The sequence below is a fragment of the Anticarsia gemmatalis genome, chromosome 26, assembly GCF_050436995.1.
Source record: "Anticarsia gemmatalis isolate Benzon Research Colony breed Stoneville strain chromosome 26, ilAntGemm2 primary, whole genome shotgun sequence".
In the NCBI taxonomy this organism is placed as follows: domain Eukaryota; kingdom Metazoa; phylum Arthropoda; class Insecta; order Lepidoptera; family Erebidae; genus Anticarsia; species Anticarsia gemmatalis.
The window spans coordinates 4,350,999-4,405,521 of NC_134770.1; the positions used below are offsets into that span (position 1 = coordinate 4,350,999).

A 54,523-nucleotide genomic window follows, 5' to 3' on the forward strand; every position below is an offset into this window, starting at 1 on the left:
TCCGTACTCCTATCTTAGAGATTATCTTTATAGATATAACTTAGAAACCTTTTGATGTTATTTCTATCTTGCTGTTGTATTCAATCGTGTACTGATTTTTATGGATAAGCATGTGTTTCTTATTGTTATGTCTGGAGATGTACTCGTAATTGATGGCACGCGTGATGCAATAGTTAGTGAAGAAAACTCGATATTTATAATTCATTGGAAATTGTAGTTTCATCCACATAAACAACTGGCTAATCCTAATTTACAGTTTATATAAGGCAGCATTTTGTGTTTAGTAAGTCCTATTAATAATGTGTATAAAAATAGATGTAGATGATGTTTAACTTACAAATTGTTTATAATCGGAATTAACATATAGGTTTCTTTTTACCCCGGTCAACCTTTTCAAGCAGACGAAGTTGCTTTCGGAAGCTGGTCTATGATAAAATTAATTTAAGGTCCAAACTGCGCAATAATGTCAATAGCACAAGTTGCTTGAGTATACTAGTTTTACTATTACTCATACAAAATGCGTTTAAAAAAAAACATACCTATAGTAATCTTTTTTTATTCTGAAAAATATTTATTTCTTCTTTAAGCTTCAAAATCCAAAACCACCAAGCATCGAAACATTTTCGATTATACCAAAACAAAAGCGAATGTCAGAAGTGCAATCAATATTTTATCATCCGAATGTTGAGAGGTGAGGGCGGAGACTCGTAAATAATTAATTTGTGTTCGTCTTGAGTACATGTGGCGCCACCTGTGTTGTTCTTTGTGCACTAATGTGGCGGCAACACTCTCTTTGAAGTTTATTGTGCTTGTATTTTGTAGTGAGAGACTTGCGAAATTTTGAAACTATTAATTTGTTTAAATTAATCAAGTAGGAACATAAAGGCGATACGATAACTGATTTTTAAAATTAGTTATCGTATCGCTAGCTAGGTTAAGCAATCCAGTCGCGGACTCTTTGTAGATGGGTGGGCGCATACTGGCATTTTTGAGATGATGATTCTACGTGGTTCGAAAGCTGTCGAATAATCTAATAAATGTAAATAACCTAAACTTATTGCAAATCTATTACGAATGGTTTCATTGATATTTACTCTCGTAACTCTACTGCATACTGCATGTTTTATTAAACAAGTATTTTACTATCACACAGGAATAAAAAAGAAGAAAATGAAGTAAATAAGGTTATATTAACTAACAACTGCTGCATTACTTTAAAAAAATATATCCCGCCTCAATCCAGGCAATTTTCACCAAATTGAACTGCATTCACCCAGACACTATAAAATGTGAGTCAGCATCTCAAGTGAATACGTCGTTCGGATTCTTCAGGTATCGTCAAACATATAAATCAGTAAAGCTCTTACTGGCAGTTATCCAAAAGGTTGAATTTTAACATCAGTTAATCTAACGCAGTCCTCGTTGGCAGAAATTCAAGGTTCTTTTTTTCAAAATTTGGCACTGGCACGAAATAAAACGAAACACGTTAATTGCTTTGACCCGAATTGGTCTCTCTTTGCAGTACAACGCTAATTAAAAAACCAAAAGAAAGGATTAGGTTGCATTTTTTTTAATTGAGCCAAATTGCATTTTATGGGATTCGCTTCCAACCACATTTGTCCCGTTTACGTGATCCAATTAAGTATAAAATTAAAATACGGTAAAAGTACGAAACTACTACTAATAACTATGAATGCTTTTTAAACCAAGCATACTCTACAAACTTTTTTACATCCCTTATAAACTTAACGATACCAATAACGTATTCAAACAGTATTTATTAAATCAGTTTTAACAGTAGCCAATAAACGACCACTACCTAATTATATGATTTATCACCAATTTTAATTTCAATTTTCAACGTCAATAATTTACAAATATTCGAACAAAGTATCGATGTCTAGATGAATATGAAGAATTTGCCAAATCATAACTAAAAACATTCGCATTTCAAATATTACACGAGAATCAACGTAAATATGCATTTTACCTTATATTGCCTTACGTTCTGGAGCAAGTTACACTGACCGTGTAGGCTAACTGAAGATGTCAAAACATATTCATCAAACGAAGTTATCAGACATCAGAGAATTCCCTTAATCAAATAATTTACAGGCAAAATGTAGAAGAAAAAGCCAATGCTTAAGGGGAAACTTTTTCACCGTTATTAAGAATTTAACGTCAGTTGCGGTCAAATCCCTCTATCTGTGGTTCCCTTGAGAAATCACTGGACACCCGCAGGAAGATAAAAGATGTACAAAATACGAAAAAGATTCACCTAGTTATGCCGTTGGTTATTTAAAAATGTATGGGTTGGCGACAACCTGTTCTGTTAAGTATTCAGGTCTGGAAGTTTGAGCGAGTGTCTGATAGTCTCACCTCGAAAATTTGCGAGAAATAGCTCGTCTTAAGTCTGCTTAGTTTTGACCTGTTTATAAACAGGGTGAAGTAGAATATGTGTTAAAGTCCGGACGAACGGACAGTCGGCAACAAAAAAAAGTATATTATATTATAATAATCCAATTGATATTGCATAAATATTTATATTCTTGTTTAGTACATGATAACATGTTGGTTTGTAGCAATAGTACTACATATTATTATGTGCGACCAGCAATTAAACAACAGGCAATTGTAATTATATGAAGAAACATATTTTTTAATCTTTTCTAAATTTTAAATTCTAAAGCAAAATTACATGTCAAAAATACAAAAACAAAACTAAAGCAAGGATCAAGCGTGTCTGGGACTTTTACATTTTCTTTTAATTCAAAAACTGTAAGTCGTGGTACACTCTCAGAGGATCGGGATGCAAATACAGACACCGACTAGAAATTTTATATTACAATGTAAATCTGAAACATAATATTTTTAGTTGTAGTTAAAAATGCATATTGTATAAGCTTGTCCTGACGTGAAAGGAGAAAATCTTCTTGTATATTTTGCTAGACACTGTTCTTGGCTAGTAAAATTTAAATTTTCAGGATTTAATTCAATGTGCTATAAAATATTTTATTGTGGACTAAAAAAGTTAAAGCTATCATTTCAGTTTTTAATATTTCAAACGAAAAATTGGGTAAAAAAATTTACACAAGAATTACTGTTTATAAGTGATGAAATCTTTCATAATACGAATAAGAAATCAGTTTTTAGCACGTTCTTAATTTTAAAATTTTGAAGACGTAGTCGTAGAGCCTTTTTCTCTTGTGTCACTTCATTTAACGGTGATGAAAAACCAGCATACTTGCGAGTTTAGAAAACAGTTCTAGAAATTGAACAAGCTCTATCGCGTACTTAGTCATCGTGGTACACTCACAGCTAACCCTTCTATAATATAAACGGGTTGAAACTCTTTGCTGCTTTTTTGAAAGATATGTTACCTTATAAAAAAGCAGCAAAGAGCTAATTCTACTTTATTCTTCTAATCCAATAGCAAAAATTCTAACCACTTAAATTCACACTTACAACTTAATAAGCAAAGTGAAGAAAATAATGTGTTCCAGTGTTGTAGTACAGCAATAACCCTGTCTCGTGGTCCACATGTCTGGCGTGATAAAATTCAAATTCCTCGCGTACGGGAAACCCATGTGGGCAGTTAACTGCTCGACTTGCAATAGTTCTGTTACTATGATGGTTTGGTACAAGGTAGGAGATCGAGCGGTTTTATTAGCTGTTTGATATAAGTCGTTTTTGTGGACATTAGTTTGAGAAAAAACTTTTTATAAACATGTTTTTCTAACTAGAAGGTTTTCCATATCATTCCAAAATTTAGACATATGGACAAAAGTATCTTTATTAATGCAAGTAAGTGAAGAAGAAATATTCTGTCTTAAGAAAATATGACGTTCGTGCAAAAGAACTCTGTTGCTTGCTTTTATGTCGTAAAAAAAAACATATTTGAAAACCTTTACAGTGTAGACACTAGGAGATAAAGAAAGATTTTCAATCAGGTTTTTTTATTTTATTTCTGCTTTATAATATTAAGATGCCTGTTAAAATAGGATACAAGTTAATCACCTCTTTTAACAAGACTAATTACCTTTAAAAACGATTCTAAAGCCCATTTACTTTATTATACGCTATCTCTTATGAGTTGTATTCTAATTTCCTTGGAAGACCTCGCAGTAAGTACATGCATAGAATACTTAACATACGTATTTAAGATACAAGTTAATAATCAACCCGGAGATTATCTCGAGCACTGTTGTGCATTAGTTTGCTTTTATTGTATTGAAATTATAAATATAGAAACACTATTATAATCTTCTTACCTAACGAAACTAATTTAAGGACTATTTTAAATTGAGTTAGCGTTAGAAACTTACCCTCTTATTCATAAAAATATATGAAGTTATGAAAAGCTTATAAAGAGTTTTGTTTCTTCACTCCTTAGCGAAATGAAAAAGAGAAAACATACTTTAGTAGTATTTTAACTAAAATAGGTTTATAGTGTGTTTATGAATGAGAGGGTTAATGATTTAAAAATACGGTGATTAAAAGGTGTTTTTGGCAACTATTTTTTGTGTTCACGTCGAAGCTACAAGTGCTAGGTCATAGGTTTGATTCTAAAACAAGACAAATTAATGTTGTTGGTATTCAGTTTAGAGCATAAACTTTTTTAGTTGCAACCGTTTGTGAAAATTAACGTTTTAAAACGTGTTTGGATCACTGTAAAAAATATATTTTTATCTTTGTCTTTAATCAAAAATGTTACACTATAGTTTTTTTTATAATAAAAAATTTAACATTATAATATTATTATGAAAGCTAGTTAAGTTATTATATTCAATTCTATCCCACACAATCATTTACCCAGTACTTAACAAAATTCAAGTGAATAAGTCATACATTCAAGTTTTCTCCTGACTGTTATAGAGAGCGTTTTCTCAGTATATTCTGCATCTCACAAGTTTGAACCTCTATTGAAATGTTCCATAAAGATGTTCTTAGTGTTTAGTAAGTGTTTTCTGTGAAAGTGCTAATGAGCCAATTTGAAATTGGTTGTTATGTTATATATAATAATTTATTCGTTAATAGAGGCAAATTGTAACGTACTTATCAATTTTTTTTTTTGTCCAATATTAAGGTGTTGTCCCATGTTTTGTGTAAGTAATATTTTTAGCCGTTATTTGGTTTCGCTTGCTTAGATTCATTCTGGGGAAAATAAGCTAATATCCTTTTTATTATACGAACCCTAACTTAATACAGTTCGAGATCAACAACAGTACCTATACAATAGTATCTGTCGAATTTAATCTTGATTAGCAAAGCAAATAAGTTATAGATAAATAAAGGGAAGGACAACCGACAGATTTTGTTTCTTTGTCATTTATAAAATATGTTTTCGTAACTATCCAAAACAATTTAGAATAGTATAAAAACCTACTATTTTCTGCAGAAAAACAAACTTGAAAATATCAAGTGAAAAGTTGAAATGATTTTATAATGCGAGTATTTTGCGTTATATCCCAGTTCGTTTCACAAAGTCTAAGGTGATCCCGAGTCACAAAGGATTCGTACACTTTGCACGGATTGCCTTACTTTGCAAATGTCTCTAAAATTCTTTAAACTTGTTTCTATTGGATGTGGTATATCATTTTTAACGAAAATACTTAGCGCCTAAGAAAACTAATTAGTAACTAAACTGAAAACAGCTTGATTTACAACAGTACATATACATATACAACAGTCTCCGCTACCATTGCGACGGGAGGTCGTGGTTTCGATTCCCACACGAAACAAATATTTGTGGATCGAATAAGTCTGGTTGTACTTTGTGTCCGTTGTTTGCATGTTTGTAAAAGTCCCCGCGACACAAGAGCAAAACTTAATGCGGGATTAGTCTTTTTAAAAAAGAAAAATGAAGTACCCACCTATCTAATAGTAGGGACTGTCAAATGTAAAGCAATTCACCTGTTAGTAGTGAAACAGTCACCCAACAGATCTTGTTTCTTTTAAACAGGTAAAGGTCAGTTACTCCACATTTTGAAGTATTTATTCACAAAGATAAAAAACTACAAGACATGAGAAAGCATTCTTAATACATTTTCTTTTATTTCAAAATAGCCTTTGTTATCATTCAATCTTCCACTTTAACGTCGCCTAGTAACATACCTAAAAGACTTTGTTAGAAGTAAAGCAACCTGGAGGTTAATCAAACGTCGTAGTACACGTCACATGTGGCTTGACGAGCAAACTAACCCACGGTTTTGGTCTATAAAGGACACCTAATGTCCTTTAGGCACCTATAACGAAAGGGATGGTAGACCGTAGTGTATCTTTACCTAATATGTACAAGACCGGACTAATCCTAAGCCTTAAATGTACTGAATTTGTGTTCATATAGCACCGGCTTTTTGTTTTCAAAATGGTATATAGTTGACAAATGTCACTGTTACGCAGTCAGAAATGTTGGAACAGAAAATTAATTCTGCATCAAATAATTTGGTCAATTCATGTATAACGTTGTCAATTTGTTGTTGTGAGTCGTTACAATAATAATAATTACTGAATCAACCACTAATTTGAGTAAGCAAGAAACTCACGATCATTTACTCTACAATAATAATTATTGAATCCATCACTAGTTTGAAATAAAGTGTAGTGTCGTATGAGAAGAACTAGCAAGAAACTGAAAACTACTTCCTCCAATTAGAACCTTAAGCGTATGTCAAACTATTTGTCTAAGCAATATAAAAGGCAACAGTATACAAGCAGAAAATTATTGCACTGCAGAAGAACATAGTACCTAACTTAGTGATACTACTCGTAACCTCTTATTAATATGGAGTTAAGCTCTTAATAATAAACTAGTATCACCATCACTACTTGATTTAAATAACCTATTTTAACAGATACATCCAACGAATTCTTGTCACCATGTTTTGTCTATTAATGAACCTTAAAATCTGCGGCATATTATAAACTTACCGTATCCATATATCAAACTATGCACAAACTGTTCTAGCATCACCCCCCGTGCACTCCCTTCAGCTTTGTGCATTATTGTTTCACAGCGAAATCTTCCGTTTTCTTTGTGAGACGCCTTATTTAACCCCTTTGCCTCAATGCCGCTTTTATATTGAAGTGAATTTCTCATTTTGTTTAGTTGTTTAAAAGATACGTTAGAGACGAGTTCTAATTGGGTGTGTTGTTGTTTACGTGGTCTACAAATCAACCTCGGTGGTGGTGTATACGATGTTTCAGGTTCGATTCCCGTGTAAGACAAAGTGATTAATACATATTACGTCAAAATATATGAAAGATTTGGTAAATTTATAATTTGCATGCTAAAGAGAGGCCGGTAACCCGGGTTACATTATGCTAGTTATTTCATCATGTTAGCCCCTTCACTTTTTGTCACTTATATTTATTGAAGTGAATTTCTCATTTTGTTTAGTTGTTTAAAAGATACGTTAGAGACTAGTTTTAATTGGGTGTGTTCTTGTTTACGTGGTCTAGGAAACTACCTCTGTGGTGGTGTATGCAAGTACCCTGGCTCGATTCCCGTATCGGGCAAAGTATAAGTGAGTATAAAATGTCCTCATATATTATACTAGCTGACCCGCGCAACTTCGCTTGCGTCACATAATAGAGAATGGGTCAAAATTTTCCCCGTTTTTGTAACTATTTTCACTGGTACTCTGCTCCTATTGGTAGTAGCGTGATGATATATAGCCTATAACCTTCCTCGATAAATGGACTATCTAACACTGAAAGAATTTTCCAAATCGGACCAGTAGTTCCTGAGATTAGCGCGTTCAAACAAACAAACAAACAAACAAACTCTTCAGCTTTATAATATTAGTAAGTATAGATTTCATCATCATAATTTGAGGAAACTGATAAATAAAATCAAGAACACCACTTAAGTAGACCTGCGTTGCAAATAATGACTTCAATATCCTAAATAAACTTTATCCAGAATCACAACACTAAATAGATACTAAACCTCTCCAAGTCTGCTTATTTTAGCCAAATTATTATAATTACCTTGAAAAGTAAGTAACTAATTCCATACTACAGCGTTTAAACATAAAATATAACTAATTAACATACAAAATTAAACTACGCCATTAAACTTAAAACACCACTTGATTTCACATAACAAATTCAAAAATTCACCTTTTAAGTATTTTACGACCTGTTTTTGAGGAATAAAATTTGACAGGGTTCCATGGTGTTATCTGATAAAAGGTATACAATATTTATGTGATGGGATGCTGCGCTGTGATTGGTTGAAAAAACAGGTGGATACCGATTGAGTTGGACTGCACCGGACACCTAATGAATCTGTTTTGGGTTTATACAGGGTGGAGTTTTTTTATGTTTTAGATTCTTTTTCACTAGTTTAGCATGGATATGGATTGAATTTATTGTGTATGGTAATATATTATACGTGGTTTTTACGAATACATAACAAGGGTCGTCGGGTATTTTTAATATTAAAACTTAATATTTAGTTATGAATGTATAAAACTTTTGTTTTTAATTGGTTTGACATCTTACTTTCTAAGTTTAAACTGTATAGTAAGTATTGTTCATTTTTTAACAATAATTTTCAAAACAAAATAGTCACGCATTTATCTTCAATCAGTCAGTCAATAATTTAATCATATAAGATTCTACACGAATATCTATTTTAACAAAATAGATGCCACCCTGTATATCATCAGACGGACTCACAGTAGGTGCCTAATCAAGTTTTATGATAATACTTGTTACGTCGTTGCCATGGGAACCGTTCACACACATCAGCTGCTCACGCTGACGCCACACTTCATCATACGACAGATAACTAGAGGTATTTACTGGAAAAAGAAAGAAAACTTAAATAAGTGACAATGTAAACATTCTGAATGTAAAGATTTTAACAAAATAAACGCATAACGTTGGGCTTTAGTTTACTACTACTAATCGTTAGCTTACAGGATCCAATATATAACGACAGTAACAAAACCACGAAAGTTGTGGATCACACAAACATTACGTTTAACAATGTAATAATAATGAATATTGACACAAAACATATTCATATATTTTTGTATTTAACCACTATAAAAACTTCAAATTTCATGGAAAATTTACTTCTTAGTCATGCAATCCATTGACATCCATTGACATTGTAAAAAATGTGCTCTAAAATTCTTTAAGAATTTTCCATCTATTCGTAACACACAAAAAGTTTAAAAAATCTCTCAAAAATTATCTTTAAATAATTTTTTTTTTTTTAATTTTAATTCTATATCTTCATAACAAGCAAATTATCGTTATAAAAAATCTGCTACCATTTCAAAAGACTCAGGTGTTAAAAAAAGCTAAGTCAAATCCCAATTTTCTAGACTAAACTCATAACAGGTGCGTTGAAATCAATAAATAATTTTTAATATACAATTTTTGAACACGTTATATTTCATTAGAACCATAAAATTCGGATTATAAACGTGTACAATGGACTTTTCATAAAAATATTAAAGTAATAAATCGGGTAACGATATAATAAAATTGTTAGTCGTAAACCTGGGTTATGTATGTTTCAATGATTTTAGTCCATTGTGATGTTTCTGTAAAGTTTGTGCAGATAATAATATCTCAGTGATGTACAAAGGGACACGATGGTATCCTATAAAAGAGTTATCTTCAGATATATTTTTGAAGGATCATCACTTGTATTAACTAAAATATAACTCAAAGGTGACTGACTGACATAGTGATCTATCAACGCACAGCCCCAATCACTGGAAGGATCGGGGTGAAATTTGACATGCAGGTAGATATTATGACGTATGCATCCGCTAAGAAAGGATATTGATCAATTCCACCCCCAAGGGGATAAAATAGGGGATGAAAGTTTGTATGAAAACTCTTTTCTAAGTCACAAACCACCTGGACAATGTCGCGGTAAAAACCTAGTCTAACTATAAAATATAAATAAAGATATGCTGTCATCTGGAATTTACAACAGGAAAGGTCAAATAAGATTCCTTGTAAGCTTGAATTAGTTTCTATACTAAAAGAAAAACCTTAGATAGATAAAATATTCTCCAAAAGTGAACTTTTAATCTTCGTCGAAATTATTCAATTATTAAAATCGCCTAATTCAATCTGTGAACTAGAATTAATTCAATTGATTTGCATTAAGTTCATGTCTAATTCATTAACGGCCACTTCTAATGATTAATTGAATCAAATATGATTGACTTTAGTATAAAATAATATTTATTGAAGTTAAAATTAACTGCAACAAGTGATACAAAAAAAAACTTTGATGTATTTTTTTTTAACTCGAGGACTTTTAATAACTTGAACTAATAGACGCGTCTTTTAATATTCTACATTTTAATCGACTTCATTAACAATAATAGGTTCTTAATTGTTCGTCTGTCCTTCTGTAATGTTCATTTCAAGACTTTCTTTATAATGTACCACAGGCTACACTGAGATCCAAATCACTACTTTTGGATACAACACTTTCGACATACACTTCTTTCACAAGAAGATCAAGTTCAATGAAAAAAACAACACATCAACTTTTGTATAATTAAAACCTAATTGTTATTAATTTATTTTCCATTCCGTTTAATCTGCTACACTACCGTATTTTGATTCCATAACCAAAATCCTGTTGAAAACAAATTCAGAATTGCACTGACAAGATCAAAAAGATAATATGACAGGAATACCCAAGGGGTTAACATAGCAACGTACAATTATCCACATGCCAAGCTTGGCACGAAATCCCCTCGGGACTGGTCAATGTAACGCTCTGTCAGAATACTCTGCGTCTTCATTAGTGGGGCTCTACTGTACTGAATGACCTTCGAAGACAATATATAAGAAATACGATATGTTAAAAGATATATAGGTATGTGTACTACACGTTTAGTTTTGGTTGTACGGGAAAGCTTGTGAATATATTTCCTGATAGTACAAACATGTTTCTATGTCTGCCAAGAAGTTACTAAATTGTTGTATTTTATAATCAAATTACTTTTGATATTACAGACTTTTGATTAGAGGAGCTCGTGGCTTAGTTAACAACAGCCGCGCGGATCGATCTCTGAGGTTAAGCCATGCTTGTCGAGGTTGATTTGTGGATGGGTGACCATCTTATACATATCGGGTTCCTCCGTGTTTCGGAAGGCACGTTAAATTGTGGGTCCCGGCTGTCATTTTCGAAGATCTTTGACAGTCGTTAACAGTAGTCAGAAGCTTGAAAGTCTGACAACCAGTCTTACCGAAGGGTATCGTGTTATCCCAGGTAACTGGGTTGCGGAGGTCAGATAGGCAGTCGCTCCATGTAAAACACTGGTATTCAACTGGATCCGGTGAGACTGGAAGCCGACTCCAACATAGCTTGGAAGATAGGCTAAGCTGATATATACAGGGTGTCCCAAAACTCAACGATAATCCGAGACAGGATGAAAGGCCAAGTCATACCGGCTATAGGAAAAATAAAAAAAAAATTCCATATCACTTAGTTCAGCAATAATAGACACTTTTCAAAAAAGTTGAAATTCCACACCCTTGGTCGCATTTTCAAGTCCTGTGATCACCAATGTCACAATTTCGCTGTGTTTTTTTGAATTTCGTGATCTTAATTAAATATGCTATTAATCGTATAACAAATTAATGCACAAAACATTGTTAATTCAATAAAAAAAGTTAAGTTTTAGTGAGTCATCTTTCTCAAAAATATCGTTAGTCAACTTTGACGCTTCGTACTGAAAAAAAAATGTACTACACTACCCTTGGCAAGTTATTTCAAAAGTTGGCGCATTTAATCAAGATTTCAAAATGGTATAACACTTGCTACTTTTCTGGCCATTAAAAATGTTATTTTTATTTGAACGAAGAGTATCCTCGCAAATGGATCGGACGCAGTGGTACAATTTTATGGCCTCCTCGTTCTCCCGATCTAAATCCAGTAGATATTTTTTACTGGGAATGCATTAAAGAAAAAGTCTGTTCAAAATCAATACAAAATCTATCACAACTTCGCCAGAAAATTGACACAGCGTCAGAAGAAATAAATGCAAGGAATTTTGCTTGACTGGTGAAAAAATCTTTTGTACGCCGTTGCAGAGCCTGTATTCGTGCCAGAGGAAAGCAATTATTTTTAGTAAAGAGGTAATTGAGTCAGTCCATAACAAATATTTAATGTAATAAACATAATAGGTTATAATAATTAAAAAAAAAAACAATGAACGAACCATCGAGCTTATTTAATTATTCTCCTTAAACTAAAGTAATTCCGAATTGTTTTCCTCTAGCATGAATTCAGGCTCTGCAACGCCTTACAAAAGACCTTTGCACCAGACAATCAAAGTTCCTTGCATTTATTTCCTCTGACGCTGTGTCAATTTTCTGGCTAAGTTCTGATAGATTTTGTATTGATTTCGAATAAACTTTTTTTTTTATGCATTCCCAGTAAAAAATATCTACTGGATTTAGATCGGGAGAACGAGGAAGCCATAACATTGTACCACTGCGTCCGATCCATTTGCGAGGATACTCTTCGTTCAAATAAAAATAACATTTTTAATGGCCAGAAAAGTAGCAAGTGTTATACCATTTTGAAATCTTGATTAAATGCGCCAACTTTTGAAATAACTTGCCAAGGGTAGTGTAGTACATTTTTTTTTCAGTACGAAGCGTCAAAGTTGACTAATGATATTTTTGAGAAAGATGACTCACTAAAACTTAACTTTTTTTATTGAATTAACAATGTTTTGTGCATTAATTTGTTATACGATTAATAGCATATTTAATTAAGATCACGAAATTAAAAAAAAACACAGCGAAATTGTGACATTGGTGATCACAGGACTTGAAAATGCGACCAAGGGTGTGGAATTTCAACTTTTTTGAAAAGTGTCTATTATTGCTGAACTAAGTGATATGGATTTTTTATTTTATTTTTCCTATAGCCGGTATGACTCGGCCTTTCATCCTGTCTCGGATTATCGTTGAGTTTTGGGACACCCTGTATATACTTTTGATATTACTCCTCTTTGATTTAGCTTGAGGTTGTGTTAGCCATTGTTTAATAGCAAGTCAAAATATTTAAGCTTAGTTGACATACTATTTATTTAAAGAGTAGTTTTGTTGGTTAGACAAAATGAACTTCGTTATATACAAAATATATTAAATTAGATATTTTCTGATGAAAGTACTGAGTGAAGATGCAGGTCTTCAAGGATAAACGTGGAATCTTATACTAGAAAATGAATGACATAAAAACTAATTTCTAAAGTATTTGCATTTACATTCATTCAAGTACAAGTAACAACCAAATCTCTGTTCAATACCGAATAAAATTCATAGTGGTATTTCAAAACTTTGTCTTACGAACTCTAAAGTGATTTATTACAATACCGTTTGATAAGTAAGTTTAATCTGATTCGAGAAACTCGTAAAATTCTCAACTATCTTCAGTTGAGATAATAAAAGTTTTTTTGTCATTTTTCTCTCGGTCTTGAGGCCTGAAATGAGGTGCCTGTTTTCATTTCTTAAGTGAGTGAAGTTTTACGTTGAGTTTTAATGAAGTGTAGACTTTTGCTGTGATTTTTTATTGTAGGTCAAATTGTTTTTATGTAAATTATAATTTAAATTTAAACTAGCACAACTTATTCGGTTAATAAATTAGGGTTTGGTGTCCACAGGCCTTATAGGAAATGGTGAAAATCACTTTGATTTTACTTAATTTCTTTACAATCTGCTTCAACAATAAAGTTAAACAATAATTTTAAAATAGTACATCCCGAAAGCGTAACAAACCATTTTATTGATGTTATTGGTAATATAACAGTTAAAATACATTTGTTTTTATAATAATTTATTTATAAATCTGAACTTTTTTAAATATTTTCTTGAGAAACCTGATTTGTTTTACAATATTTTTTTAGAAATTTACTGTTTCAAACAATAATAACATCGTGAAGAATCTTCTCTCACTATTTCGACCAAAAATAAAAGTCTCAAAACCAAAAACCACTTCATTACGGGCACAATGATAAACTACAAGTGGCTAAGATTCGATAAAGGCCGTTAACATGAGCGGCGACCGTAACGCTATCTATCGGATAACGTCGTGATAAAACTGAAACCTTTATATCTGAGTGTTCATAATTTACGGTATTGAAGTATTTATTCGTTTTGAATCGATTCATTGAGTATTTTAAAAGAATGTGTAATGATCTATATATTATACTAGCTGACTCGCGCAACTTCGGTTGCGTCACATAAGAGAAAATGGGTCAAATTTTTCCCCGTTTTTGTAACATTTTCATTGCTACCCCGCTCCTAATGATCGTAGCGCAATGATATATAGCCTATAGCATTCCTCGATAAATGGGCTATCTAACACTGAAAGAATTTTTCAAATCGGACCAGTAGTTCCCGAGATTGGCGCGTTCAAACAAACAAACAAACTCTTCAGCTTTATAATATTAGTATAGATAAAAATGAAACCCGTTTTCCTAGGTCACGGATTTCGCGTGAATGGCTGGACCGATTTTACAAATTTTTTGGTGTTGTATTTGTTATTATTAGGAAAAGGTTCTTACGGAAAGAAATATTAAGAAAATCTCTCAGAAATATTGAAAAATAGACATTTAATTTTGCATATTTTAGGCGGTACGAAGTTCGCCGGGTCAGCTAGTTACTTTATAAAGGTGCCTTTTAGGATTTTTGAAACATGTTCTGTGATTATAATTCTACCTCTACGATATTAGATCATCGATAATTCTTACATCAATTTTCTTGCATTATTTCAGTACACTACACACGTTCTAACGACTATAACTTTACTTTATCTTTAATCTAGTAACGTCGTTTTAATAGGTAGTTGTGAGTTATAGGTTTGTTTTAAAAATATCGACCTTATACAAATTTACAGTATTTTTTCTCTAAATTCATCATCCGCAACTTATACTTCAAATAAAAAGAAGACACAACAACATGTATTTGTCATTCTATCTATTTCGTCCCAAAAATGCGAAGACTTCAAAAACCTCAAAGTTAAAATTACCATGAAATCGTATAACTTCCACTAGCCTTTCAATAACATTCAAGAACAACCTCAAATTAGTATTCCCCTTGCGTCTAAATTCACTTGCTGTGTCATGACACTCAAAACAAAGGGCTCTCAAATAAGGAATAAGGAAAAAACTCTTAATATTATTTACTGACGTACTTTTGTACGAAAACTTTGCACTCAAAGAGATTTTGGGTCACCCGTGGTCCGTACACACTAAAGACAGAGCTTCTTTTTGTTAAAGCTTTTATTCAACTTGTAGGTCTGATAAAATCTTTAAAAAGTATGTTTTGACCCACTTTCCGATGTTTTCATTTAGGGGATGTAAATTATAATTTGTTAATCCGACTTGTATGTTTTCGTCCGGCTATTTTTATGACTTTAATCTAAGAACATACCTGGGGAAATGGAAAGTTATACACATAGGCGCGCAAGGCAACCAATATCGTAGCCTACTCAGGAAATATGTTCATTGGCAAAGCATATCTGAACTAGAAAAGGGCGATTGCAAAAAAAAAAAAATATTAGTAGTATTTGAATTTTAAGGAAGAGCTTATAATAAAGTGCAACCATAACTATTTTTTCTCGAAAAAGTATTAATAAACAAAGATAATCTTATCAGACACGTGAAGGATGTAGAGTGATATTTATTTCACATCCCTCCGAGTTTTAAAGGCCACCAACAATTTAATTATGACTAGCTACCCACGTTCAACGAATACTTTTATTTACGATATTTTTATTAAGCCACGCATTTTATTACAAAAGATATTTGAAAAACAACCACGTTTTTCTATTTATAATGTTAATCCCAAATGATATAAGGCAAGCCATTGGCAGTTTCAAAACAATTCACTAAGCTCTAGACTTCTATTAAAGACATTAGAAAAAAAAACTAAATACTTCCCTAACCCAACTTTGGAATCGAATGGCTCGCAGCCAGGAGTTGCACACCGTTTCGATCTTGAGTCTTAGCTTTCTTTAAGATAAATGTATATGTGTGTAATATATTCAAACGTAATTTCGTCATAATATAAGTAAACACACCCTTACAGCAAGTGCTCTCCTAAACTCGTGTGTTAGTTGACAATTTGTTATGGGGTTATAGTGCTTTCAATAAGGGTTGAATTTCTTCAGTACTTTATTATTTTGTTAGTAAACATCTCTCAAAGTTTTATAAAGATTTCAATATACCCTCGTTATGTTTTGTTGAAATGTGGGTCGGGTTGTGCCAATTTTGTTTACTTATGTATGCTTACCTATTCAGATCTGTATACGTATTACATATCTCAGTTGACAACTGGTGTACGTCAAATTAATAGTAACTATTCAGCAGCTCGATTCTCTACTACTATGTAGATAGTAGTAAAAAAAATTTTGATAGTAAGCCGGTTGTCGGTAGCCATTACCGACAACCGGCTTGCTATCGAAAAATTTTAGACGAAAATCTGTTTAGCGCCTCTACCGTGGTCGAGCTCAGCGTCCCTAGTCAGCATCGTCGTAAGAACGATTTTGCAGTACATATCAAAGTTTATCTCTCCTTATATTATCTTAAATATCAAAGTCTATGAGAAGAGTCTTCGCGTTACCGTAATCCTTGTCGTTAAAGAGACTAAATAGGTCTTCAGCCAGCAGTACTACAGTCAGATAATAAAATTAGTAGCCAGGGTTCCCATCACACCAAAACCAATTTCCAATATCCTGGCCAGTTGTACCCTTAGTACATCAACCGGAATACACAAGTAAATGCGTTTCCTCAATCAGTACAGAGTATTGAACCGAACTGATCGTTGCAACGTTGGTCAACCGCCTTAATGGCTCAATTTCAGACGGAGGATGTAGGATTGTGATAATTAATGAAATTGGTTCGCACTGTATTGGGTGATGCTGTATGTTATTGTATGATTTCATATTTCTATTTTGGTTTATCAGAAATGGGCTAACTTAAAGAATTAGTGTCTCTTTCTGCAAAAATACATGTACTGTACGCAAGGGAATATGCAAATCTTGGACTTAATCCAATGTTTTTTTTACCTATTTCTGTATTTTCTATTTCCACTTCGGAGCAAAGGCCTTAATGGTTGGTTTAATTAAACTAAATATTGTTGATAGTTAATCAATTCTTCATATTTTATTCATCTGATGTGTCCATGCCTCACATTGCTCAAAGCATGGAGATGGCCTCAGTTATCATTCATCGAGATTACAGTTTCCGTATCTATAGCACAGTTTTCGGACATATACAGTATTTTAATCGTGCATTTTATATTCCGCAGAATTCACAGAAGACAATATGTGATTTCTTATAAGGCTAAATGGAATATTTTTTTCTTAGAAGGCGTTTGGTATGCTTCGGTAATAAATGTAATGTTCTATGATACGTATTAGTCAGTACCAAAGCATTTGAACAATTTTAAAATTTCACATAAATTTCTTTGTTTAAAACCTCAGTAATGCATATTTGTAACTTGTCCCAGCTGTTATAACACAGTTTTGAAATATCTACAATACTTTTAGGTGACTACTAGATGTCGGAATGTGTGACCGTGTTAAGATAAGCACCCAGTCAAAGAGAAGCGATCATTTATATTACAAGCTTAAGTGCTTAAACGCTAAACTTTACAATTTACATTTAATTACCCATTATTTTTGTATAACGCAATGATAATGTTATCTATAATTAATTTAGCGAATATAATATTATTTTAAGCAGTTTGTTAAACCAATGGGAGCATTAACTTAAAAGAACTATTTTAATTCTTTGGGCAAAGATAAAATGAAACGACTACTATAACTTTTAACTAAATTATGTTCCAAGAAATTACCTGACTTTTCAAACATTTCATAGAAGTGACATTGAAAATGCATTTCTAGAGTGTATTTTATCCTAAACAATAACATAGAACCATTTTAATAAAACATTACAAAGTTCTAACTTTGTTCCGACCACAAACTTACTTCAACGTTAATCTTCATTGAAACAGCAGTACATTTTTCAACCGTACTATGAGGTTTCACGGTACATGTTTGTACAAGTAGGTTACCACTAATGTTCTTACAAGTTACTCGGCATAATTAAATTGTGTGTCAGTCAGTGGGAAGGCTTGGCACGTGGACTCTTGGCACTACCACCTTCCTTGAGGAGTTTTATTTTAATTAAATTTAAATATATTTGTTTTGTGAGGTATTGTTTTAAATCACCAAAATGTATCGTAGGAATATGGATATGTTATTTGCTAGTTAATAAAATTCAAAGTCAGGTGTGATTAAAAATATATATTTTTTGTAAAACGATAATAGTGATTTCTTAGAATACAACTTTTCAATAATTTGCTAAATTATAATTCTAGTAGTTTAATAGTAAAAATTAAAGAATTTGTGTAACAATTTGTAATTATATCAACACTTAAAATGAATACGGCAAGGTAAAAAAAAAATTTTGTTTTATTTTAAAAAATGTTTGCGTTTTGAAAAATGTTTATTAAAACTCACTTAGTACAGGGTTGACGTAATTGGTATTATTAATTTAACTGAAACGGCTATAACAAAATTAAGTTATAAGAGCAAAACGTATTTTTTTCAACAATAAATATGCTATAATGAATATTTTGATTATAGCGCAGCTTTTTCTATACAGATTTCTTAACAAGAGTGATTCATATAATTGTTTCAACGCTTTTTTGGAAACGTGTAACTGATAACCTTTAATGTAAGCATTTGTCAGCCATATTGGAAATTATAACCGTAAATTGTTTCATAACCAAATAGTTTTGATGATTGTATGGTAATTATAAAAGGTTATTGTCGGTTCTGTAGATTACGATATTACGAAATTTCGAGTGAGTCATTTCTAAAATGTAATCGTGAACTTTGTCTCAAAATGCATTTTGTGACTAACCTATGTGTGTAACTGTATGAATAGAATGGTGTTATTGACACCATAGGTAGGTCTGTACTGATTATTATCAAATAACCCAAATCAAAAAAAAAAAATTGTAAACACACTCAAAAGAGAAGCTGAAAAGCTGCATAGATTTTGATGCAACATGACGGATAAGAGGTTATATTTTAGTGCAGGATTTAAACTATATGTTTGTTTTCAACAGCAGACCAAGTAGATAAAACCGTATATAAAAGATAGTACTACAAGGAAATAGACTTGAATGAACCTAAATAACAAAAGAAGAATCATCAATAACACTATAAAAGGTGTTTTTTTTTCATAAAATCTTCAAGGTCATCGCACACTTAATCGCTGTCAAAAAATAAACAGCCGCAGATTAGTCACACTTAACGCCTGTGCGCTGATCGTGAGCTTCCAATAAAGTTATGCCTTCTCGCTCTAATTTATTGAGTTGTATAGCTCTATCTCTTTTACGTGGCACGCTTAAAGTTTGGTGCAGTATAGGCAAGTAAAGAATAAAAAATAGCTTTATAGTTTGCTAGACGCTGACAAAATTATTATTCATTTTAATTATTATTTTATATCAAATAGCCCGGAACAGAATATTTATAAATAGTAACATTATGAATAAATTAGTAAGGACAGCCTTAACTAAGTTTTCCTCGCTATTGTAACATTTTTACTGGTACTCTGCACCTATCGGTTGTAGCGTGGTGATATTATAGCCTTTAGCCTTCCTCGATAAATGGGCTATCTAAAACTGAAACAATTTTCAAATCGGACCAGTAATTCCTGAGCTTAGCTCGTCCAAACAAACAAACAAACTCTTCAGTTTTATAATATTAGTATAGATTTAAAAATTGTCTGCAAAAACTACATGATCTTTAAATTTTGAACTTGCTACAGAAATAGGCTCTAATAAAAAATATATTACCAAAATGTTTTTGCCCGTTTAACAAGTGACATTAAAATCCTTTTTAACTCAGATGAGTGAAATATCATTTATCAACTTCAAAGAAGAATGCTATTTATAACGTTTTTTCATAAGATTGACATGCTAATCGCAATTTTAAGAAACTATTAACCTTGTAGGTGTAGCCTTTTGAGGATTAAATAGGATTTTTATTATATTGCTAAGAATATGATGTGACAGAATTCAATATGAACACATTTTAAAGCCTTCAAATAGATATAGCTGATAACTAAAGTGATTTAGCAAAATGATAACATAGTAAAATTATTTATCTTTGTGAAAACTTATCGCGGCTGAGACATTTTTTTTTTCAGAAGTATTTACGTATATAGTTAAGTAAAAAAAGAAAATGTAATATTTGAAAGTAATGTATTGAACAGAGAGAGCTACAATACAAAATTATATAACTGAATCTGAGGCGCTCTTGGCTAATTTCAGTTACCGCCTACTAAAGGAAAGTACCTTAGGCGCGATCATTTGACAGGTGGGTGGCCGCTTACCGAACTACAATTTTACCATATACTATTAAGCTTTAATTACCAACGTGCGAACTAAGAAAGCTAACTATAACTATCGCATTATCGCTGTCCCTAAAGCGGCATTTTTTTATTTTTTTGGTACTTTTTTCCCCACATTTTTGTCTCGTGAACGCTTCGCTTAGCACCGGGTGACAATTGTCTTTGAAATAAGAAAAGGTTTGAGGATGACACTGAGTTTTATGAGGGTTCTGTATAATTAGTTAGTTTTATTTTGACGTTTAGAAAAGGCATATTTTAAATTGTTTGTATGTTGTATCTTGATTTTTAAAAGATGGACTAAAGCCATGTATAATATTACAAAAAAACTGTGTAGATTTGATTTTTTTGACACATATTAAATATAGGAAGGAAATATCATATAAAATTATTTCCTCTGAATGCAAAAAAAAATATTTCATAAACGTGGTCTCTAAATTACTTCTTGCAATATCTGTAATAATAACAGTATTTTTACTGTAAGTACTCACATAAACGTAAATCTCTGTTATAAAAAAATGTGTTACGTTTTAAAAAATCTCTCAAGGACCCCTAATTGTTGACAATAATAAATAAAGCGTAGTATCCGGATGCAACGGTCTTTGAACATAAACTATATCTGAATAACTTGCTGTGACCATCTCCTTCCAAACCAAGATTTAAACTTGGGCGAGTTTAAAATTAAATAAACTTACATCTTGTAAAAAGTAAGAAAAATGAACTATTATTGTCAAATATACTAGCAAAAGCAAAGTTGAATGAATTAGACTTTTTACCAAAAGTTATTTAGACAACTAGCAAACATCTGTCGCTTATGTTCTCAATCCTTTAAATTTCATGTTTGTTTGGAACTCAAATGAATGTTATGCCGTATTAAACTTTGATAATAGTATATGCACAGAAACAGTGCTTAAAAGTGTCTACTATAGTAAAACATTAATTTCGGAAAGATTCATTATAAAAACAATAGTAATTTTAAATTGCCCCACACGTCTTTAAACACAATTTGAAGTGTGCAAGAACTAGATTAACACCAATAAAAATATATTTACCACTAAAACATGGTGCAGGAAACTTATAATGACATCTTCCAAAGCGCATGTACCGCTATAACAGTCGTCAATAAAACTCAAACATTCAGAACATCAAGTACATAATTAGAAACTCCATTTTAAGAGATTGCAGAGTTTGCACGATAAATGTCACTCCATCAAATATTCCTGCAAATCTTGCTTCTTATGGTACGACAACTTAGATGTCAGTCTTGGTATGCACGATATATCTGGATTATAATCAATAATTGAATGACTTGCTCTAATGGTGAAGGAAAACATCGTGATGAAACCTTGCATGCCTAAAATTTGTTTGATACATTTATTGAGGACATGCAAAGTCCCCAACCCGGACTTGGCCAGCGTTGTCGACTCATGGCCTAACCCCTCCCTTGTTTAGGAGGAGACCCTGCAGTGGGACAGTAAGAAGTAAAAAAAACTATGTTCTTCCTGATATAGTAGCTATATCAAGGCCACCGTCAGATGCAAAAAGTCAGTGAAGTTCTATATTCTGAATTTTGTATCATTCCATTACCGGTAAATTTTATACATACAATGCTCTCTACTGAGTTGTTGGACTATAGTATATTACCGTCTTAAAATCTCACGGCAAAAGCAAAAGCTTGGCTAAATTATTTTTTGTCTTATCAGCGACATAATTGTCTCTTTGTTCAAGAGATCCAGAGGAAGGGCTATGTAAAAATAAACAGATTTAGGAAGGGATTGTGGAAACGAATTGTCTTTCTCCGTTTTTAAGGGCTTTCTTAAGCTTCTGAGTGTGAGAGTTAATTAAGTTGTTTTTAAAGTTGATGACGGTTGCTAGGTTGTGGGAGTTGCAAGGGTGGAGCTGATTATATAGTTCTAGGATTATATCTTTGCGGTGTGAATATTTTTATACAAGTATCTTTGGACTATTCACGTACTGTCATTTTTCGAACCTAACAGCGCCCTGTCATAAAAATCCAGAGCAGGCAAAAATCTGAAGTATAACTTAATAATATAAAAAAATATAAACAAAAGAACTACAAGTTACTCGTGCTTATCATACAAATACTAGTTTGGGGTGAGTTATTTAAACCCACGATAAGTAGCGAGGTGAATAGAATGATAGTTGAAAGAGAAGTTGAACTGGCACTGTAATTCTAGTCTTCATTGTTAATGGCGAAACGTGGGTGAATTTCATACACCACAAAATTTATTGTATACACATCTCGTTCAGGATTTAATGCCATACTTATTTGAATTTAAGACACACCAAACATTCCTTGACAACTTAACAATTAAACAGAACACAATACACCGAATTCCACTCTATAGTACCTATCAACCAATTAAACCCAATGTTTGCACGCTCACCTTGCCATCAACGCTCACCATAACAGCGTTTAAAAGCAAAGCTATCAGCTAAAACAGCCATCGGCCAGCAAGTTAATCCACCGACTGAGATTATGTATTCCATTCAATTTGTCCCAAACGTTGGTACGGCTAACTGCCTTTAGGGGCTGCGAAGCCTCGACCAAATTAAAAAAGGGATGGATGTGATTTCACTTTGTGCATTAATGGTACCGTTTACGGAATAGATGAAGTTTTTTTGGGTGTAGACTAATTTTGGTGAGGGGAGTATATTAGTACAAGAAGGAGTGGTAGTAATGGAGAATGTCAGAAAAAGTAAAATGTTTGCTTTTCGGCTGATTTTAATTTGCTTGCTATGTTTTGCAATTATAAAAGTTTGTCAGATGTAGTGCAATTTTCTTAATAGTAAAGGTGCCTTCTACAGCAAATATTACATGCAGAAGTCGACTCAAAGTCAAGTTTAATAAAGCTTTCGCGAAAGTTTTACCACATTGTAAAATTATACTTGAATTTTCAGAACTACCCACCTAGAGAGCTGTTGAACCTTTTATATCGTACTGAGATGCTGATAATAAACCTTAATACATGATTATAAAATAGTTTATTAGTTGTTTTAATTAGGTATTAACTAGTTCTTTCAAGTAAAGAGGAGCAGTATTTTTCTCTTGTTATGGTGTAGTCCGATATGATCTTCAACTATGTCGTTGCTAAATTTATTTGATTTTGTTTCAGATTGTGAGAGAATAACAGACGGCTTGTTTCTGTTTGTGAAATAAGAAAGCCCCTGCATTAAGAATTACTCTTGTGTCGCGGGGACTTTTACAAACATACAAACAACGAACACAAACTGCAACCAGACCCGAAATTACTATTTGAAGATCGCACAAATAACTGTTCTGTGTGGGATTCGAACCTACGACCTTAGACACTGCGTCACGAAGGCAGTCACACTTCCGCATTAAAACATCAATGTATGAGTATACCAATATTGATATAATAAAATTCTCGTTTCTCAAATACCTCACAAACTGACCAAACATTATATCATTTGGAGTCCATGTAAATAATCCCGCGAACATCCCACTGTCTGATATGGCTCAAAAAACTAGGCGAAAACTTTGTCTGTCCTAGCTAATTACGTCCGGTTTCCCGCACGAGCCTGCAAGTCATTCCGAATAATTAATTTAAACTGACTTTTTGTTTGTGGACATGGCGAAATTTTTCGTGTTTTCAACTATCCGTTCAGTTTTATGTTTAGAGTAGTAGAGATGTTTTTGAGTCAGTTGATATGTAGAGTTATTAATGATACCTTTGTAGTAGTAGATGTTGTCGCGGTTGATTTTTCCGGTCAGGAATACAAACCCAATGATGGTGATGAATTAGCTTGTATCTATTGCATTGACTTCAAATACGGACCAGCGGAAAAAACGCGATTTTTATACGTACCGCTGTTGTTAGCATATTCTGTTTCAAAATACAGAATACTCGTATGCTTTTCATATAGGTAAAGAAATCATCCTCATGTTGTGTACATTGTCACTGTTGAACTGCCAGTGGAAAACAACAAAACATCAATTACCTACACTTACACCACGAGTTTAATTAAGTTGTAGTTTGAGTTAAGTAATTTGTAAGTTCTTCTAGGACAAATAGTTCGTACACGTGCTGTACCCATTACTGACCATCGGTAAACCATCAACAATGATTTATAAATTGCGTAGGTACTAATATTACAATGAGCTTATAGTTTTTCATATTGACTATCCACGTGAATAAAATTGATTAAACGTGCAATTTTGAATACATACAATACATAAATGTTTTTCTTTCAACGATTTTTTGTATTTATTATATAAGATGTGCACAGCGATTCCGCTACTTTCGACTATGTTATTGTCAAAAATATATTGTCAATTATGTATGAAAAACTAATCAGCGCCCCTAGTGTATTTTTTAAGAACTATATTTTGAAATGTCAAACCCTCGATATTCGATAGTACCGACTGCATTCAATCGCGTAGCAGTATGACAATCAAAGCTACACAAAGCAGATTTCCCTCTTTCACTCATAATCATCCCTACAACAATGATAGAAAGGAAAACAAGGTGGGACAATAAAACAGTGGTCCGGTACATTCGGCGCTCGGCTCCAATTAGGGCATAACATACAAACGATCAGCTCGCAACAAAGGGAATTATTAAAGTTTACACGGAATACCGGACAATGGAAACGCTATTTTATTAATATATGAAAGTAAATTGTTTTTTACATTTCTTTATGACCTTTTGGAATCTGTAGACTAATTTATAATCAAATACAGTTTGTGTCTAGAATAAGAAAAGATTTGGCTTTTCATGATTTTTTTTCATCAGCATCGTCTGACTTAACCGCGACTACTACATTGTAAGCAAAAAGATACAGTCAAAGTAAGAGCATAATTATAATTTCATAACTATTAAATATTTCGCAGGGAGAAGTAACAGAACAGCAACAATAAACATAACACTATTGTAAAAATGCTTGCAGAAAACATGACACCATGTCATATCTTTTTAGGCTTGGCAGCAAACAAGAGCGTGTAATCTAGAGCACATTGTATCAAAACTCAATCAGCGCCCCTAGCGTGTTCCGAAAGAACAATTTTTTGAGTAATTTTAAGAGTTAAAAGCTTAACCTTCCCCTTATTACGGGAGGAGGCCCTAGCCCAGTAGTGTAACATTAATCGGTTAATTTTTTTAAGAGTTAAATGCAAATGCGTGCAAGGTCCCCAACCCGCACTTGACCAGCGTGGTGGACTTAAGGCCTAATCCCTCCCCCTAGTTTGGGAGAAGACCCTTGCCCTGCAGTGGGACAGTAAATGGTTAAAAAAAATATTCACCACTCGGTAATACCGTTTGTAGAAAATTCCGTTACAGACGCATCGCACTGTCAAAACTGTCAGTCACCCTTCATTTGAAGAGTGGTCTTACATTACATTACCAAATTATGAACCGTTCAACCGACACCGCACCAATTATAAATGCGCGTAGCCATTCAATTATTTTAATTATTGTACCAGATTAATTTTAATTATTTATTTATTGGTTGTATGATTGTTTTTGGAGATTGAAAGTTGATGCCGTTTTTGTGGTTGCAGAGTTGATTAATTTAATCATTATTAACTACAATTGTGTTAAGTGTAAATACTTAAATATGATTGCCATTGTTGATAATAGTTATTGTTGAAACAATTCATATTTGACGTTTTATTTTAGCTTTATTACTGTGATAATGCATCAGGGTTTTTTTGTTACTACAAACGTTTAACTCTTTAAACGTGGTAGTTTAAACAAATATAAACCAGGATTTTTTCAAATACTTAGTTCGTGAACATTGATTTTTTTTAACTACGACTAACACATATTCAATAACGTCTTAGTTCTTAGCCGGCTGAAATAACAATTTTACACTTATACATATATTATCAGTGGTTTAGATATAACTTTGCTAACTAACTAAAAGATGACTACTGGTACTGACTGGATACCAGCTAACAAAAGAAATGACAAAAGGTACACTTAGTGTATGCAGGTATGTACGTTTGTTAAAAGCAAACATACGTAATACATAATTTGTACGTAGGCAAGTGGCAAACAATAAATATAGGCATACGTTTAAAAAGTTTTTATTAAACGGTGGTGAATAGCGATACCGTATAAAATGTAACGGAATTTTGTTTTATCAAATTCCTCAGATACCTACTTTTATTCACTTGTACATAACAGTTTATAGCTAAAACAAAAGTAGAGCTTTTGAGTGCTTGGATGAATAAATAAGTATATTGTATCGGTAGATGGAGTGTGCGTATTAAATTGGCCGATTAGATTTAATAAGCTGTAATTTTTAGAAATACAGCACAGCTACATTTTTTATTCTTTACAGTCCGACAACAACGATTAAGGTTTTACTTTAAACAACTTAAATACTTAGCACCTTATCCCACGTCACCTTGCCAAAAGACGGTAGCCAGACAAGTGGTTTACCAACCAGTGAGAATAGTCTAAACTTTATTCCACGACTGCCAAGCCACATCTAGTTGTGTGTAGTGAGAAAATTATCTATACTATACTAATACTTACTAATACTTACTAATATTATAAAGCTGAAGAGTTTGTTTGTTTGATTGTTTGTTTGTTTGATTGTTTGTTTGTTTGATTGTTTGTTTGTTTGATTGTTTGTTTGTTTGATTGTTTGTTTGTTTGATTGTTTGTTTGTTTGTTTGAACGCGCTAATCTCAGGAACTACTGGTCCGATTTGAAAAAATATTTCAATGTTGGATAGTCCATTTATCGAGGAAGGCTTTAGGCTACATATCATCACGCTACAACCAACAGGAGCAGAGTACCAGTGAAAATTGTTACAAAAACGGGGAAAATTTTGACCCATTCTCTCTTATGTGACGCAAGCGAAGATGCGCGGGTCAGCTACAATATATAATTTCGTTTTCAATATAACTGTGTACAATGTATATAAGTAGACATTGTACACAGTCATACACTGTGTACAATGTATACTTATATACATTGTACACAGTTATATTGAAAACGAAACTGCAAGGATTTTCTTTAATTATGAGAATTTATGTGCACCTTTATCGACTTAGGGGACTAGAAACTCAGGGGAGAGGCCTTTACTCAGCAGTGGGACATAGAAACAAGCTAATAAAATAAAATGTGCACCATGCTATATAAATATTAGCAGATGTAAATTCTAGGAGGTATTAAAACGTACGTTTTATACAGGTTCCGAGAATATCCTGCCTCCGTGACGCCCTCAGTACTGCGTTTGTGATATGACATTTGTTGATATGATTGCACCAGTTGGATCTATTACATGTAGGTAGACTTGAGTTAGTTTTCTAAGGAGTTTTAGATACTGAAAGTAATATGGCAATCGAAGAATTTCCATTTTATTTTAATTTTGTGACGTCATTACAGCGTGTAACGTATTTGTTCGGAATCTAGCTGTAACTTTCTCATAATGTGTGTATTTATCTTAAATAAGCATAATTTATCAGTTTTCTGTTTAGCATAGTAGGTAAAGATTTTGAATATATATAGTATATAGCATATAGTAGTGCAAACATAAAACTTCTTCTAAAGAGGCTAAATAACAACACTTGCTATGTCTTTCGCTTATCACGTATATTCAAACATACTAGCTAATTTTATATATATTTTTATTTATCTACAGCTCAATCACACAGAGAACTATAAAATAAAAACCATGTTTTGCAAAAAAATAAGAAAATAATGACCAGTCATCGACGCGCTCGCAACATCTGCGTAGTTCGTAATACGCTCGTATTGACAGCTTGCGTTGTGTTCATCCTCAAAATAATTGACACGGAGATAAAAAGCTTATACCACCTTATGTGCGAGAGGGATGGAATATTATTATGCTATGTATGACTGTCATTTGTCGAGGCATGGATGTGGAGAGATAGTGCAATATAATATAGTAAAGATATACATTATACAATATAACGCCGGTTATACACGTAGGTAAGAGCAGATGTGTACGAAATACCACCCACATTTCGGCATTTACTTCATTTTTAACTTATCACGACACAGTTTAAATATTTGGTTGTAAGTTATTCAATAAAAAAAATCTTAAAATATTATTTTACGTACGTATCATATACAATCACACCTTTAACTCATGGTAATAGACAATGACCAAAGAACGACACTTTCTAAGATACCTACCGACGTTTATTTTTGTTTTCATTCATAGGTCTTGTCTTACAGAATAACAGATGCACTGGTTCCAAGGACTGTTGTTTTAAGATACTTTTTACCCTCAATTTTAAAATCGTGATTTAAATTGCAAGCGGTAACTTGTAATATCCACATTAAAAAACTTCTACTACCGGTTAAAGAGGAAGTTCAATAACCTTTCAAGACATCTATTATTAAATATTTATCAATAACATCTCCTACTTTCTAAGAAAACTCATCTCTTACTCCCCTTCGATTGTTACCGGTAATATCAACACCCTGTACATGTACAAGTATATAGGATGTATAAATTGTCGCTGCGTCCTGCAGTGGTATCTATTCAAGAATCGCGTAATGCAATATGTATAAGTTACGGTGTTTTGTAGCAGGGTCACCCTCTGATTTCTAGTAGTGGTTGCAAACAAAATATACCAGTTGCATTTTTATCTTATTTATATCGGTATTTAGTTTAATTAAACTAGACAAGGTATTGTCTCGACTTTCAAATGACTTTAATTTTTATTATTTTAACTTCAGTGTCACTTAGTACCGTAAGAGTTCGGAATGAAATATTATTTTCTATCATTTTGTGGTAGGGTGGCAATTTAGTAATTAAAACTTGGCCTTGCTCGTGTATACGTTTACTTATATGTCTTTGTGAAACAAGGAATAACCAAGAAGGAAATAAAAAAAGAAAATATTTTACGTATTTTTAGTGTTATAATAGCTCTGTAGACAATTAATATATCAACAGATGCACATTTCCATATCTAAATAATGTAATTATGACGTCATACAGTTAAGATTTGATTCTATCGCTTAATTCCAAAAATACTGCGGACTTGTGGGGTATTTCTGTAAAGTTACTTGAGAGTATTATCGCTGAAATAGTACCTCATTTAGCTGCAACTTTTAATCGATGTGTAGATGTAGGTGTGTTTCCTAATTTAATGAAGCACAGTAAGATAATTCCTCTGTTTAAAAACGGATGTAAAACTGAGCCCAGTAACTTTAGGCCAATATCCATCTTGCCTGCTATTAGCAAAATATTTGAAAGGGCTATATTAGAGCAACTAGAAAGCCATTTCAGTTTGTATAATTTACTCCACAGCAAACAGTTTGGCTTTACAAAGGGTCGATCTACCATCGATGCAGGGGTCACACTTATTAGACATATTTTCGATGCTTGGGAGATGTCGCAGGATGCTATTGGGGTATTTTGCGATCTCTCCAAAGCATTCGATTGTGTTGACCACAATACTCTTTTATATAAACTTAAGTACTACGGAATTGGGGATGTGGCACTTGACTTACTTGCATCCTACTTGTCCGAGAGAGTGCATTATACAGACATAAATGGGTCAAGATCCACTGGATCTGCGGTTAGTCTCGGGGTACCACAGGGCTCCATCCTTGGTCCTTTCCTTTTTCTGGTTTATATTAATGATTTGCCACATCAGGTACAGGATCTGTGTGATATCGTACTATTTGCTGATGATACGTCGCTTATATTTAAAGTAGATCGTAAGAAAACTGATTTTGACGATGTAAATGGTGCTCTTACACAGGTTCTCAATTGGTTTACAGCCAACAATTTGTTGTTAAACTCAAAGAAAACTAAATGCATTAGATTTACCATGCCCAACGCTAGGAATCTAGGTACGAACGTAGTTCTAAATGGTGAGGTATTAGACATGGTCAATTCCGCAACCTTCCTAGGTGTAGATTTAGATAATAAGCTTCAATGGAGCACCCAAATAACAAAGCTCGCGGGCAGGCTCAGCTCCGCAGCCTATGCAATAAGAAAAGTAAGACAGTTTGCTGGTGTAGATGCGGCAAGACTGGTTTACTTTGGGTATTTTCACAGCGTTTTGTCCTACGGTATTCTACTTTGGGGCAAGGCGGCTGATATAGACACAATTTTCGTAATTCAAAAAAGAGCAATTCGCGCTATTTACGGCTTAGGAGCGCGGGACTCTCTGCGGGAGGTATTTGGGAAAATAGGTATACTGACGGTGGCATCACAGTATATTTTTGCGAATTTGATGTTCATCAAACAAAACATCAATTCGTTTGCTAAGAATAGTGACATGCATAACATTAATACCAGAAATAAGCACAAATTAGTAGGTCCCTGCAATAGATTGCAAAAAGTACACAACTCATTTGCAGGTCTTGGTGTTCGGTTGTATAACAAACTCCCCGGCAGTGTTATGGATCTTCCCCAACAAAAATTCAAAGCAGTTGTTAAAGATCATCTTATTAAAAGGGGTTATTATAAGGTTGACGATTACTTAATGGATAAGAAAACATGGGATTAGTTAGTTACGCGTTCTACACAAATCAAGATTAAATATTTATACATACATCTTTGCATTGTATAAACATTAATCAGTCATTTCAACTCTGTAACAGAGAGGTATTGCACGAGTCTCAGTGGTATTCATTATCTTTTTTTTTTTTTTTTTTTTTTTTTTTTTCCATTGAAATGGTGGGCTCCCATGCTAAGGTTCGTCATGCTCACTAAAATGTCATTGCTTGCGGCGGCGTCGTGTGCCGGGTCACCCCCTTCCCTCTAATATGTGCGAAGGGGGTGATGGCTGGTCCACGCGTCATACTCGTGAACGGGTGCTGCTTGGGGTGACTGGTCGTCCTGGGTGTGGTGACTGCCATAATTTTAAAGTAACTACGTTTCAATAACTGTACTTCCTTTACCACAGTCTTGAAATGCCTCTTATGATTTCATTACTTATATTACTATGTGGGTAGATGCTCCCATCATGCTTCCAATACTATTTATATCTTGTTTTTTTAGCACCTTAATATATTGATTTAATTTAATTTATGTTATGACCAAAGTGTGTTCGGTAGTGTTGGTAGGTAGCAGCTACTCACATCATCAATGTTTTATACCAGCATAAATATTGTTAAAATCATTTGGCGATTAAAAAGAGTGGCCAGGAGTTTCTTGCCAGCTCTTCTCATTGGCCCTACCTTCCGAACTGGCGGTAAATTCACTCTCTGTATCATTGACTATCATAAGTGTCAGCACTTGACCTAAATGAATAAATGATTTGATTTTGATTTTGATTTTATCACCATCAATTATATCCTACGAAATAAACGAACATTGTATACATAATTCAACTCAGTTGTGCGCGCGGCCCTACGTGTGGGTAAACCTTGTACATATTACAGTGACTTTGTGTGCGTGACAAAAGGTACAGTCGGGTACAAATACAAATAAAGTATTTACGGGTTATACACGGGTTCTTAAAAAAAACAATAATTTGCTAATTCAATGTTTATTATTCTGAATCGCTACTTGAAAAAACGAATGATGAATTTTCGGATTCGCTGCTGTCACCTAAGTTAATTATGAATTCTGACTCCATGTCAAAATGTCTAAGGTATTCTTCTTCTTTCTTTTGTACATGTCGACAAGTATTACCCCACATCCCTTCATCAATTTGATTCAAACGTTCATTTATTAGTTTCATTATTCCCGTCACATTTTGGTCGATATTATGCGAAGCAATATAATTTTTTAAAATTCCCCACACATTTTCTATGGGGTTAAGTTCAGGATGATATGGTGGCAGTCGAAGAACTTTTATGCCATATGGCTGCAGCATGTCGTCAATCTTGTAACAGATATGGTTTTCTTTATTTTTTTTAATCAAATCATACAGTTCAATTTTTTTCATATCTTGATTAAAAGCTATATTTTTTTCTGTCAGCCATCTCTGCATTTCTATTTTTTTGGAATTAGAATTTGGAGCTCTGTCATTTTGAACATTATGGTATGAGGCATTATCAAGCACAACCACAGAGTTAGGTGGAAGATTCGGTACTAGACGTTCTTTTAGCCACTTTTCATAGTTTTCTGCGTTCATGTTTGAATGGTAATCACCGGAAACACTGTTTGCTTTGTATGTCAATAGTGCGTTAGGTACAAAACCTTGTTCTGAACCAGCATGCACAATGATAATTCTTTGCCCTTTCGACAGGTTTCTCTTTAAAGTTGGTCCATCTTTATTACCCCATCCTTTGTTTTGCACATGATTAGTTAAGATATAGCTCTCATCTGTATATACGATACACCGATTTTCTTGACGATATCTAAGTAAGTTGTTCAGGTAAGAAAATCGTAGTTTTTGGATGTCATGCCGCTCTATAATAACACGTCTGTTATCCACAGTTTTTCGCCATTTGTATCCCAACTTTAACAAAGCTGTACGCAGAGTCGAAATACTTCCCTCATAATTAAGTTTCTCTTGAAATATTCTTTTCAACTTTAGCAAGGTAGGTAACTCGCGATATTCTAAATGATAATTTTGAATAGTGGAACGTATAACATCAACGTTAAAGTTGTCTAATTCTAACTTCTTTAAACGTTTTTTACGGTCTTTATGTGGAGATTTAAATTTAGAGTCAGATTCCTTTCCTTCAGCCAATATATTAGTTATTGTTCTCTCTGATACCCCCACTGCCACTGCTGTTCTTTTCCGTACGCTATTTAAATGTTCACTTAGTTTCGATATTAAAATTGGACTTGCACTGTAAACTGGATCACTTACTAGTTCCAATATATCTCTCGCATCTTTTTTCAAAAAATCGTATACCTTAGCAATGGTTTCTCGAGTCTAAAACAATAATACGTAAACATCAACAAGGACATAATTTTTCTTATATAGAATCATAATAAATATAAATTATATCTAAATTTAAAACTAACAAATATTTACCTGACTCCTTAAACACTTTCTCCGTGAAGAACTGGACATTTTTGTAACGACTGTACCCGTAAGAAAAAGCGTTATGGACACGTCTTGCTCGGACGACGACTGGCGCGTCACTGTCACACAAATGACAGTTGTATATTTACAAGCGCACGCACACAAAGTGCCGCGCGCACAACTGAGTTTGATATAACTATAACGTACATTTTGTCACACGTAGTATCCATGACGACGCATTTCAGAGGTTTTGCTTCGACAAGCAAAATAATGAGATACGATCTCAATACCAAATTACGATACTCGTTATTTCGTATGATAATTATAATATAAATGGGAATTTTGACTGGTTTTCCTTCAGGCGATGAAGGGACTTTCGACTTTTGTTATCTTTTAATGATAGTGTGTAAAAATATGGTCTGAATATTGTTTACTAGAATTTTTAATACTAAGTTACTGTTTCAGGTCATTATTGAGCAATACTATGAGCCTTTTAAAAGAAATCGTTAAGTTCAGAAACATAATATGTCATACGAAACGTACAAACAAAAGAGAGACAATTTGTAATGACCAGCGCTTATTGCAGCAGCGCTGTGATACATAGAGTATAAATACGAGTAAGTACGCAAGTTGACAATATACTTAAAATAAGAAATTAATTTTCTTATTTATCTCAATTTTATGATCACTTAAGAAATATGCAACACCTTGTTTGCTAACAGTACTTACTAGATTTAAAAAGAAAACATAAGTTGTAGCATTCGGGCGAGCAAGTTAGTTACTAATGTTATAAATCGAATGCTAAATCTGCAATCAGCTTCTATAGAATATACATTTACTCATTAGATAACAACCTACTTACTTATCCCGACAGAACACAAATTGTTTTGACTTTAACTAACCTATGTATCTTTTTTTCTTCGTCAGGAAAATGCATTACTGCATGTTCCGCTCCAGGGAGGAAGCGGGTTTTAAATTTGGGCATACCGACTAAAAACCTGACGGTGTTCCTTCAACAGTCTCCATAAGGTGGCCAGGACGCGGTACCTCCAATTGGATACTCCACGTCAAACTTATGTCCCTGCCAGCTGAAACCAGACTTTAATAACTAGATTTGTTGCAATTTTACAAATTAGGTGTATAACGAATAACACATAATATGGTTATTTTTTTCTGTATGTCTATTCTGTGACATGCTCAACAGATCTACTAGTTGTATATTCTCAACATTTTAGGGGAAGCGAAACGGTCCCTACGAGAGTTTATCAAATCGCCCCTCGCGGCCGCTGCACAATCAACAAGATTACACTCCACGCGTGTACCTCTAGATAGATGCATGGCACGCATTTGTTTGCGTGCACCTATAGTTAGTGAGCACGCGTTTTCGGCGTACATGTGCACGCATTCGAATTGCAAGCGTTTGTTTAGTCAGGCGGCATGCAATTGTATTTTACGCGTAGCCTCGCGTAGGTGGATGAGTGATGGTCCATGGGTGTTGTACAATGATGTCGGTTCCTCTAGATTTTGGTATTTGAGGCCTTGTATAGCACAAAACGAATAACATCACGTACTATTTTCATTATTTGCGTTTTTATGCTTGATTGTTTTGATAGAATTGTTGTTTGTTTATCTTTTTTGGAATTTACAAAACAAAATGGTTGGTCCTTATTTTATTGTCATCATTATGGTTATTCCCATATTTTTGTTCAAAGCTCTTTCATTTTGCCTAGTTCCAAACGCCCTCGTGTATTGTAGAAACGTTTATTTGAAAGTATATTTTGAACAAAAGACTTCCGCCCACCTTAACCTACATTCCCCTATTTCTTAAACCAATTACTTCTAATGAATACCCAAACATTATAATTGAAATCTATGACATATTTGCCAACAAGACGCTCGAAGTCCCCACTAATTATTTAATGTGATCACCCCTAAACTACCGTGGCACCCTCACCAATTCCGTTATTTGTTGAAACATTGCTTTGGGGTTGCAATACAGGGATGAACTAACATGTAGGTATTGATGTACATCGGGAACATTCCGATTCGACTCTCATCTATATGTATGTCTGTATAGGTAGATTGAGTAACTTACAAAAGTTTGTATTTGTATAAATAATTTAGAAGTTAATGGTAAAATAATTATCTTGCGATATTGGCTTCACGTTCTTTCGAGTTTGAATTAGCGTGTATAGTAAAGATTAGGTGGAAAAAATTAATTAGCCGCCTTCTATTGGATAGTTAATTCTTAGATATTAGATATACTACATCTATAGTAAATAAGTTTTTATGCGATTTCATCATCATTATAGTCAAGTCGATCCTAGACATATGATAGATAAAGCATGGATATTATTATTTTGGTTTTGATTATTCAATGTAAGTTACAAAATAACCTAGTTCAATACGTTAAGATGACAAAACAAATGGATTGTCACCACCCACACAAGACCGTCAGCGAAAGATCAAACCACAATCTAAATTTGTTTCCATTTTCATCCTCAAGCCACTCAGTCAAGCCAAAACCACTCTTTTCAAAGAGTATATTACGCAATATATTCTCCGGCAGTTCATTACAATAGGGTTGATCTGTATAGAGACATATGGGAAACGCTTCATGATACCGTGTTCCCGGAAAATAATGCGATTATATAGAAACATAATAACGATCTGATTTTCCTCGAAGGAATTGAAAAGAGGCACGAAGATTTTGGATGCGGTAGAAAGTTTGAAAACGTAGAGACAGAGAGTTAAACAATAGAAGAAATACATGTAGTACTGAAAATTATAACGTCATTGTTAGGCAATTAGTAAATTGTAGGTAAAAAACATATTATTAAATAGATAATTAATCTTTCAAAGTTAATGACTGCAACAAAATTCTAGCCAAACTAGATGAAGCTACTACATTTGCGAAAGATAATCGAAAACACAAAATAACAGCAACAAAAAAGCTACTTTCATTTGGGCAAAATACGCAATTTTCCAATCAATAAATTGCTTCACAAAAGAAAATTCTAAGAATGCCGAAAAACGCTACGTCATTTGTCAAAATGAAGCGCTATTAGAAAGAAAATCGATACAACGATGTATGTATACCATTATGGAGTTGCACAGGGTAGCATCCTGGGGCCTTTTATATAAAAAATGTTCCTGACAAGAAAGCTGAAGTCGACTATTAATCCACGTCACAATTTGCATAAAGCCAGCGATTGAGACCTTAGTAAGGCACGCCTTACTGTAGATATTACACGATATCATGATGAGTAAGAATATAATCTCATTTCGCCTTGAAGCTTAGAGTGGCGTTCCCGCTATCAAGTAGCTGGAATGCAAATTGCGAGTCTCAAGTATTTGAATGGTAGAAACCAGTACTACGCAAATCCTTAACGGAAGGTTCTCACCGTGACTAAAATATATAATTTACTTTGTGGATATACAGTAATACATACATTGAGCATGTTAAATTCAACTGACTAGGGAATAAGTGCTTCTTATTCAGAATACCAACTTACTAATACTTTATTTAGAGGCTTCAAAACAGAATGTCTATTATTACACTAGTTGCCATAATCTTGAGATAAAACAACTTAAATATAACAAAGCGTCGTTCTAACCATCTGCACTCTACTTCCTCAATAATTTCGACATCAGAAATACGGTAAACAAAACGGGAAAACATAAAACCTTTACTTAAGAAGAATCCGTAGAAAAAACTTCTAAAACAAAACATTTTAGAATTCCGATCTGACGTTGTTTAACCCTGATACAGAAATATACAAAAAAAAATTCTCAACTTCGACGAATTGAATGCAGATTATTTCCTAGATAGTATTCTCAATATTAAAATTTCTAATTGTTCAACAAAGTTCTGTTTATATCAAAAACTGATTCTTAACATATAAGAAAGACAAAAGAAGAACATATAAGACAGGTTTTCCCTTAATGATGTTGAGAGCCTATAGAATAGTCATGTGCAAATATTATGGCAAATGGACACAGAAGTCTATACCAAATTGACTTGTTATAAACAGTCGATATTTTTACAGAGATGGCCAAAGCAGGCATTAATTTTGATGCCTATAAGTTGAATATTATTATCTATAATAATATGAAAGGAAGTCCTTCCAAAATATCAAATTTCATAATCCAATATATGCCAACTCAAAACATATAACTTCATTTAAAACTCGCATCCTAAAACCGAACGCAAAAGACACTCAATTTGATGGATTTCTGATTAAGTTACCCAAAAAGGCAACGCCCAAACATCTTCCTATCGGCTTTGTTAAAAAAATATTGCGAGATGGACTTGTTGACAGGCAAGCATCGGCAGATCATTTGTCAATGTCTTCAAGAGAGGGGTATTATTAGCAACGACAAATGGTCGGAGATCGCTTATCTATTGATTCGAACATCCATTCCGTGGGATGTGTTAATATTGTGTCGGTTTTTTAGGGTACCGTAGGGTCCAAAGGTGTATTGGATTTGTGGATGTAATTTATATGGTTTGTGATCTTTTCTTTGCGTTAAAATGTGGTAGGTAATGTTATTTGAGAAGGTTTGGTTGAGATTTTGTGTTCTACCGTAGTTAATGATGTAGTGGATGTCGGATCGAATGACCTGTTTTAATACTACCTTTATTATATTGTCTTCAAATATAGTTGATTGACAGTTTAGATGTAACAATATTACGTTAAAATACCTTTACTATAATAATATAATTAAATTATATAATAATATATATAACTTACGTATAGAAGGATATACATACAAACATACAAAAATACATAAATTCATGCCTCTAAAGGTAGGCAAAGACCAAAGAAATAAGCTCAAATAAAAATAATAAGAGACAATCGTGCTACAATGAATCTAATATTTGTTATACATGAAGAATACTAAAAAACAATTCCTGAATTGACAATTTCGTTACAATAATGGCAAGGTGACCATGGAATATTCCTCTTTCAGTACCTAAGCTTACACCAAAAGAAAATACAGTCTAAAAACCAGTTCACCTCATTTCATATATTGTTATTGCAAAGAACACATACCTTTGACTTTCTATCGTATTGTTGTTAACATGAGCAAATCCTTTCTCTACATATCGAGTATATAATGCGAAACATATGTGGTTTCCTTTCTTTGTTTCCTTCAGTTAGTTACTTTTCACAGAAATCTTTTATTGTATAATAATATTATATTTTTTCATCCTTATATTTTCTCTGTGACTTAAATAATTGGTTATGAGACTCTAGAATTCTGGAATTTGATATTTCATATATTTTATTGGGAGTTTTATTCATGTTTATGTAGAGTAGAGAATCGTGATTTTTCGATTATTATTGTAGAGCTCTATTTTAGTTTCTCTTGATAAAGCATAATGCCAAAAAATCATAAAGTGTTAAGTTATCGAGAAAAAACTTCAATGATTATAAGCAGGATACATAAATACCCCTGAAAAATAAAATGTGATATGAAAGATCATTACAAGGTATCAATCGTAAAAAAAATATGTAAGAAAATGGACCACGGACACCAAAATTGTAATTTGTGTTTCTTACGATTGTTCACTTACATACTTTTGACATTACCATCTTTTTACACTAGTAGCATATAACTTTATATATGCTACTAGTGTATAATATTCCAATAAATATCACCAACATCTAAGAATTAAACTCAATTCCTCATATAAGGAGTCCTTGGACGGCTAAGCCGACCAGTCGTCATTACTTATGCAACCTAGAGATCTTTAAGCCCCCAGCGTTATTGCTAAGCGGCTTAATGCACCTGATGTTGACCGAACCGTTGAAAGCACTCCGGGTTTCGGGTGTTGGGACCGAAATTTCTCGAAATCTAAATTGCAGTTTATGAATCTGTGCCGTGGAAATGTGAGGCGACATACATTTCAAGGATTCGTGTATCTGTCGGAATATACCGTATTTCGGACGTGTTTCAGACGAAGCAGGTTCTGTATTTAAGTTAAAGTTTCCATCTTTACAGTGATTAAAGAGCAGACAACATTTTTGAAAAGTAAAATAAGAGTAATTTTAAATACAGTTACTTCAATACTCTACGTTGAAAGTTACGCGTACGAAGAGCATTAATTTGTATTTAACTCGCCAAACATGATTTTTTAATATATCATCTTAAGGACCAATCATCCTCAACTCAAGTAACAGAATCAATTTGGTAAAAGTGCATTACCTGTAGCATTTTAATATTTTATATGATTCTTTGTCAAACCCACTAGTGTGTTACAACTATATACATGAAAAACCCTTATATCTCATCTTATTCTGCCCCAAACACTAAACTTATGCAAATCATACTACTACAACAATATGTTCCATCAATATATTTCACAACTTAAACAAAATCCCAGCTCATTAACACTCCATCAAACGCCTTATACATCAAAACCACATAAAATACATCACGTATCACAATAGAGAACCGCTGTAAGCATCGCTGGCTCTCATTTGCATGTACTGTACGGCGATCTCAGCGCTCCTGCGGTTTGTTAATCTTTTAATGGAATTAACCCGCGCCGCCAATGTCACTAGCAAAATAGAGCGAAGAGATCTAGGCTACTAGATGTGGTACACTTATATAATGATTTTTAAGAACATACATATTACATACATAATATCACGCTTGTTTTAACCGAAGATAACCCCATGTATTAGGGTCACGTTCCGGCTGCTATGTAGAAAAAAATATGAATTAAATTAGAAAAGACCGCTAAATAGTTATTTGCGCGACCCGGGAAAGAAACCCGAGAACTCATGATCTGCAGCCGGTTTCCACTCGGAAGAAATATTTGTGTCACCTGCAAAAAATGTTTATAGCCTAATTGTACCTTATGTTGATTGGGTGTTTCTAAATATTGCCTGCGATACAAAATTCATAGGTACTTGTTGCGTGAATTGAAGATCGAACCCTCAACCCTCCCGCGCAGTGGTAGCGACCTGTTTTATGCCACAAATGCCAGGAACTCTATTCATGTCCTCGGAACAGTTTATTATTTCAAAGCCTCACACAAGGTCAAGTGCAAAAGTCTTTAAATAATTATAATCAATACAAAATATCTCTTTCTTTCAAAACTTGATCTAACCCTTACTGAATCAAATTTTAATTGTCTAAGTTTTATAATCTGTTCCAAAGTTACAGAATTACTTAATAGACAAAAGTTACAGTACTCAGACGTACTAATATTGTAAAAGGAAAGTTCCATTCGCAAGGAATTATAACGAAACAATACATTCGATTGATTTACCTTTCATTTCATTTTTACTTCCAATCTGTAGTCGTATAATATTTTTTGAACTTGCAATGGTTTGCAATCTAACCAGATTCAGCTTCTACGTTCTACCAACCACGATGCATAGTATCAATAATAAAATATCTTAAAAGATTATTTCTTTGGGTGACTTAAGTTGCAGTTTTCCTTGAATTTCTAGCAAATTATATTATCATTGTGGTTGACTTTTGCAATATTATAATTATTCTTCGAGTACTTTCTCGGCAGATTAAGGGGAACAATAAAATTATACATTATACAAAAATACTGTCATTAATTTATTACCAACGAACTAAATTATAATAATAATAATTCTATAATCACCACAGTATTATGTAGGATCAGTGGTCTGGAAAGCCCACAGTAAAAAAATTGCGAGCAAAAATAAATTAAGTACTTAAACTATCAACGACTATCATAGTCTCTTCCACTACTTCTTAATCCGTGTTCTTGCCTAGTAGATTGTTTCGTTCCTTGCATAATTACTTAGCTTTTGTTACTTAATTACGCCCGAGGAGTGAGGTTTTTAGCACAATGAGATGAACGGTTAAAAGGCTGATTTATATTATTTGCCGTACATAAATCGTTAACGAAGTTAGTCGTAGAATCAAAAGTCTTGTAGTTTGTCAAATTTATTGATAAAGTTTGAAAAAAAGCGATACATAAAACGCCACTTCCTGTAGTAATTCTTATAACCTTCTTTTACTTCCATAATAAATAATTTGTAAAATATTCATAGTCATTATAAAGTACTGTTTGATTCCTTGAATTGCTATGGATTTTCGAAGAAAGGTTAGCTAAAGGTACTTTTAACTTCTAAGAGAGTAATCGGGATGAAACTTTGTATGCAAGCAAAGTCGCGTGGGTCAACTAATACCCGGAATAATGATATGAATAATCTCCACCTAGATTTTTGAGTAGGAAATGTATTTTCAAAACATTTTCATTGCTCTTATAGGTTTACGCATGTTGTTATTGATTACAGTCAATAACAAAATGCATGATTAATTATATTAATAAAAACTTAAATTTTATGACAGTTCTTGAAGAAGGCCAGTTTTTGTGAAAAACGTTAATCACTCCAATCAAAAAGTATCCAACCTGGAAATAAAAAATTAACGAAATTACTCCATTCATTGTCAAATAACAATACGTTGACATCCTTCGTAATTTCTAAAAGACTCATTTTGTAATGGACATCGCCTTTCGAACTGAATAGTAAATAAAAATAGATACACTCTATTCAATGCGAAAAGCAGCCCTATTTTATGTTTGGAAGGGAGGAAAAGAATATGGTTCAATCAATTCCCCCTAATTTTATTTTACCTTTGACGGGATGAACCGATGAAGACATTTGTCACGTCTGTGTTGGTGAAGAAAATATGTATACAGTGTTGCATTTTATATCTGTTATTTGATCCGTTTTGGAGTATTTTTTTAACCTCATTTAAATATAAAAATAATGTAGTTATGAGTACGTGGATTATTAGATAGAGCACAACAAAGTCATGATTATTTTTTTAATTATTTATAGTTAAATGTCGTATATTACCAGACAGCTTTAAGATTCACTTCTGACTATTTCTTTTTGATAAAATTTTTGTACCTACAGCAACAAAACGTAGGCTATGTTAGGATCATTCAAGTAATCTTAGGTAAAAATTATAAAAAATCTTATATTTACCATAATAAGCTGAATAAATTTTACGAACATTATCTGATGTCAAAGGCCGTTTACCTTAAATAGCTGTTGAGACTAACTGTCCACAATTATATAACGAAGGTCGCCAAAAGCTCCGAATTCCGCAAAAATATCCCAAACTTAAAACGACCCCGTTTATCGTTACAAATTACGAGTAAACCCAAATTCAACCCTTGAAAGTAGCTACCAAAAATCCTAATTACAAAATTGCATTAAAAACACATTTGAGACCCTAAAAGACAGACCAAACACATTAAATTTTTTTCGCTCATATTGCCTGGAATTGCAGAGTTGTATTACGGTCATATATGGCCCGGATGAATTAATTCCCTCCACTGGACCACTGAAGGGTTGAAAGTCTGTCAGCGTTACAAATTCCTCTTAATTAGACGGGTCTCATGGACCTTTTAACTTTTACATTCGGCTTTGAAATAAAAATACGTAGTAAAGGTGTGTTGATACGAAGTCGTGTAATGACGCGGAAACGTTGGTTTTGTATAAATTATTGAGTGTTTGTTTTTTTCATGCTCGAATACTGTTTTGAGTAGGTTAATGAGGCTCCTAATTATAATACTTTCAATTGAATTTAAGCTCTGCTCTCAGTCAACTCCTTTGGAAAGAAGGCGTGATTTATGTGTGTGAATAGAATTCAATTATGTTCTTTTTTTAAATTGACTGGATTAAAAGTGGTGTTGTCATCGTTTATCACAGCCAAGCTCGCAAATATAGCCTGTTTTTGCAGCGTATACGCCATATGTCTGCCCGAACTAATCTATACCCATATACCAAGAACGATCAACTACTGTCGAACAATCAAATACAAGATATACCTACATAAAACTATTTAGTAATGTTAAATGTAACATCCAAATATTTTGAAAATGAATTTGGAATAAATAACCAAATTACATTTACGTATACAACGTGCCGCTCCAATGGCTTATTTCCTCCAACGTATGGGTAGTTTAGGGGGTCCCTAGTCATGTAATATACAACAATTTGTATTATTATTATTAATTAACGAATTATTATCAATTAACTTTGAATATAAGCCATTGGAGCGGCTCTTTGTATAAATAATCTCACTAAACCAAACATTGAATCATACACAATAAACCGCAGAGCTTCTAACGTCAGCAAGCCATTGAGCATAAAGAAAGAGGATAAATTCTTCCACCTTTACTCATTACACCCAATGGAGATTAACATAACATTAAGTCTAAACGATCAGAGGAATTTCCAGACATTTTCCTCTAACATCAAAAGAAGATGTCCGTATTTTTAATTAAAATCCACCCCTTGATTGACGTTTAATTTTTTATGCCAGAATAGATTTTGACGATTAGGAATAATGAGACTAGTTAAGGAATTTGGGTTGGAAAGTTTTTAATCATTATTTTGGGGGTTAAGCAACCCTTGGCGCGGTCATTTCATAGATGGGTGACGCTAGTGGTATTTGAACTGGGCGTCTCCGTGCTTCGGAGGGCCAAAAAGTCGGTCCCGGCTGTTGTCTACTAAGATAACCGCCGCTAAGCCATGTAAAACGCCTCTCGGGCGGCTTGAACAACTTTGACCACTAACCATACGGCAAGCAACAACATTATTTTGGGAGATAATTGCAATACTATAACCCGTTTTACGTGAGTGATGAATTTGACGCAATGCGTTGCGACGGTCAAATCGTCACAGACGGGGTCATAGCAAAAAGCCTTACTTTATACACTTGTGGCATACGTAACTGTCGCATGTTGCATTGCAACGCGTCGCGTGCATTGCTCACGCGAGAAAATGGAACTAGTCTCGCACCGCTGGCCGGTTTCAATAAAATTGGCCACGAATATCAATTAGAAAGACATTATAATTAATATTTTATGATGTGAATCGAGGATCTCTTAGCTCAACCTTTATTATGTACCTATGTTAGTTAAATCGTACACATAAAACAACAGAAAGTTATAATTTTTGGATAAACGCAAACTTCGTTAACAGTCAATTTCCTCTCTCAACCATTATTTTATTAAGTAAATATGAATTTTATTTATAAAAGAAGCCACTTGCAGCTAAAAACGAACAATAAGGAGTAACAATGCTCAACGCATTTATCAGACGGTTGCCCGTTTAATAGTATTTGAGTTAAGCGTCTTAAAGTTCCCAAGAGCTAGCAAAAAATGCAGAATCAATAAAATCTCGGTTCTTTTCCAGTTATTTCTGATTTTTTATCTAACAACCTCTGCTTTGAAATATGAGTTGATAAGTTTAGAAACTTAATACTATGAATCGCAGGTTTGTGAACTGAGTACAGATGGCATTACTGAGTTCCTAGAATCGACAATTCTAGTAATTCTGGATTTTCTCCTAGGTGTAATTTTTATTCTTGGGTACTTTTCTGCGAAAAACTCATTTTACTCTACGTTTTTTATTTTTCGAGCTGTACTGACTACAATTTCATTCAACCAGGAAATTTACTAGATCTTGGATTTTACTATGATTTTCTTGACGTTTCGGCACTGTTTTCACAAGTTGATTGCACGATCAAATTAACTTTCAAGTTCAAAAATATCAATAGGAATAGATAGAAACATGAAAACTTTTAACAAAACATCAAGGTCTGTAGAAATAATACGACCAAAAATATATTCAACCGGTTTATAAATTATCATCACAACAATAACCTTTTCATTCCTTTTTCACAGTACAGTGAATAAATCCACTCCACGTGTTTCTATCATGCCTTGTTTACGAAGGAAATTAAATCCGCCAAGTTTTAAACAAATAAATTAATAAATACTTGAGAACTGAATTTCTTTGGTTTCACCGGAATATTTGATTTCCTTCCTTTCAGCTGCGCGTTTTAGTAAACGATCGGTGGGTTAAGCAACCCTACACGAGGACATTGCGTAGATGGATGACCGCTTAGACGTATTTTTATGAAAGACAGCTCTCGCACTTAGAATTTCTTTTGTGTCGCAGGGACTTTTACAAACATACAAAGAACGGACACAAAGCACTACTAGACCCGAAACAATTATTTATGAATCGCACAAATAATTGCTCTGTGTAGGAATCGAACCCACGATCCCCCGACGCAGTGGTATCAGGCAGTTGAGTCGAGCTTCTAGGGCTCTGAAAGGCGCATTAAAGATGGTCCTGATTATTGTCAATTTAGTTCACAGTAGCAAAGCCATGTCGAAGGGCTTCGAGTATAATGAATAACCTTGACTTCGAACTGCAGAGACAAAAGAAAATATTGTGTGTACTTGTTATAATAAATACTAACCAATCAGCTTCAGATATGACTACTAAAATCAGTTTTCGTATTCCGCTGACTAGCTAAACTCGTGACAAAGCAAGGTTTTACGTCAGTGCCTTTATTAGTACTCATCTTAATAACTTTTAGATTTGGTTTTGCAGGTTTTAAGGTTCCTACCAAACTATGAGCTATATCATATTTATCCTTTAATCAAAACTATTTAATAAATTCATTTACTTATGGTATATCATCGCTGAAAATCAAAAATAAACCTCCAAAACTTAATGGTAAAATTCCATCATTCCCAGTGTTTACATCGTCAATATTATTTTGCTTATCTTCACGGTTGAAAATGAAAGTAATTAATCAAACGTCCCACGGCAATGATTTCTTGGCACTTAATAAATTTGTGTTTCGTCATAGTTTCTATTAAAGTTGACAGGTGTGGCGTTTTGTTAAGATTGTAAATCAATTTTATAACTTAGGATGGATTAGTTTTTCGCAACTTTTTGCTTTGATACCACGATACAGACAAATAATGTGGCTATAATTTTTCTCAAAAACATTGAAAACTTGACCAAAAATAAATATTTTTATCTTTTGCTTTAGAATTGCATTCGGTATAATACGTTTCACAAAATATTGAACTCTAACTCTGATTGAAAAAAAAACGCAAAAAGAATGTACTAGATTGTATTTTTCATAATATTCAATAATTGAATTGAATCTTATACCTTTAGCCTCTACATCACTCATCACATAATCAGCTGCACTTAACCATTATCTTGTGAAAACTCAGTATTATTATACTAGTAGATCAAAGGACTCAACTTTGTTCTTCAACTAATTATTCTTTTTCACTATTTTATCATAATGATTCAACAAAAACTATAACTTTCAAGCAATTTAATTTTCAGTAGTCTACATAATTACATCTCCCAAGCCTACACACCATCTGTTTCCCTTGTTCTTAATAGCAGTTAAAACCACTGTCTAAAAAAGAACAACTGCAAACAACTTGTACCTCAAATATTTTTACAGGTGAAAATTAAGTCATGAAATTTATCACGGCACGCAAAATAACAACTGAATCTATTATGCAATAAGAGCTATTTTTGCTAAAATAAACAAAAGGAACGCAATACAACGGTTCCATATCGTGTATACAGGATAAATAGAATTCTGCAAGCTGATATAAACCTTAAGCACTTAAAATTAAAGTTGTTTTTTCTTTGAAGCTGTCAGATTCATTGTTGGGGCCTGATAACAAAGGATGAATTTGCATAGAAATAAACAAGGGGTTGATTTCTAACGATTTATGAGTCTACCAGCCTGAAATAGGCTTTGTTTTGATCTAACTAATGTCTGTCTTGCCTCAAGCTTGTATCAATTTTAATCTGAGGTGAATGGGGTTGCGGTGAACTAGGAATTGGATAAAGGATATAATTAAGGTTTTAGGTTAAACGCTAATATTTCTCTGACACGCGGGGTCTCTAATAGATGTTTAGATGATGTTTTAGTAGCAAATAACTTATTTAATACATTTTTAATGACTTTAACTTACTACCTACTTATACAGATAACGTCATATTGTATTCTTCACAAATATTACAGCAGAAGATTTAGTTAGAAGTGTAAAAAAGACAGCGAATCAGCACATTTTATTATGTTGATCCCATTCAAGAAGGAGTAAGTTCATTGTAGTGTATCAGACTCTCATTTAAGATCAAATGAAATCAGGACTCAAAGAAATCCAAAACGAGGTCCACAATGAGAATCAAACTTGTTACCTCTTTACGCTACTGTTTGCGTTGGAAAGACAGCCCAAAACCATGTCTTTCCAACCCATAATGTAAAAAGCAGAATACATTTCCCATAGCTTACGACGTTAAAGCCCGATGTACAAATACCGCAAACTCCTTAATCAAATACATTAATTAATTATACAAAAAATCAAAGAGCGTCGTCATGCGAAAAATCAAAGCGGTTCGTTATTATCAATGACTGTCCCTTCGGTCCTTCGGAAAGATGCTGTTATCTTAATGTCATCTTAATCAAGTTATGGTAATGAAAGACGTGGCCGTTTTGATTGTATCTCATTGATGATGGCTGAGTATTACTCGGAGGTATGTGACAATTTTTTTATTCTTTTTCCTGTGGTCTGTGGTCAATCTGGTGTTATAAGAATGAGAAAGAAAGCCTTCAAGATGGCTTACCTATACATGGACAACAATTGCGACTGACTTTTAATAGTCATGACTTACTACGGCGGCCAGTTTCAATGAAGTCAACAATAAGTCAAGTGTATGAGACATTTTTTATTTATATAGTGCCCAAGAGACTCAGTACACATGTTCACTATTTATTCCATTAGTATAGGTCAGTGGGTCGGTATCTGACACGACCGTTGAAAAATTAACGTATCCTTTAAAGCACGGAATTCAGTTAACGTATTCAGCGGTGCACTTTTTTACGAAAAGTGAACGCTAAAGAATGCTTGTAAATTTTTTAACTGACCGGTGAGTACAACTGGCTATTAAGGCAAAAAAAAACTTTTTTTATTAAATAACTGTAGGTAAATAACTCGTAGGTCAATGAACTCTAGGAATATTTTGTTAGGAAATTCCCAATAACTTTATTCGGTTTGAAATACCTGATAGGTGTCAATAATCTCTGTCCCTTTTACTAGCCTAACAAAATATCAGGATTTCTTAGAAATGTACTCATATTGATATAGAAGGAATTATTAGGGGAAAGTCTGACTATTTACCGATATTGGTGACACTAAACTAAAAAACCAACGACCAGAAACATTCTACATACTGCAGTCAGAAACAATTTATCGACAAATTTCTTCACACACATTGCTTGGTTCCACAGAAAGTGTGCATTCAGATGACAAGAATTGTAGAAAGTGTGCTTACATTGTCAACCATACAAAATTGTTTGTCTTGCATTATTAAAACTTGCCCTTTTTCTACTGTAACCTAATAAAAAACTATAACACCGGTTTTTTTCTATAATCAATAAACACAAAAATATATAAAATACCATAGTTACTGGTAACAACTATACGTAACGCAAAGAAATATTAAGTCTGTGTTAATATTAGGTCTGTGCCTGTGGATACCAAATCAATAACCATTCTCAACTATGTGGTGTTGAAATCTCATCAAAAACTTAAACATCAATACAGGAATTTTATTATTATGAGGCAATACTTATTATGTCTTTGTTGACACCGCACCGAGTAGAAGTTTTTATTTTATTTTTTATTTTTTAAAAAGACAACTCCCGCATTAAGAATTTGTCTTGTGTCGCGGGGACTTTTTACAAACATACAAACAACGGACACAAAGCACGGCCAGACCCGAAACAATTATTTGTGGATCGCACAAATAATTGCTTCGTGTGGGAATCGAACCCACGACTTCCAGACGCAATTGTATTGGCGTGGCGACCTAAACCATTGGGCCACGGAGGCAGTCTAAAGTCTACGGCTCCCGTTAAAACCCAACACACTTTCTATCTGTACCAACTTGTTTTGTGTCCATACATTGTATCTTATCTGATGTTGATAGTGACAACTAATTAATACGAATAGAAGTAATTTACGCTTATTGAACAGGATGCGCTACTGGTTTGATACTTTTTATAATGCTTCCTCTCTATAGTAATAAATTGGTTTTATCTACACTAATATTATAAAGCTGAAGAGTTTGTTTGTTTGTTTGAACGCGCTAATCTCAGGAACTACTGGTCTGATTTGAAAAATTCTTTCAGTGTTAGATAGACCATTTATTGAGAAAGATTATAGGCTATATATCATCACGCTACGACCAAAAGGAGCCGAGTACCAGTAAAAAATGTTTCAAAAACGGGGAAAATTATGTGACGCAAGCGAAGTTGCGCGGGTCAGCTAGTTTAATAGAAAGATCGTAGGAAAGACGATAAGATTATGGATTTTGGAACTAATGATAAGCAATCTTAATCAATTTGTTAATTCATTTGTGATGATCGTTATTTTTGATGGTGGTGTGGTACTTTGCTACTGTGTGATAAAAATAACTGTATTTTCCAAAAATATATTTTAAATATCATGTCTGTTGAAGTAAATATTTGTTTTTTGTGTATGTGCATGTCAAATTTATTGAGAGCAATAAAGAGAGGTTTGAACAAAGTTCTGTGGTCTCTGCTTACCCCTAAATGAAGCAAAGAGTATTAGTAGATTTATTTGTATTAATGTAAAAAAAAAGTTTAGTTCATTTTCAATATTTTTATTCCACTCGGATCCATTATATAGAAACTAATTATGATATCTACTGCTATCTGCCAATTAATAAAAGCATCCTTCACCCATAAACGCACTCCCACATCTCGTATTCCAATAAATTATACCGTACTTATTTAACCTACTTTACAACCAATAAAAGCAAACCTGACCCCAATGCTTTTCACGTCCATAAAAACACCTCGGGAAAATTTAATTAATTCAGCAAACATTATAGCATTAAATACCATGATGTAGCCTTTAGAATATAATACAAAAAAATACCCTGTTCTGAAAAGACAAATTTTTCACGGGCCTTTTCAATAGGCAAATGGGCCGTTTTAGCCTACGCCTGAAAAAAGAGATCGTCCGAAAGCATTAGGCTATTGTTGTTTTTCAGTCAATTTACTCAATGTAATGTTACTGAGAAATTATTTGGCCCTGATTTTGTTCAGGTGTTTTTAACGCATTTTAGAGGCACCTAATAATTTCCGCCTTAATTCGGGACGGAGATAAAACAGATTGAAAAGCTACTTAAAGTCCATTTTAAAAGCAAGTTGTTAGGAAAGAAGAATAGCACCCCCTCGCTACGCTTTATAAAGGTAGTGAAATGTGGGGGTGGGTGCAAGTTGTTTTTGGGGTGGTTTTGTAAACAATAACAAAAAAAGATTAATGGAGATATTAAATATACATACATCAGCGAAATCATATTAAACTTCGTCGTTGTGAGGGTAGGCAGAGAAGTAATACAAGATAAAAGCTTTTGGTGCAATTTTTATTACATCTACTTACCTAAATATGTACTTTTTGTCGTACATCACCTTTGTTAGTACATTAGAGCTCGCTAGTATATTTTTCTATCTATAAGGCTTTAGTTATTCGATTGAGATTTATAATTTTATTTTGAAACAGTAAAAGCAAAACTGCCTTACAGCTTAATAAAAGGAATAAATCAGGTCACCAAAACAATTTGCACTCAATCACACGTCTGTCATCACTCAAATGACGTAACAAGTTCACAAATTCTTCACCAGAGGGCGCTTAACTTTCCAACCACGTGACCTGTAATTTGGCGAAACGGAAATGTTATCAAACTGCTCTTCCGGCTTCGATAGTTCAAAATGAAGGACTCGATATGGTGTCTACTGTTAAAAAGGAAGAAAATACGTTTATACACAGCGTGTTGGAAAATGATAGGCAATCAATCTTCATCGGTTTGTGGATGATTACTTAGATATTCAAGACACGCTTGTGATATTTGACCTACGGAACTCGTAAGCGTTTGAGGAAAAGCGAACTACTTACTGCAAATTGTTCTTTGAGGAAAAACGGTCTTGTTGAATTCTAGCGATGAGCGGTACAAATGTATTAGCATAGTTTAAGGATCAAATGTGATTGGGCTTTGTTTTTTACTTGTGATGATGCAAACATTTTGTGATACTTTTATACTCTTATTATAAAATGTTGAGCTAAAATGAAGTAGTTTCAGATTTTAATGCCAACCAGTGATAAAATAAGGATTCCAGAAAGATTAAAGACTCAAGAATCACGATCTGGGAATCAAACCTAGTGTCTGACGAACTTTTTTCGACTAGATCCTAAGATGGTAGTGGTAATTTTGGCTGCTATGAGGTCACAAGGGTATACCTAGTTGGTCAAATATTTACACTAATGAGAAATAAAAAATAATTTTATATTTCTTGTGTGAGTGAGGGCTTATAAAGGCATCCGAATTGGAACATAGTCCCCGATCTGCATTCATTCTACGTAGTACGGTCAGCAAAAATGCTGTGGCGTTCGACTAAATAATGTATGTATGAATTTCACCGGGACACGCGAAGTTTTCCACAAAAATATAATGAAACGCTGACTGCATTGTTTTTGAGTGGCGATTGAGTGTTGATTGGAAATTGCAATGAAAAGCGGCTTTTTGTTTGGTTTTAGTAGGTATTTGTGGATTATGCTTTGTTTGCAACTTTTGTGGTCCATTTACTTGTGCTTTATAGACATTTAAACACTTATAATTGGTAATAACTATTGTAGTATAAACTCTCATTTCTGACAAGCTTCATTGAAATTCGATGTAGATGAAAGTGAGTAACTCTCTAGTCAAAGTACTTTTGCGTTTATGATGTTAATAGGATTACCTAAAAGTATTTGTCTTGGTAATCCATGTAACCTATATACCTTACTAGTTTATATCTTTAAAACTCTAGTAATTAAATCTTTATTTACACGAAGCCCATACATACCAATATCTGAACCACTTCTTTTAAACACACTAAACTACTATAAAAATCCAATTATCGACTGGGAAACGCAATTTTCTCTATCTAAAGGTCTTAATTATCAGAAGAAAGAGTTCCACGTATCAAGGATCGCTATCCGAAGGTCCAGATTGACACAGCACCAAACAATCAGGGACTTAATCTTGCCAATAAATTACTTTTATCTTAACGCTTGCAGAGTATTTTCTATGGAGCCTTGAGGAAGTTGGTGTTAGTTTTTATTATTTGTTGGTAAATAACGTGGAAGATTGGATAGGTGACATTTACTACACACTACTACAAGTAGACTTGTATTTATTGATACTATCCGGTAGGTCATTTACCTGCTATATGACTTAAGTATTAAATTATATTATATTATGTTTTTTTTCTTCAGTGTCTGTCCTATTGCTGGGTAAAGGTCTCCTCCCGATCGAGTGAGAGATTAGGCCTTGATAGGTTACTATACCAGAATCTGTCTGTTAAGCATTCATAGCTTAACTAAAGACAACACTTTTATGAGATTTGCTGAAATCCTGAAATTAAAATGCAATCCTTTCGTAAATTTAACCCCTGAAAGGGAAAATTTTACGGGAACCACGCTTCAAAAATATAAGTAAACTGCACACATGAGTAAAACAACGAATTAATTACTTCAAACGAAAACAAATATAATAATTAAAGTTAACCTAACAGTATTGCATTTGTTAAACAAACGAATTCTCAATTATAGTATCGGATAAAATCTCAAAACTCATAATCCTTTGAAAAACTCATTACTAATAATCGTTTTAACTCTTTGCATTAAACTTGGTAGCCAATCAGGATTACAATGAAAAAATAATTGATTCGAGAAGCCGACGACTGTCGATTTTTATGCGAACAAAAACATTAACATTTAAATTGGATCAGTTGGAGTTTGACAACAAAATTTTGATGTTTGTGGGTATATTTATTTTACTATATGGGTAGAAAATATGTCCTACTTACCTTATACTACAAACGCTTAGTTTGGAAGTCTTTGACGAAAATGCCACTTTTGTTCGGAAAAAGATAATCTCTAGATTATGTATCCGTTATTATTTACCTCCAAACAATATTACTAAGCAAGATAATTACGATAGTATTCTTAATTAAAAATTAACTTTTTTCGCGATCAATCTTGACGAGCAAAGTATGATTCAATTTTACATATTATATTAAAAATTCAAAGTATTCAAGACGTATTCTCTCTAATGATTCACAGGTTCTATAATTTTAACTAAGTAGATAACTTTTGTTAATTATTATAGGTACATTTCAGATTTCATTTTTGCTGATAATTTCATCAGATTTAGTTTAGCCTGTGTATGCCCGTCATCCTTGCAAAATACACAAAATAAAACACAAAACCACTTTATTTTTAAATCCGTAAGATGGGGAGCAATAATGTTATCAGTTTTAAAAACATCAGCCTGTATATCACATTAATATTCTTCCTCGATCGACCGAAATCAGATAAATACAATCCAAACTTCGGTCCCCTGGAGAATTTTCTTAGCAGGGAAAAAATAGAATCGTAAAAACTTATTTTTTCTTTATCACCAAAAACTTTCGCTGACGTATTACTCCCAAATGTATAATTGATCTCAAAGACCCCCTCTATCACTTTCCGCGGGGAATCTGTTAAAATTGCGTTGCGAAAATATAAACAATATTTTGACAAAAAAATCTTAGAATTTTTTGAAGAAGATTTTGGTTGTTATTTTTCAAATATACTCGTACTAAGTCTCTATTTTGGTATGTACCTATTGGTTAATAATTATCTATTGATTACTCAAAAATTGTGTGGTTTTGATACTTTACAATTTATGTAATGCAAAGTGTTTAAACTCGATTAAATATTTAATTTTGATTATTTAAAATCGCATTAAGATTTTTGTAACAAATTACGTGTACAAATGGTTTAAAAGTAAGTAAAGTACTATTTATTGTATTTTATGTTTACCGAGAAAAATACGTAAAGTTTGTATCATTCCTTTCAGGTGACAGGATTACCTGTCAACATTTCGATTTCTTTTCCATTTCCATTGTGATATTTATTTCATAGAAAATTCAAGTGAAACTTTTCTCCAAGAAGATTTATTGTCATCGCGAAAATCTTATTTTCTTGGAAGTGTCTACTAAATAACGAAGCTCTAAAACTTCGGAAGAGAATACTCATACGATACTTAGGTAATTGTGCACTAGAGCAGTGATACATAGCGATACCTATAAATCAATTCCTCGAACGCACCCAGCCTTACACAGCCAAGACACTCTTATGACATATGCCACAACATACAAAAGGAAAAATCAACCTTATCGCTTCAAAATTAAAGTTTAAAATCATCTATCAAAATATGTGACG

At 33.3% G+C, this 54,523-nt stretch overlaps 1 protein-coding gene across 1 annotated transcript; it reads right to left on the reverse strand.

The window, feature by feature from the left end:
• Positions 1-31,859: 31,859 nt before the first annotated feature.
• On the reverse strand, positions 31,860-33,477 carry LOC142984204 (uncharacterized). The gene is made up of 2 exons (XM_076131641.1): positions 33,346-33,477; positions 31,860-33,243 (listed from the first exon to the last, which is right to left on the reverse strand). Exons 1-2 carry the CDS (start codon positions 33,382-33,384, stop codon positions 31,906-31,908), a joined length of 1,377 nt encoding a protein of 458 aa, XP_075987756.1. The 5' UTR covers positions 33,385-33,477; the 3' UTR covers positions 31,860-31,905.
• Between the last annotated feature and the right edge of the window lie 21,046 nt (positions 33,478-54,523).

Bases quoted from the DNA above. Each gene is read 5' to 3' on its own strand.
- LOC142984204 (XM_076131641.1), bottom strand. From the start codon at position 33,384: ATGTCCAGTTCTTCACGGAGAAAGTGTTTAAGGAGTCAG. The intron at 33,244-33,345 runs GTAAATATTTGT...TTATTGTTTTAG, and splicing joins GAAAGTGTTTAAGGAGTCAG to ACTCGAGAAACCATTGCTAA.